The 62886-nt window shown below is 44.8% G+C and overlaps 2 protein-coding genes and 1 long non-coding RNA gene across 4 annotated transcripts in view; 2 read left to right on the top strand and 1 right to left on the bottom strand.

Annotated features, from left to right (window-relative positions):
* Positions 1–4762: 4762 nt before the first annotated feature.
* On the bottom strand, positions 4763–33892 carry Riok3 (RIO kinase 3). 2 transcript variants are annotated; one of them, XR_009375190.1, is made up of 14 exons: positions 33658–33892; positions 25756–25871; positions 24924–25069; positions 24724–24831; positions 24430–24539; positions 21546–21689; positions 17809–17936; positions 12466–12663; positions 11774–11933; positions 8609–8689; positions 8430–8519; positions 7328–7435; positions 5959–6287; positions 4763–4988 (listed from the first exon to the last, which is right to left on the bottom strand). XR_009375190.1 is itself a non-coding variant. In XM_059245875.1 (13 exons), the coding sequence occupies exons 1-13, from the start codon at positions 33718–33720 to the stop codon at positions 6180–6182; spliced, it is 1560 nt and encodes a 519-aa protein (XP_059101858.1). In that variant the 5' UTR covers positions 33721–33892; the 3' UTR covers positions 4763–6179. The 2 variants fall into 2 exon arrangements, 1 of the variants encoding a protein (XP_059101858.1); XM_059245875.1 differs by having other exon boundaries at positions 4763–6287.
* Positions 11338–12971, top strand: LOC131895466 (uncharacterized). Its single transcript, XR_009375191.1, has 2 exons — positions 11338–11788; positions 12663–12971. It is a non-coding gene; the product is annotated as an uncharacterized LOC131895466 (long non-coding RNA).
* Positions 33893–44458: 10566 nt separating the features above from the next.
* Positions 44459–62886, top strand: part of Tmem241 (transmembrane protein 241) — a 127012-nt gene continuing 108584 nt past the window's right edge. The window contains exons 1-3 of the mRNA XM_059246451.1: positions 44459–44595; positions 48385–48431; positions 54060–54137. Coding sequence (XP_059102434.1) covers positions 44524–44595; positions 48385–48431; positions 54060–54137 — 197 coding nt within the window. The 5' untranslated portion in view covers positions 44459–44523. The remainder of the gene's footprint in view (positions 44596–48384; positions 48432–54059; positions 54138–62886) is intronic.

The following is a 62886-nucleotide window of genomic DNA, read 5'->3' as shown; positions in this document are numbered from 1 at the left end:
GACCATGAACTACTGAGCTGAACTCATGAACCCTTCTCCCTGGAGCTGCTTCTGCCAGGTTATTTTATCACAGCAGCAGGAAGACACCAGGCAGTGGTTTCTTAGACAGTTGACGTCAATTCCTTGGCCTTAGGTGCCGTTTGTGTGGAGTCTGCATCTGGCTAGACAAGTGGGCATCTTACTGTTCTGCTAAGTCGTGAGTTTTACAGCACCACTTGTCCTTCGTGAGAGGGGCATTTAGGGTAAAGCACAAGTCATTAGGGGTTAGGCTCAAATATTTGGATCAGACATCCTAAGACGTCAAGTTGTGGGCAGTTAAGTCCTAGCTGTTGAGGTGGGATTTTCTGCGTTTATTTCTGGTCTTTTTGTCTCTAGGGCTGGTTATCAGATCACAGGCCCTGCACAGGTTAGGCTCTGGTGCACTATTCCCGCCTCACCTGCAACCCCAGTGTCGTTTCTTAAACAAGAGATGAGATTCAATTCAGAAAGTGCCCTGTCTATGTTAGAATTAAAACAACACCTCTACCCTCAACGATGAGAAATTGGGTCCACAAGAGTTCAGAATAGAACTTAGGAAAGAATTCATTCACATTTTATCTTATTTATTGTTATATTTGAGGCCAGCCAGAGCTATATGGTGAGACCCTATCTAAATCATTTTATTATTTTTAATTATGTATATGCTTGAGCCTGCTTGGGGGTATGTGCATGTGAGTACAGATACCTTCAGAGGCCAGAAGAGGGCACTGGATCCCCTGCAGCTAGAGTTACAGGCACATGTGAGCTGCCAAATGTGGGTGCTGGGAACTAAACCTGGGTCATCTGAAGAGCAGGAAAACTCTCTTAACTAGTGAGCTGTCTCGTCAGTCCCTTCAGCCACTTAAAACCACCCTTCCCCCGCCAAAAACCCTCATATTTTAAGTCTTCTCACATAATTCAGTTGCTTCTTCATGACTCACTACTATTCTTTATCCAATTCAATGTATCAGTAATGGACTCTTTTTATTTTTTATTTTAATCAGAGGTAGAAATGTATAGTGCAGTATGACAACAATATCATTAATATGTATCAATATACAAAATGTCATAAACAGAGGTAGAACATACATACAATATGACAAATATAATTTTACATTTGTATCAATATACAAAATATTTCAAACAGGAGTAGGAACACATGTACAATATGGCAAGTATAGTTTTATATTTGTATCAATATACAAATTGTCTTAAACAGGAATAGAAAAATAATTTTACATTTGTATCAACATACAAGAATCCATACCAATGCAAATTATCTAAAGCTAATAGTTACTGATTTAGTTTACAAGCAGATACAATAATCTACCTTATTATTCTAGCCTATCCCCCTTTTTTCTTTTCCAAAAGAGAATCCTGAGTATAAACTTTGTTCCACCCCCAACCTTATTACAACTTAAAACCAACCCCTAACAGATGACAATTATCCATAACCCTGAGAAAACAAAACCTTTTGGGGGGGGGGCATCGTTTTCTTAGAATTGCTTCCTTCTGTCCTGGGGGCGATGGTCTCTCTGTGGAAAACTAAAAATACTGCTTAGGTCTCAGAGGAACTGACTGTAATATTCATAGTCTGTCTCCCAAGTTATGGGTAAAGTTTACCCGAAGTTCTGACTAGAAGTGTAATATGATGGACCATCTCAGCTGAACAGTTTGCAGTCCAAAGCTGATCACTGAGTGGTGTTTATCTGCTCAATGGCATCATTATGAATCAGGTAGAATCATTGTTGTGGGGTCCCATCTTCCTTCTGGAGACTTCAGAGACTATTATTGGGAAGATTTATTTTTTCATTGTGGAAAACTTGAACATAATATCAAAATGGAAATTTAAATTTTAAGATGGCATGATATATAAAGGAAGGTTCTAAAGAATAAGCATGGAGAGAAATAGAATCTTCACGAGCACAGTCCCTAGATTATTGGCTTTCTTCTGTCCCACACCAGGTGGCTCTTCTGATATGAGACAGAACCTCTTAATTTTTCTTTTAACAACATGCTTGGATTTAGAGGAGAGAGCCATATTCCAACTCCAAAGCCAGCTTGATTTATAATTGAGTCGAGACCACAACTTTTGTCTTTTGAAGTAAAGAGATATGGGTGTCAGGCAGTGATACTTTACCCTGTAGAGTATATTGGTACCAATAGGTCCAATTTTTCTCTGCTCGTCAGACGTCTAGGTGTCCAAGGTCTTTTTAACTTCTTGAAGATGGGTATTTCTGTTTTCCTGTAAATACAAAAACAGAACCCTGCTCCACCCTTGTTTGGTGAGTTTTCCTTACAACTTGTAGAATTGTCACATTGGTGGATGAACCATCATTTCTCCTTATCAAGAGGTTTCTCTTGTTCAAATCAAATCTTTATTAATTTTGATGGTATCCATAGCTTTTCTTCTGCTGTGGAAACAAAAGCAAAATCCTTCCCCAATGTAGCACATATCCTGGTTTCCATTCTGAGGTCAACACACCTTTGAAGTACACAAGGTGATTTAGTTCAGCAGTTTTTTTCTATTATTCAGTGTCTCTCCACAGCTGTTGTTCCTTTCTCATCAGCATTATGAAAAATTCAAGGTTAATAAGGTATTATGCAATCTATCTTTGGAGGTTTTTGTTCCCCCTTTCTGTTTATAAAGCATTTCTTTTAAAGTGTGACTAGATCTTTCTACAACTGCTTGTCCTGTAGGATTGTGTGGCATACCTGTAATGTGCTTTATATTATAATATGCAAAAGCTGTTTCATTTTACTGAGGACATATGCTGGAGCATTGTCAGTCTTAATTTGTACAGGGATAGCTATTATGGCTATGACTTATAATAGGTATGTAATTACAGAATCAGCCTCTTCAGAACTCAAAACAGTTGCCCATTGAAATCCTGAATAGGTATCAATGGTGTGGTGTACATATTTCAATTTTCCAGATTCTGCAAAATGAAACCGAGGATACCAACAGGGCTAATATTAGCAGGTTAACTTAACCCACATGCCCGCTCATAAAAACTCTGTTAACTCCTAACTTGTTGACACTCTTACAGGACAGATAGAGGCATTTCCCATCTCCAGAGAAACAGCAGATGTGATGGCTCAGGTATTTCTGAAGAACTCATCACCCATCAGCGCTGGTACCACCACTCCAGGCTCAAGGGCATATCTGCTCTTTTGTCTGGCTCATCCACCCTTGCCTCTTCTGTTACATCCAGGGCACTTCTCCATTCCAACCTCTCTGGCAGCCACATTACTCTTCCCATGGCTAGCCCATTCATAAGGCCAGTGTTAATAATCTATTTTTTTCCTCCTAGCAACCTGCCTTCTCAGCTCCCTCAGGGAACAGATGCCTGAGGACTCCACAATGACAGCTACTGAATGCTTCTTCAGTCACAACTCCTGCTGTGCGTGACCCTGACTCCCAACTCCCCTTCTTTATTTCTTCCTGAATCAGCAGGAAGCAGTCTCAAGAATTCAACAGCCTCATTCCCCCCACTTGCTACCCATAACTCACCTTTTTATAATAATCAAAAAGGGAATGTCAGCATTCAGACGTGCCCCTGGCCTGCCCAGTGTCCTGACAATGTCATCCTACATACAGTCCCCTTCAGGAGAAAACTCCTCCTCCCACTCTATTCCCATGAGGTGAGCACCTCTGCTCTCTCCCCTTCCTCCTTTAATAATAACTTTTCACATGAGTGCCGCCTGCATGATGTCTTTCCCACGACTCCCACCTGCCATGACCACCGCCGTCATGTCTGCATGGCATGCCTCTTTCTCACCACTGTGGGGCTCCTCAGCTCCAACTTGCCAACACCTCTCTTCTCACTGTTTCTACAACAGGAGCAGTAGCCAGAGCTTTACATCCTGATCAAGGGCAGCAGATACACCTGTGACCTCGTATGGGCTTCTGAAACCTCCAAGCCCACTTCCAGTGACACACCTTCTCCAACAAACAGCTCCACCAGGTAGGGACCAAGTATTCACATATATAATGGGGGCATTCCCATTCAAACCATCAAGCTCCCATCTTCCCATGGGAGTCAGCCTTATGTAACATCTCCCCATCAACTGCCTGACTTCATTCTGTGTCTGTACATCCACTTTATTTTGTTTTCTTAGGCAGAGTCTAGGGATGCCCTCAAACTTGTAGCAATCCTCCTGCCTCATATCCACAGTGCTGGAATTTTAGTTTGTTTTTGTTTATAAGATAGTGTCTAACTATGTACCCTAAGCTGGCCTGGACTCATTATATTGACTAGGTTGGCCTCAAACTATCAGATCTGTCTGCATCTACCTTCCAAGTGCTGGGATCTAATTCTTTACACATATCAAGGAAACTAGTAATGAATTATCTTATTGTAATAGAAATTCTCTCCAATCATCCTTATGTTGAAAACGTATTTTTATAGTTATTTATATCCAATGTCAATAAAGTGAGGCAAAATATTCCTATTTACTTATACATACACACTTACTAGATTACTTATCAAACCAGTATCTTCTACATCATTTTCCTGCTATGTGAAAAATGTCCTGACCTCACAAGAGGGGAAAAAATTATCTATAATCTAATCTACTTTGTGATTAAAAATCAAACAGAAGTCAAGTGTGTGTGTGTGTGTGTGTGTGTGTGTGTGTGTGTGTGTGTTTAAAAACAGCACTGCTTACTTTGCTACTGAAAGGCTGTCTTGGTGCCAGGACATTAAAATGAGGAATAGGAATAAACCACACAATAAGCCAGTTCTAAAATGATCTCTTCATTTTTAATTTCTTGAAAGGCAAATTCACAGCACACTCCAAGCAATGGTTTGAAAATGAGTATGTCAATAAAGAAAAAGTTTTAAATGATTGTTTCCAAGTGAGTTCTCTGGAATTTCTGTACAGCCAATAATTAATAATCATTTAAATCTTTGTTGCAGAGTAGCAAACATCTCAGAGTGGGCTGAGTCCCCTAAAGTCACACTCCTCTGAAATATAATTAAAAGCAGTATAACAGAAACAAAAATAAATAGTCCAAGAAAGAACATATTTGGCATTTTAAAATAATGTTAACATCTCTCAAACATAAATTACATTTATATTTTTACTCTTTATAACCAGACAGGGTTAGGCTGTTTAGTGGATCTGATCGGACTCCTGGCACTGGGGTAATAAAGAGGCTAATGAAGTGAGAGCAAGCAATCAATAGCTTCCAGACACTGCTCGCTTTTTCAAAGCAGAATCCAGCCAGTGTAGAGACTGGTAAACAGAGGCCGACCGGCTGGGCTGGTTAATTCGCTCCTTGAATTAATTGTTCTTCACACAAGCTTGTCTTCCATTTATTTAACAGCTCCAATTACCCTGCTCTATTTCTCTGCAAACAACTAGCAATCAATATGTGAACAATTTCAGGAAACTAAACTGATACGTGTTTCATTGCCTTCTTAAAATACATCAAATACGATTCTTATATTCTGTCCTTCCAGATATTTTGTATTTTCATTATAAACATAGATGAGTCACATCCCAACCACTTAACCTAAATGGAGAAAACCCGAAAGTTAAAATTTAGTTAAGAAATCTTTCTGTACTTATCTTTCAGAAACCTGCCATTTCCTAGATACTGAGATGGAAATGTGAATTCCATACATTTTCATGATAGACCAATAAATGGTACATTGCTTATGTCTTTCCACCGTCTACTCTGAAGCCAAATCCCCATTTCTAACACCGCTAGGGTCTTTACAGTCATAGTCACAGCTGGAAGACCAGCTGAGAAGGACTAAAGTCGAATGACAACATTTGCAGAAAGATACAACAGAAAGCAGGGAGGTAGAGGAGCGCAGTGCAGCCAGCACACCTCCCTGTAAACACCTCACAGTCAGTCCTCACCCATTCGGAACCACTACCTATGTTTAAAAATCCTCATCAAGATATTTCATAGCATGGCATCTATACCTGTTAAAGAATTATCTTATCCTTTTCGTGAGATGAGAGGTAGTGACATTTTATTCTTTCAATGCCGAGTTAAAAATTCCACACGTCTGGCACGTGGGTAACAAGTGGGAAGCACAGGAGCAGCACTGTCCACTCCTGCTTTGGTATGTCAAGTCAGCCACACTCGCTGGCTATCGGCAGCTGGCGATCACTGCTGTTGGCAGAGGGCAGTGGTACTGGCGCTATTCTGCAGACAGCACAGGTGGACCTCCATCATCTTTCAGAAACGAGGCTGCTTTCCTTCCGTTCTTCTGAACGTGATCTTCATTCATTTTCTCCAAAGCTTCTATCTGCAGAACCAATACATTGAACCCATCTGTCAAGTTTGGCCTCTATGTATATACCTCTCCACCACTCGGCCACCTCTAATGATGCTGGTCTTGAATCTCTCTCTACGCTCCTTCTTCTCTCCACCCCCTCTGTGCATGTGTGTGATACGTGTGCAAATATACCCGTATGCTTTTCCCTTGATTATATTACCAGGGTTAGTACTGAGTGCACTTATGAAGCCAGGAAGTGAACTCTGATGGGTTTTGCCATGTGCTCTATAAAGCTTCACTCAACAGTGTCAACACCAGCTGACTGAACTACCAGCTTTCCACCTCTTCCTGCCTGGCCTTAGGCTCCCCCAGAGTGTGGCCAAACTCAAGTCACACATAGGAATTCCAGAACAGACTCTAACCACTCTCTGCTTTGTGGTAAAAATGCTGGGAATAATGAGCTACTGTTACACACACACACACACACACACGTGTTATATATGTAAATTCTTTTAAAACCATCATCTTGCTGGCTGGCCTGGAGCTCTCTACATAGACCAGGACTTCTGCCTCCGTTCCTGTGGCTCTGGCACTACAAGGAAGGCATATGTCTGCATGTGGCTACTTCTAGCTTTCTATGTTCTGCTAAGGGAAGGTAGTCAATACATTACTCTTTTTATATCACGCAGGGTATTCCCCAGTCACCTTCCTCATTCTTCAAACAGGAGAATAAGAGTAAGTAGGGATGTGCTGTTGCCCATCTTTTCTTTTTAGACCCCTGCCATGGAACACACTGAGTACTATGTAGGCCATGCCGCCCTGGAACTCAGAGATCTTTCTGCCTCTGCCTCCTGAGTGTTAGGATTAAAGACGTGTGCCACACCCCGCCTGCTGTTACCCATTTTAGCCAAACTGTGATGAACTCTGTGAAGACGTGTTAGGTTTCATGCCTGAAAAGAACCACGTAGAGGGAAGGAAGACCCGTAGACTGGAGGAGCGTCAGGCCAGCCCTGAGCCCCTCTGGGCAGCTCTCTAGCAGCAGGAGACAAAGCTGTGCGCCAGGCACTCACCTCAGCTAAGAAATCAGCTTCGTTGTCTGCTGAGATGTTCAAGCCAGAAACGGCATTGAAGAGTTCCCGCTCATTAAGGGCTTCCTTTACTCCTCCTTTCTGGAAAAACTAGCAGCGACACACACAGTCAGAACATCAGCCAAGTTCTCACAACCCTGCAGGCACAAGCTGCACTAGACTCCTTCAGCATCTTGCAGCCACTGAGGTTTCCCTCTCAAGGTTAACTGGCCCAGGTCTACACGATATTGTCTGTTTTCAGGAACTTCCACGGCCTGCTACCTCTTCTTCAGTATAAACGTGGTGCCCTGTATACAGCGGCTTTGGCACTGTTTTGTGTGGACAGATGCAATGCAGTCACTAAATCCCATGAATTACTATTTTTAAGCAGGCCCACAGGTTACCCACAGTACACAGTTATTTATCACTTGGATCTGTTGCTAGCAAGTCCTTTCTCTGTGCTCAGGGAGCGAATTCATTCTCCCTTGGAGTGACAGTGGCAGTGAGCAGACACTGTCCCAGTGAGGAGGCACTGTCCCAGTGAGGAGGCACTGTCCCAGTGAGCAGACACTGTCCCAGTGAGCAGACACTGTCCCAGTGAGCAGACACTGTCCCAGTGAGGAGACACTGTCCCAGTGAGCAGACACTGTCCCAGTGAGCAGGCACTGTCCCAGTGAGCAGACACTGTCCCAGTGAGCAGGCACTGTCCCAGTGAGCAGACACTGTCCCAGTGAGCAGACACTGTCCCAGTGAGCAGACACTGTCCCAGTGAGCGGAGGCTGTCCTTCTCCTAGCAGTAATGGGAGGAAGCATGCAGGCCTAACCACCTTCAGCTTTGGTTTATGCATTAGGCATACATTAAGTCCACTTACTCCTTAAACAGCAGGAGCCAAACCAAAAACTTAATCTCTTAGAAATGGAGGCCACATGAGTCATGGACTCCAGAGTCTATGAATAAGTGAATTCTGAAAAACCCTCCTTTATCTCCTTATACTAAAGGTAGCCGGTACCTTTTCCTTCAATTTCTACAAATATGATCTCTTAGGAGTGAGAAAAATATTTGAACCTTGGACATCCTTTAAAAGGCATTGCTTGGCACACTTACCTGTGAAACATTCCTACAGTCACGGAATAAGAACTCCAGGCCATGAGGATGGGTTGGTTCTACAGACTGACTGACGTCAATCAACCAGACCTAGTTAACATAAAGCATAGACTGATGTAACACTCAATAATTTACACCAGGAAATGTGATCTGAATATTAACTGGAATGTGCCACTTACCTTTCCAGCATGCCACAACATGTTATACTCGCTGAGATCAGCATGCACAAGGTTACACTCATTATATAATTGCTGCATCAACTGAGAAGAGAAATGAAAGCATAATTCTAATAGACCTTGATTAAATGAATTAAATGACTAATTAAAATGAATATGTCAACAAGTACTTCCCAGAAAACAAGTTAAAAACCTATTTCATGGGCAGTAGTAATGTCTTTAAACCCAGCACTCAGGAGTCATAGGCAGGAGGATCTCTGTGAGGTCAAGGCCAGCCTGGTCTACAGAGTTCCAGGAGAGCTAGAGCTACAAGAGAAACTCTGTCTCGGAAAACAAAACAACACCAGCTTCCTTCCTTCCTTATTTGTCTCTTGTTTTGGTCATGACTGAGCCCAGACACGCACACTCCACAGATGAGCCCAGCCCTTCTCCCCTCTCCTACACGATCTAAGACTGCGGCACTTCTGCTGTTGTATCAGCAGTGTTTAGGAGAATGAGGGACGGCAGGACTCTGTCAGAGAATTCGTGTGTGCCATTCTGCTTCCTTGCTGTGACCAGAGTCAGGCCCAGGCTCAGACTCCGATGGCATCTGTTGTCTAGCCACTTCCTGTCAAAGGACAGTGTCCCACTAAGACCTCCATGGAGCAGATACAGTTCCAAGGGAACAGTATTTCCTGCCTGTGATGGTAGAAGAGGTGTTCTTGTTTGTGAGCCGGTGCCTTGGTATGTAGCCTAGGATGGCCCTGAACTCATGAACTTCCTGCCTCAGACTCCCAAGTGCTGGGATTCCCAGTGTGTAGGACACGTGGTTTCCAGCCTTTTAAATTAAGCAGCATCATACATTCATCATTAATGATAACCCCTAACTTTACCCTTGAAAATGTGTGTTTGCTACCCCTAACAGAACTGTATAACCAAAGCCCATCATTTCATCTCTTCCCCAAAGCATTCTGAACACGGTTTCCTTTCTTTCCCGTTCTTCTCTTGGCAGTGGAAGGTGTTTAACCTCTGAAATTGCATCTCGTGTTCATGAATGTGTGCATGTGGGGTGTACATGTGCATGCATGTGGAAGCCAGAGGTCCAATCAGGTGTCTTCCCCTGTGGCTCTCCACCTTAGTTCCTGAGACAAAGTCTCTCACTATAAACCTGGAGCTCATGGATTCAGCTAGACCAGCTGGCCAGCAAGCCCCTGGGATCCCTTTTTCTCCTCAGGGCTGGATTAAGGCACACACCATAACACTGGGCTTTTTACAGGGCTACTGAGGTGCAAACTCAGTCTTGGGCTTGCACAGAAGTAAACTGGCTCTGAGTCTACTTCCTGCCCCCGAGGTCCCTGTTTGCATCGACGACCAGCACTGTGAGGGAGCCAAGGCTGAGGATATGTGCACACTTAAGCTCAGGCCCCTCTGATCATATGCTAACAAATTACTGGGTAGTATTTTTATATTGACATCAGCTGCTGCATGACACAAAGGCTCCATGTAGACAGTGTGTGACACACACCTAAGTTTCCCCAGTGTTCACTGAAGACACTGCAGAAGAAATCACGACGGCATTGGGGACATTTTCTTAAACTGGAGGCTTCAACTTAACTCAGTTGTTGTCCCCAAACACTGTCAAGATTCCTGACACGGGCTCTCCAACTGCAGCACCTGGACCTGCTACTGTCACCACCATCCTCACTCACCTCCCCACTTTGCCGCAGTGATGCCAATCTGCTTCCCTCGGATTTCCCAACAGTGGCTGTAGGCCCTTCCTTTTCTTTTGCTTTTTTTTTTTGGTTTTTCAAGACAAGGTTTCTCTGCATAGCCCTGACTGTCCTGAAACTAGACCAGGCTGTCCTTGAATTCAGAGATTCGCCTGCCTCTACCTCCTAAGTAAGCACTGGGATTAAAGGTATGCACGACCCTTTCAATACTGCTAAAGAACCCTAACTTTTAAGGAGTCAGACAGAGGGATTCCATCTGCTAAACTTGACTGAAGAAGTTCTGTGAAAAACTGTTTCATACTAAGAATGAAGCTTGCTCTTGCTCCATGAATATCTTAAAGTTTTCTAAAACTACTCAGCACACAAATGGACATGAAAACAACTGTGTGAGATAGGGTCTCACTAAGGAATTCAAGCTGGCCTTCAACTTGCGGTCCTTGAGCCTTAGCTGCCCACGCTGTAGGATCACAGGCAGGGTTAATTTTTAAAGACTATCTATGTTCACTTTGTGTGTGTGTGAGTTCCCGCTTACATTGTACCTGCATCAGACCCTCGGGAGTAGAGTCACAGGGGTTGTGAATCATCTAACAGGAGAGCAGGGGACTGAACCTTGTTCACTGCAAGAGCAGCAAGTGCTCTTAATCACTAATCATCTCTCTATGCCTCCCCCTTTAGACAGTCTTAACAGACAGGCTACTTGACTGAAACTTAATATGTAGACAAGGCTGGCCTCGAACTTGTAGCTATCCTCCTCTCTCTGCCTTCTCAAGTACACAGGTGTGCACCACCATGCCTGTCTGAAAGACAGCTTCAATGTCAACAATCCTTCACAAGATTCTGTTTATCCTTCTTATGCTACCTTCAAAAAGTAAGATTCCATGATTTTTTAAAAAATTTATTTATTTCACCAGGTGGTGGTGGTGGTGGTGGTGGTGGTGGTGGTGGTGGTGGTGGTGGTGGTGGTGGTGCACACGCCTTTAATCCCAGTACTCGGGAGGCAGAGGCAGGCGAATCTCTGTGAGTTCGAGGCCAGCCTGGTCTACAGAGTGAGTTCTAGGAAAGGCTCCAAAGTTCAAGTTACACAGAGAAACCCTGTCTCAAAACACCAAATTAAATAAAAAAGTGTATTTATTTACTATGTGTACAGGTTCCGCCTGCATGTGTTCCTGCAGGCCAGAAGGTGACTCCAGATCTCATTACAGATGGTTGTGAGCCACCATGTGGTTGCTGGGAATTGAACTCAGGACCTCTGGAAGAGCAGCCATCTCTCCAGCCCCATGATTTTTTAAAACTTACCATCTACTAAGCTAGGCTCTTGTGCTATGTTCCTAGGTTGACCTTGAAGAGCTGGGCTCAAGTGCCTGGGCCTCCCAAGCAGCTGCACTACAGGCACGCTCTAACCCGGGTAGAAGAAGCGTATTTACAAGTCAGTGCACAGGAGCTATAAAGCACAACTTACATGCAGAGTCTGATGGTAGGCGTCCTTCATTTCTTCACTACTAAGCTTTACTTCTTTTAATTTAGGTGCTGGAACTTGATCATGGCCAATGAAAGACATTACTAAAATGTGCTTTTTAAGCAGTACAACTGTTGGACAAGGAATTCCAGCCTTCTGCATTCTGTATAGAAAGATATGATTAGGAATATAAAGGTCAGAAGGAGAAAACATGCCATTAATTCAACAAACATCTAACTAGGACCTGTGTTGAGCTGGTACTATGCTCTACACAGGAGATATGGGAATACAAAACCAGGAAGATACAGCCCCTACTGGGAGGGAACTTGGCAGGTGGAATGGCACTGAGTTAAGGTTGGCATAGGTGTGGCCATCGCCCTGCATGCTCTGTGATTCTTCAGAAAGACTGTTCAACAGAGAGCTTTCCTATATATGACAGGATGTCTGGGCAAACGATGCCTTAGTTTCCCTTGAATGTTAATGGAGAAGGAAAATGGCTTTTCATTCACAAAGTATGAATTCTGGTTCAAAGCACAGAAATGCTTTCTGACAAAAAGCCTTGGAAGCACTAGAAAGTCAAAGCCTTCTGTTATTTCTATAAACTAGCTTAAAAGACAGCATGGGCCTTGGCCTGGCTAGCAGTCCTGGTACAAAGGGCAATTCCCAAGGTCACCTGCAGCACACTGTTTCTTTACCTTGTAAGATTGTGCATTTCTTTCTCTGCCCACATGCGGATGATCTTACGTGGATTTAGTTTACTGAAGCGATCTTTAAACCTGAAATCATCTTTAATGTATTTGTCACGGTTCTTAAACTCATTAAGGGTTGTTTTAAATACCTTGATGGCACATTCGGTTGGTATAGCTTTACCATCTTCCTTGTCCTCCTCCAGGCTGAAGGGAGAAGAACAAAGTCAGTAAGTTACCAGCTCACAGTAAGACTGTCTCAGACTCCATTCCACTCAAGTAGACCGACTGTTTCAAAGGGTCATCCTATTTTGTTGTTGTTTTTAAACCTCCAAGTTTTATATCTTAATAAAGCATTAGGTTTTAGGGGATCCTGCTATGTTTCCTAGAATGGCTTGATTTCCTAGACCCAAGTGATCCTCCTGTCTCAGCTTTTCCAGGATCTGAAACTACAGACAGATCCTGTTGCTCCTAGCTGGGTTTGTTTCTTTTAATAAAACATACTTCCAAATGAACTGGCAGATACCTTCCATCAATCTACAGTATAATGTTCTGTGTATTTCATCACTATAGAATCAAGCTTGACAAATAATGGGAAAACATACTTCTTAAAACAAACTACTATGACCTTGGATTTGGGGGCAAAACTCAACAGAATCAACACATAGAGTAGCTTTGTAAAAATAATTCCTTCTTTCTTGGCAGACGTGTAAGGGTGGGTAAAAGGGGCCTGCCCTGTGAGTAGGCGAAGAGGATGGGCGAGTAGAGAAGCAGCATGTGAACGGCCCTAGAAGAGCAAACAAGGCTGTGTGAGGTAAGCGGCACTGGAAAGCAGCAGCAGATTTGAACAGTACTAACACAAGACTCAGGAGCTGTCTGAGGAACCTGAAACACTGCAGTTCACTCTTGGCGAGAGAGAGGACATAAAGGTGGAGATGACAGGACAAGAGAGGCGGACTGCAGAGCTTGGACATTTCTCCAAAGCCAGCAGGAATCATGAAGGCCTGTGAGCATGGCACTAGCAACGACACACTTCCTCAAGTGACACCAGAGTGCAGGAGGCAGAGGGAGACAGGCTGGGGCTGACTCAGGAGCTGACTCCAGTGCTAACTGGGAAGGAAGGCGATGGATGAAACTGTAGCAGTATTTACTTCTAAATGCCTGCAGGCACGCTGAGCTGCTTCCAGGGACAGAATCAGAATTAAACCAGCAACCTCTTTCTGTGTTACACACTAATGGCTATTTCTCCACTCAGCCTCAAAAGGTCAGAGTCCTTTAGCAAGCTCGATGGCGCCTTCTCTTCCTGTGCCATGTCCTCTATGGAGAGCACACTCTCAGGAGCGTCAGGCCCCTTTATTCAACCCATACTTGCTTTGATGTTTATCAGGTGTCTTCGACTTTCCATGCCCAGAACAAAACTTTATTTTATTTAATTAACGTATTTTTCATTTATTTTACACTCCGACCACAGTTTCCCCTCCCTCCTTTCCTCCTGTTCCTTCTCTCCTACTGTCCCCAGAACAAAACTTGATGGCAGCTTCCTACATCTACTTTCCCCTAGGGTCTCACCTCAGGAAATAGTACCAACGTGTGCTATGCTGGCTAAGAGCACCCCACATCCTCTCCAACAGGAGACTGCAGATTGTACTTTCCAAACATAGATTCCTGTTCTTTGTTGTTGTTGTTGTTTGACAGGGCCTCTCTGTGTAGCCCTGGCTGTCCCGGAACTCACTCTGTAGACCAGGCTGGCCTCGAACTCAGAGATCCACCCACCTCTGAGCACTGGGACTAAAAGTGTGCACCACCACTGCCTGCCTAGATTCCTATTCTTTCCTTCACTACCACTGAGACTAAATCAACACAGTGGTTTATTTAAACTGCTATACAGACTTTTCCCTGGTACTAGGTAGGGATTGAACCTAGGACTCGCCATGCTATAAGCACTGAACTATATCCACAGTTGAGACTTTTTCAACTATCATTCATTCTCCCAGCAGCCCACGTCGTCTTTGGTTCCCACTGTGCAGACCCCCTTCCTTCCAGGTTCACAGTCCTTCCTGTCCCAGCTCCCGCTGCTTCTCCCTCTCTCTAGTCTGCAATGCAGTTCAACCTCATCTGCCACTTCTACTGGATATGTTCTTCAAGTCACTTCATCAGACTCCCCTGTTCTACTCATCAAAACCATGACGATGCCATTTAAACCCTGTACAGCACATACCTGATGTGTCTATGTATGCTAACCTTGAATGCAGGTTGTTAGAGCAGGGACTTCCAGGACCTAGAACTTAGGATCCATCCCATGGAAGCTGCTCAAGCATTGGCAAGTGGAGGAGGCAGTTCTCAGGAAGAGAATAGAGGCCATACACAGAAATGTCCCCAATACCCTGAATAAGTTATTAGACACAACAGGCTGAACTCGAGATGAGCTTCCTGTCATTGGACTGTTTACGCAGAGTAAACAGAACCCTATAAAATAAAATCACAGATATACAAGGAGTCCAATTTAAACAATTCATCTCATCATTCTCCTAGAAAACACTCCATGTACCTGCTTATTTTCTCGTCTTTATTTTCTGAGACAGGGACTCAGATAAATAACCCAGGCTTGCACCACACTTACTGTGTAGCTGAGGATGAGCTTGATATCCTATCTGACATTACGGTAAGAACCAATATGCCCAGCTCCTTCTCTCTCTAGAATAGGGTCTTTGCTGTTGCTCAAGTGGATTCTAAACTCCTAAGAAGCTGGGACTACCTATGTGTATCCTGTCTGGCTTCCTTTGGCCAGCTTAAGGTCTTTCTTAACCACATCTACTGTGTTTATACCATGCTATTCCCTGTATCTCTAACATTTACTTTTGGGTAAAAGTATACATTTGTTGATTAGTACAAAATTGAAATTAGGTAATGAAATTATAGGCAGAGCTGAAGCCTCTACTACAAGCCTAAGGCAGACTCCCTCCTCCCCACCTTTCCTGGGGCAAGTACTGTCACAGTGCTGTATTTCTGGAGCTGAAGACACACAATGATAACTAGTCTTGGTTGTCAACTTCACTGTATTTGTAACCAACTGAACCCCAAGCAGTTGGCATGCTATGAGGGATTTTCTTGATCAGATCATTTCAGGTGGAAAGATCCACCCCAAATCTGGACCACACCCCTGGTGGCAGCCCACATAAGAACAAGGAAGGCCTGCTTGCCCTCACTCTCCCTGGCAAGTTCATGCACCCTGCTGGGAAGGAACCCTTTACTGTGTTAGTTTCTCAGGAACCCAAGACAGACTGAAGACCAGCTGCTCTCTAGGAATTCCCAGGGACTTCAGAGGCAGACTGGGACAGCTGAGACATCCAGTCTCCTGCACTGAACAACTACCAGGCCCTTTGCCTTTCCATCAGGGAACAGCCTTGGTTGGACTAAGAGACCACAGCCTGTGAGCCTCTCTAGTCATCTCCCTTTAAAATAGATCCATATGTGTATGTGTATAATTCTATCATTTCTGTTCCTTTAAAGAAGCCTGACTAATACACATATAGAAATATCTATACAGACAAGCAGCTGTAGATGACGTGCTATGTACCTTTCCAACCATCTTTTGGCTGTCAACACTGGGTTTTTTGCTTACTTTTAAAATGCAAGCTGAAAGCTAACCTCATCATGATGCCTTCCCTGAATGTGTCTGGCAATGATCTTGCCCTATGTCTCTTCCTACCCTGCAGTGCTGCATAGCTGCATAGCTGCATGCTTTGTCATACAATTATCTTTTAGCGGTCGTAACTGTTCTTGCTACAGCGACCTCCTCCTGTCATGGAGGATCTGACTGCTGTGGTGACAAACAAGAAAATCTGTACTTTCTCTTTTACGTACATGTTGATGTGAGTGAGGGTCAGCAGACAACCCTGGATGTTGGGCCTTGCCTTCTACCTTGGAGCAGAGTCTCACTGCCTCTGTGTAAGCCAGGCTGGCTCACCTGTAGCTAGCCTCCAGGGAGTCTCCTGTCTCCACCTCCCATCCTACCATAGGGCACAGGGACTCCAGTCCTCATACTTGCACAGCAACCACTTTACCCTCCGAGCCAACTCTCCAGCCCCAAGAACATAGTTTAACTTTTAATTAAAATTTTCATATATTAAAAACAAAGAAAAAAAACCATGAAATCCCAACAAACACTGCTTGATACACCAGCCGGCTCAGGATTTCCAAGGGAGCAAACCCAGCTCTCCATTCAGTGAAGCCTTCCACAAGTGTTTAACAAAAAAAGGAAAAACAGCTGGGCGGTGGTGGCGCACGCCTTTAATCCCAGCACTCGGGAGGCAGAGCCAGGCGGATCTATGTGAGTTCGAGGCCAGCCTGGGCTACCAAGTGAGTTCCAGGAAAGGCGCAAAGCTACAAAGAGAAACCCTGTCTCGAAAAACCAAAAAAAAAAAAAAAAGGAAAAACAAGGCATACAGTGTCTCCACAGCAATTTCATTAGGAATTCAGCTGAAGGGTATAGCTGTAAAACACACCTAAGTTCAAGGATCTCTCTACACAGTCCCATAATGTCATTTAAAATAGCATCGTCTGGGGATGGAGAGACTTGCTGTGCTCCCAGTTCCAGAGGAGCTCTCCTGTCAGACAGCTCACAACCACCTTTAACTCCAGCTCCAGGGAAGCCAATGCCTACTGGTCTATTACACACAAATAAAAATAAGACTTTAAAAGGTATAGTGCAGTCTAGAAATATAGACTGTCTACTAATACCTAAAAGTCAAAGGTATGTTAACTGGGAAAAGATCACTGCATAAGCTAACTAAACAAATGCATACAAACCTCTGAAAGACTGAACTCAAAATTGGAAAGGAAGAAATAAATGTTTGCTAAGATTAATATCAGGAATTATGAAATAAGATCTCATTGAGCCACACAAAAATCCCATGAAGTGAGGAGCAGTTTCCAAATGAGGTTTTCATCTAACTTGTTCCAGATCAGAGGTTAAAACTGCAAACCCCTTCCCATACCTCCTTCCTTTTTTGGTGCTGGGGATTAAACCCAGGGCCTTGCATCTGCTAAGCATGAGCTCTACCACTGAGCTACATCCCCAGACCCAACCCTGCTTTCTACTCTCTTCGTTTTTAGAACTTAACAATCCGATTCAATATGATGTCTGTGTGGTATGGGTGTGTGTGAAAGGTAAATAGTTAAGAAAACGAAAGGCAAAGACTTGACCAACAGGCATGTGAATTCTTTTAAGTACAAAACAAATAAATAAAATAATGTCTACACTTCTACAATAATGACTCCACTTGCTATGCAGCTTAAGTCTGATTATATATAACCCCTCAGTCCTGAGGAGAAAGGTGTTTGTTCATTTACCTCCCTCCATACGCATGAAAGACAACAGATTCTTTTCCTGTACTAATACAGCCAGTGATTGTCTCCAGCATTCCAGAGTTGACCATTTTATACATAAGTAAGCGTGTCTTAGGATCAACTGCTTTTTCCTGTAAGAGATAAAGTACTGTAAGTGAAAATGATCATCATAAAAGATTCTCTTTTCAAAGGGTATAGGCTCTTAAAAGAGCCTGATCACAATACAGTTCTTTCGTCAGGGGCCCTGGATTTCAGCTCCAGTGTCATGAGGCTACAAGTCTGGACCACATAGTCACTGTTTCTGTGGCAGACAACCTCAGGGGTCAGAGCTTCTTGAAGAATAGCCCCAAGGGATGCTAAGTGCTGACAGCAGCACCACAGTGACCCATTTCCAAAGGTCCGGAACCAATGAAAGACAAAGCCCAAGATGGTAGAGCCTGGAGTTTTTCAGTGTGGACTCAGGCAAAGACTGTGTGTAAATGACTCAGGCCCAGTTCATTCCCTGGCCAGGCCCACCCATAGCCTGCTCTGGAAGTATTTGGAGATGAACACTCATCTGTTGTGCCTCCACACTGACCTCCAGGAAAATCAGCCCATTCTCCTCCAGTTCACCATAAGCCTCAATGTGCAGAGCAGGAGGTTCTGATGCATCAGGAGAACGAGTTTCCCCAAAGGACATCTGTTCTGAGGAAGGGCTTCACCTTCCTTCTCACAAAACTCTTGGCTTCCTAGCTCTGTCTCTCCACTTTGTGGAAGATGACGTGGGTCTGGATAGGAGTCTCTTCAATGAAAACCAAACCTTGAGTCCTGCATCGTCCATTTATACCCATCCACTCATCTCCCTCCTCCCAGGTAGGACACTAAAGTAGACAAGGTACAGAGACAGTGATGGATTCTGGGTGGCACCACGGCTCTAGTAATGTTTTATATCAAATTCGGAGGTCACAAGACACATTCCTGCCCATTGGAATGATCCCCCTGACCTCTGGTAACCCCTAATTTTATCCCAAGATAAACAATTAGCCCCAGAGGAGAAAACTGAATGGGAGGCATCATCACAGCTCCCCTCCAGAGACAGAACATGAGAAGGGACTAGAGGAGTGCAGAGGTCACATTACCTGCTTCTCCTTCCTAGAGCATCAATGTGCTCCTCCCCAGCCCCACACTACTGCCAGGACTGCAGTTTAGACATAAGTCAAGATTACAGCAAGCATGGATCAGGGTAGTGAACACAGGTGCTATGTGGTACAACTGGGATGCCAGGCAGGTGTGTACAGTTGGTAAGTCTCTAGATTTAATACATACACAAAGTCCCTCCCCTTCCCTAACCCTTGACCTTCCTTGGTTTCCCTGCAGCATCTTCTCTTTCTAGCTAGGTACCATCCACTGAGGACCCAAGTCCCTTTTCTATCTTTTATGAAGATAGAACTCATACAACACCTCCAGAGTATTTTGAGGCTGAGACAACTTCTCCCTTCCAGTCCTAATCCAGTATCAAACTTGTGACACCTTGCCTGTGTAGCCTATGTGGTTCCCTACCTCCTGAGCCTTGAAGGGGGGCTCTTTGACTATAACTTCCACATTCTGTCCTTAAAAAACAAACTGGTAGTTAAAACACATCAAAACCCAAACACAGGTTTAATCAAAATCTTATTTTACCAACTAAGTTTAAATAGCTCTCTCGGTACTATTATAGTTATTATTATTAATTTATGTGTATATGTGCATTGCCTGAGGCATGCCCTGGAGCTGGAGGTATGAGCAGTTGTGAAGCTGCCTAATGTGGGTGCTGGGAATCGAACTCCAAGCCTCTGCAAGAATAATGTATGTTCTTTCACTACACTGAGCCATCTCCAGCCCTCTTACAGCTTTTTTTAAGGGTTTAGTAAATTCACTTATTAAAATAGTACACATTTCTTCATTAATATAAAAGATTAGTGTTTTAAAGAGCCTAGTAATTTTGTTATTTCCAAAATAGATATTATCTTCATTAATGTAAAACATTAGAGACTCTTAAGTCCAAGTAGTTGCAAATGTCAGTGTAACAGGCAAAAACTTTTTTAAACAATATGGAACATTTGGGCTGGAGAGATGCCTCAGGAGTTAAGAGTACTGGCTGCTCTTCTAGAGAACCTGAGTAAAACTCCCAGCACTCACATGTCAATTTACAACTGTCTGTAACTCCAGTCCCAGGGGATCCAAGGGTACTAAGCACCCACAAACACCCACATGCAGACAAAACACCCACACATATAAAATAAAATAGATCTTTAAATATCTGGAACATTCAACTAAATATAAAGTGTATATTCTAAATTACTATCACTAAACATAACCTTTTAGGGGAAAAAAACCTTTATTCAAATGAATTCACAAATGCTATCACTCAAATGGCTTAAGGAGGCCATATAACCATTTGCTCAACCGCAAATTTCCTATCATCTCGGTGAACTTCTATATAGACATGGCATTCTGAAGCTGTGAGATTATTACTAAAAAATAGCAGAGCTTAGCAGCACATACCTTTAGTCTCAGCACTTGGGAGGCAGAAGCAGGCACATCTCTGAGTTCGAGGGGAGGGGGCAGGGGGAGTATTACTAAAACTTTTTTTTTTTTTTTTTTTTTTTTTTTTTGGTTTTTCAAGACAGGGTTTCTCTGTGTAGCTTTGCGCCTTTCCTGGATCTCACTTGGTAGCCCAGGCTGGCCTCGAACTCACAGAGATCCGCCTGGCTCTGCCTCTGGAGTGCTGGGATTAAAGGCGTGCGCCACCACCGCCCGGCTACTAAAACTTTTTAATAAGGTTTCACTCAGCTTACACATTATACTTTCAAAACCAATTTTCAAACATTTCTTCAACTGCATTAGCCCAGAGAACAACTAATATAAATGTGCTCTTTTCTTTTTCTTTTTTTTAAACAAAAGGTCTCACTAGCCTAGTCTAGCCAAGAAATCACTGTGAAGCCCAGGATAGCCTCAAACTCATGGCAATCAATACTCCAAAGTTCTGGGATTATAGGCATGAGCCACCTCAGTACAATTTGAACTCCTTGACCAGACTAGTCCCTGGCAGGTCTGAACTGTTTCCCAACTTTACTAAAACACTAGCAGGGTTAACCTCATGCAGGTTCTGGGCACACTCTAAAACTTGTTGAAGCACATGAAACCAAGGGCCACCAACTGTTTCTGCTAAGCTACTTAGGTTCCTGAAGGGTCCTGGTAAGTGATGTCAGGCTTGAAGGCTCAACATTACTACCTCCACTGAAGCCTCTGGTGACAGCATGGCCGGTGTGTGCCTAGCAGTAGAGCCCGAAGCCACACCACCAGCTACAGTGGTTACCACCTGGGCCATCACATCTGCTTCTGGGATGCAACAGAAGGTGAGCCAACTACAGATGCCGTCACTTCTGGAGGCTGAGCTATGGTGATGTTCTGGGGGGCACTGCTTTCATGTGAGGGGGGATACAAGAAGAGCGGTTTCACCCTCTGTGCCAAATCCTAAGTTCCCGGCAGCGCGGCTGCTAGAAACTGAAAACTCCATAACGTGGGTTGTAAATGACTGACTACCTAGTACGGTAAGAAAATGCCAAAAAGCAAAGTCTCTCGAGTAGCATTGACTCGAAAAGCTAATTTCAGAGGCGGGGGAAATTAGATCATGAAGTTCTGTTTTGTTCTTTTCCCTTCAAACATTAGTTTCTACCATGAATTCTTCCACCAAAGCGAGGGAGGTGCGGAATGCTTACTGCGGTAGAATGCTCCTTCTTCTCGTGGAGCCGGGCACTTCGGCGCTCTTCTGAGTAGGCATGTTGTTTTAGAGCATTGAAAACATGGTTGGACAGCTTTAAATCCATTCCAATTCCATCTCCTACCTGAAAGCCGGGTGCAAACTGACAAAGAAGAAAAGCCAGCAGTTAACGTTTTCCTACGGGAACGGTGTGGGACAACAGTGGGAAGTCAGTCTTGTAGCGTTCCTACTCAACAGACGACCTCCTGCACACACAGAAGCCACGGGCACCGCAGGGGAGCACCTGACACAGAGGAGCACCCCAAAAGAAACTGCAGCCCAAAGGAAGGCATATGCCACACAGAGAAACACCCCTTACCACATCCAAAGTGAATGACCCAGCATTTGCTTTGTACCTTGTTCTGATGCCAAAGAACAATGTTATATTATAAAGCCTCCACGGAGCCTTACCAAAGAACTATAACTTCATAATTATTTCTGAAGACTAAGTTGCTAAAGCAGACCATACCAATCACCTCCATGACAATTATGGAGTTGCACAGTCCACTTAGGTGGCCACCGTGTGGATATTTAAATCTGAGTTAATTAAAATTCAAATACAGCCACCATGTCAGAAGACAGAAGATAGAGATAGGCACTCTGCTGTCACCATAAAGTTCTGCACAAAAGCACTGTTCCAGAACCACAGAACATTTCCAGACAAGATACATCACAACCATACTGAATAAGATATTTACTGAACAAACATTAGTGCACTAAGGTCTGCACGTTTCTTACTGACCACAGTATTTATGAAAGAGAATACTTTTTAAAAAGATTTATTTAGGGGAGCGGGAGAAGGGGAGGAAGGTGGAACAGGGGTTGGTATGAAAAAGGAAAGAAATAAAAATTTTAAATTAAAAAAAAAAAAAAGGTGTATTTATTTGAGACAGGAAAAATGGCTCCCCAGTTATGAACACTTGCTGTTCTTCCAGAGGACCCGAGTCAGTTCCCAACACCCTGTCAACAAGTTCACAACAATCTGTAACTCCAGCTTCAGGGGATCTAGTACCCTCTTCTGGCCTCCACAGGTATCTCTCTCTCTCTCTCCTCTCTCTCTCTCTCTCTCTCTCTCTCTCTCTCTCTCTCTCTCTCTCTCTCTCTCTTCTCTCTCCTTCCCTGCCCCCCTTACACACACACAAATAAAAAGCTAAAAACAACTTAAAAATTGTATGTGCATGGCTGTTTTGCCTGCATGTATATATGTGCACCACGTACACACCTCAAGCCCACAAAAGCCAAAAAGAACATCAGATCCTCCAGAACTAGAGTTGAGGATGGTTGTGAGCCACCATGTGGGTGCTGGGAAACAAACCCAGTCTTCTGCAGGAGTACTCTTAGCTGCTGAGCTATCTCTCCATCTCCCAAGACATTTAGTTTCATTTTAAGGCATATTCTTAACTGTGTGTGGGTAGGCATGCACACACACATGTGAATGCCCATAGAGGCCAGAGGCATCAGAGCACCTGGAGCTGGAGTTCATAGGCAGTTGTGAGCCACCTGGTGTGGGTGCTAGGAATCAAACTCAGGACCTCTGGAAGAACAAGTGCTCTTAACCACTGAGCCATCTCTCCAGCCCCTGAGAAATCATTTTTTAAATGGCATTTTATTTTTAATTTTAGAGGTAGTTCCAAAAGCCTGGTGCAGGTTGGGAGCGGAGCTCTGTGGCTTGCTCAGCGTGCACAAGATACTGCAGCTGCGCACCCATACCACAAAGGCAGGATGTCTAAAAGTACACGCACTTCTTCCTTCTAGTTCTTGTCCCATCTCCACAGCTGCGTTCTGTAGAAATGCTATTTTGTAAAAAATAATGTACTAAGGACTAAGAATTCATTTCTTCTTTTTTTTTTAATTTATTTATTCATTATGTATACAGTGGTCTGCCTGCACGTATGCCTGCAGGCCAGAAGAGGGCATCAGATCTCATTATAGATGGTTGTGAGCCAGCATGTGGGTGCTGGGAATTAAACTCAGGTCCTCTGGAAGAGCAGCCAGTGCTCTCAATCTCTGAGCCATCTCTCCAGCCTCTATCCTTCTTTTTTTAAAAGACAAGGTCTAATGTAACCCTGGCTAGCCTTGAAATCACTATGTAGCCAAGGATACCCTTTAATCCATTATCCTTTTGCCTCTACCTCCCAAGTGCTAGATTACAGGCATATGCTCAGCTTCCCTTCCTAACCTCAGAACCTTGTAATTCAAGTAAGTCTGAAGCATCCTCTAGGGCTGCACTTAAGGCAATCCCCATCATTTCAGTGGCGGAGTTTTTCAGAGTTAAGCCGTCCCTCTAGAGCATCTCTGCAGCCTGATGAAGTGAACACCAGCACAGAGGTGCAGGGGAACAAGAGTCTGAGGCCAGCCCAAACTATGGAGTGAGACCCATATGAAACAGATAAAATAAACTTTTACAAGTTTACTGTACTCTATCCAGAAGGCTGTTAATTTGGTTGCTTTTGTGTTTTAAGAAAGTATCCCTGGCTCACTGTGTAGATCACACATCTCTGCCTCCTAAGTGCTGGGTTAAAGGCGTGCTCCACCATACCTGGACTAGAATGCTGTTTTTAAAATATATTTAAACTCTTTTTTTTTTTTTAATGTTACAGTTTTTTATTGTTAAATGATTCATCAATCCTACTTCCATTTATTGTATTTTAAAGGGGCTGATAGCTACACTCAAAAACAAAAAAACCCAAAACCAATTACATGTCATTATCAGTACCTTTTACTATTTGATTATTTTCTACATAGAAATATGAGAGGTAGCCAGGGGGTAGTAGCACATGCCTTTAATCCCAGCACTCGGGAGGCAGACTCTTAGTTGGGAAATAACTCTTTCTGTAACTTACATTTTCCATTCTTGCTGTGTTCTTTCTCCCACATACCACTTCATCATGCTTAGTGGTGATGTCTTTTCCTTTTCCAATAAAGCCCTTTTTTGGAGTAGGAATTGGCTTTGCTAAAGGCAATTAAGAAAAGCCAAGAATATAAAAACAGCAAAGAGTAAAGTCTTGCATTCAGCACTGAAGAGACACTTGAATCTAACAGGGTGAATTATCAAATGAGATTCAAATCTAAACAAGTTCATTGGGACAATTACCTTCCTCTACCCTTCCCAATTATACCCCAGAAACCAACAGCACCTGGTCTGTAGGGGTCATCACGAGTGTCCTGCCAGTCAACCTCATCTTCAGAGCTGTCGCTGTCTTCAAAAGGATGCACTTTTCGATAGTTTTCAAATGAAATGGAAACTTAAAAGGCAAAAATAGTTGACTGTTTATTTGGTAGTGTGTACAGGCATTTCCTACCATCCAATGGAAAGGTCACAATAAGGTCACAGTACCTTTGCTATCACCATTGAATTTCTTTTCTTCACGCCTAAGCTGTGCATCATATTCTCTGTCAAATTCCATCTGTAGCATCTGAGCCAGCATTAGGTCACTGGAAGTGTCGACATTTTCTCCAGAAATGAATGGTCCTTCAGCAACACTATTCAAAATAAGGTGATATAAGCTGACCAATAAGCTGTGCACACAGCTACTGATCCTGAGAGTAGAAAGCGTCTTTGCAATGCTAAAATCACACTGAAGAAGGGGTGAGACTCTACCAAACCATTTACCATCTCCTGGTCACTCAGCCGGCCTCAGACCCGCGGCAACTCTCCGAGAGCCCCAGCTAGGTGAGAGAGATGGGAGAGCCCCCTAAGGGTCTATGGAAAATCCATACTGAGACCCAGAATGCTTTTCATCTGTAGTCTAATCATAGTAGAGAGAAAACCAAACCTCAGTAGTTCAACTGCTGCAATAACAGGAACAAAACCCATAGAAACAGTGTTTTGTCTAAGATAATACAAACTCAGAATCTCTTTATCTGAATTGCTTGGGACCAAAAGTACTTATGATTTTGAAGTTTTCAAGTTTTGGAATGATTTACATAGACTCAGCTACTAAGTATTCCTGATCTGGAAAATTCTAATCAGAAATACTCTAAAACCTGAAGTTTTCTGAGCACTTTTTGAGTGTCTAGAGTTGTAGGGCTGTGCCATCTGTGCTGAGGCTCAGGAATTAAATTCAGTACAGTGCTCTTCCTTCTGCATGCATTCTTACTCATCGGTAATGACCGTGCCCAGGCAGACTTTAAAGCTTTGGGTAAAACAAGCGCCAAGGGTCACCTACACAACTTCAGGGAAAACGGCCGCTTCTTCTTCCAACTGCAGCTCTTTGGCCAACTCTTCACTCATCACCTCGGTCAGTGAGCAGGATACTGTGTTTGCAGGGGTAGCCCATGGGCACTATTTAAACAAAAGAGAAAAAACTTTATGATAAGGACTTAAAACTCGAAAACAAGGTTATCTTTCGAGAATTAAACTAGTTAAAACGACCAAAACGAGTAACTAGCTATTTACAAAATTCATCTTAAAAGGAAGCATCTCTCAGCACAAATCTTTTTTTTTTTTTTTTTTAATTACATCTTTACTTATAGCACCACAATGCAAGTGAGGTCAAAGGACAACTTGTGGGAGTAGATTCTCTTCTACCATGTGAGTTCCAGGGACTGGATTGAAATTGGATTGTCAGGGTGGTGGCAGGTGCCTTTACCCACTGGGCTATATGGCCCGTCCCCAACTCAAACCCTATTGAGGATACCCATAAACTTAAGCAGACACACCCATCTCTTTGAGAGGCGTGTTCTCAAGGTTGAAAAAAGTACTAGGCTGTATTACACAGCATCGCCCACCAGACAAGGAGTTCTCAGCTCGGGCAGACAGTTCTTCTCATCAGACACCTTTCTGCTTATGATCTGGTTTCCCTAGTAGATGTCTTATGGGACAGACTCTGTCATCGGCCATAACGGTCCACTGCTGTAATTTTAGTGCCTAGGAGGCTGAAGGAAGAGGGTTGCTCTGGGGCTGAAGCCAGCCTGAGTTACAAAGCAAGGCTATCTCAGAAAGGAAAAATAAATTACTTTTACCAACTAAAACAATTCAAATCCCACTCAGAAGTTATGCTAAGTCCAATCTAAGCATAAGGACATGGCTCATTATAAAAAGTGTCAATCCTCCTTAAGATGTCTGAGTGTATGCCAAAACAAACCAAGAACAAGCCCCCCCCCCCCCCCCACACACACACACGTATTTCTAAACTTCAGGATCTGAGGCTCAGGAAGGACAAAGTATGATCACAAAAGAGTATTATTCCTTGAGATTCTTCTTCAGCACTGGCCTCTCTCAATGGCACCACTGTCTCAGCTTTCTTGAAACACAGATTCTAGATTGATTTCATATTTTCCTAAGACATCTAACTCATCATCTACTCCTTGTCTTGATTCCACTTTCCAAAATACAGTGTTTTTATCAAATTATAGATTTACTAGTTATATTCCCTTAATTAAACTTTTTGTTGTTTTTACTGCCTTAGTATAAAGTCTAAACTCATTCCTCAATGAATGTCTACCTCGGAATTAATTAACAGTGATATCTCTATCAGCCACAGAACTATCAAACCAAGGTGAGGCGGCGAAAGTACATGCCATCTGAGACAACTGAGCAAGAACACCCACATTTAGGGAGAGGGTCAGAACTGACTGACTTGGGTAGGCTGCCCGGGTGGAGCCTGGGGGTGGGCAACAATGACAACTATTTCATGCTCAAGGGAACCAGAGCAAGTTCTGTCTGGACTCAGCCTGAGACAGAGGGGTGCACATGGCCCCTTGCACACACTGACACCAGCCATTGTGGAGCTGGTCCATCCTCATGGAAGGCCCACCAAGAGAGAACAGAGACTTCCTGAAGGTTTACTGAAGTGCTCTGTAATGTGCAGAACATGGCTTCCACTGGCCTTCTGCTCCTTAACCTAGAAATGCTTGGTCTGGGGCAGGAGAGATGGCTCAGGGGTTAAGATCACCGGCTACCCTTCCAGAGGACCCAGGTTCAACTCCAGCACCCACATGCCAATTCACAATTGTCTGTAAGTCTAGTCCCAGGGGATTCAACACCTTCATACAGACACACAGGCAGGCGAAACACCAATGCACGTGAAATAAAAATAAAGAAATTCTTAGTCTGATCAGTTCAAAGTCCAGGCTCCAAAAGCAGATGACTGTGTTCTCTGTCATGACTCTCACCACAACTAGACAATGACTAACAGGAAGTAGTAGAGCCACCTCCTGCCCCTTTTCTTTTGAAGTGGGGGAGACTGAATCCAAGATCTCACCGTTCCAGGCAATTACTCTAGCAATAGCTACATTCACAGCCCAACAGATAACATTTCAATATTCCCTATACTAAGTCACTTAGCTAACTAAGAATATAAAACATATCAAGATTATTTAAGTCATGTCACCCTGGACAAGTCCCACTCAGTACTGGTGACTCCTCCCGGCACTTCCCACCCACCCTTACCCTAAACCTCTTCAGCCCAGGAGCTGGGCTTTCCTTCCCCAGCTTCTGAGTCCTCTAGAGCCCAGCCACTCGGCCATGTGCTCTTGGTCTCTTGGTCTGCCTGCCCTCTCCATTCTTGCCCCTTCCTCTTCCCTCCCACCACCTCCTCTCTCGCCCGGTTCAGTCCGGACCCTTCCGGATGCCTCTGGCTGTTCTCTCCCTCAGATCTACAGTAAACCCTTCTCCTCCACCATGCCTTGGAGCATCATTCCCTCATTTTCCTTCAGGTCTCTGTTTTGTAACTCTGGCTATCCCGAAACTCTCTATGTAGAGCAGCTTGTGCTCTCAAGGGCTGGGATTAAAGGCGTGAGCCGTAGGTAGAGTACCCGAGACACCGTCGACATGTTAAAGGCTCAGAAACGGGAACAAAGGCAGGCTCCCTTGTTGCAGAGTCACCACTAAAGTTTATCACCAGCCAGGACAGAGAGAGCCCCTCGAGGGGTGGGGCACTCTTCACCCTTAGGACCCAGCAGAGCTTCAGACACAGAATCGGTCAAGTACTTATTGAATGATACACGCCACAGGAAACAATGAAAAGATGACCAAAGGTGGTCCAAAGTGGCAGGGTCTTGTGCCTTTCAGCATCTCAAACTGATCTTGAGTCCCCGCCTCCACCTTGCGTGCCTATTTCTGAGGTTCATGGTCTACTGTCACCTGCCACCAGGGTCTAAAAGACATTAAATATAAACTATTAGCTGACAAACTTCTCAGAAGAGGCAATGATGCCAGACAGTAATTTTGTTACCTTGAAGTGGCGATTTCTCTATTCCCAAAACCACAGACCACAGATATAACAGCACACAGGAACTGCCCACTCACCACGACCTTGTCCTTTGGAACCTCACACTCTACACTTCCCCTCTCTGCCAACCATTCCAACTGGGCCACCTCACACTGAGGCAACTTCCTCAGGTTAGCTAGGTAAGTCACAATTCCCACAGTTTGAAATCAAACTGAAATATTTAAAAGTAGCTAGTAAAAGTCTTCCACAAAATTCTCCTGGCTCTGGGAGGGCCAGCTTTGGGGAAGGGAACACTCTACAAATGGCTTATCCTGCTGAAAGGGGCTTGGAAAATGTCCTGGAGGCTTCTCTTATGAACTGGCACCAGGGAGATATATATTATATATATATATAGTAGAGGGTCTGCTGTCAGGTTCTGGTGAGTCTACAGGAAATCAAACTCTTTACTAAGTAATTAAGAGGTGAGATGGCTCAGCTAACAGACACAGGGAGAGCAAGCATGACAACCTAAGTTGTTCAGTCCCCAGAATCAACTCCACAAAGTTGTCTTCTGACACTCGCATGCACGTCACGGCACATGTGCATGTGGGTGTCCAAACACACACATCATATACACACAACAATGATACAAGCTTTACATTTTAAAGTAGCAATAAACCTAAAGCAACAGGAACTCTCAGACTCCTACCTCATCAGTCATTCTGACAGTTCTGATCATCAGGACATCTACTCCTAACATCGAGCTCATCTGAGAAACAGCACACAATCATTTCTGAGTGCTCAGTTGTGAATGTCAATATAATCAGATTAAGAAATGCCTAGATTCACATCTCTCCTCTGGGTGTGTCTGTGAGGATCCTTCCAGAGACAATTAGACCATAAGGGTTCTTTCTGCTCTCCTTCCTGGTCACCTGGCCACCACAAGAACAATAGCCCTGACTTCCATGACATGCTATGGCCCAGAAACATGGCAGCCATGGTCTGCATCCTCTGAAACCATGAGTTGAAATCTCTCACCTTTTAAACTGTTCTCACCGGTGTTTTGGCTCCAGCTCCATAAACCTAACTAACAATGTATCTGATAGCCCCATAGCCAGCTTCCTAAATCCTTCCCGCTGAGACTTTTCCGTCCTCTAATACGGTCAAGATCCACCCCTGAAGTCTGCTCTTCATGGTTCCTGACCACGGCACATTCACTAGTTTCTGGCCAGCGGCAGAATGAAGGGGACTCAGCCTTTCCTTTCAGCTCCAATGATGTGACTCTCTCTAGCTGCTCAGCCCACTTTATAGAATTCAAGAAAATCACAACTCACAGGAGGATCCCTCTCTAACCACACAATCCAAGACACATGTTTGAGTCAAATGTCTGGGAAAAGTGATCTGGGTTCTCCCTGTGGGTCACATTTGTCACAATATAACTTTTTTTGAAGACAGAGTATATAGTATATATGGCTGTCTTGAACCCCACCCCTCGGTCCTCCTGCCTCAGCTTCCATAGTGCTGGGATTACAGGGGTGCACCATCAGGCACAGCTAGTGAACCAATATTGACTTTTTACTTTGTGAGACAGGATCTCACTGGACAGCCCAGGCTGGCTTTGAACTCCTGATTTTCTTGCACTTAGCCTTGTGACTACAGGCACACACTACAATGCCTGGCACTTCCTTAGTTCCCCCAGTGCCTTTTTTCTACTGTAGAAGAACATCCAGGATACCACATTAGGTTTGTCAGGTCTCCTTAGGCTCCTCTTGGTTTTAGGTTTCTCAGACTCTTGGTGGCTGCCATGGAAGTCCCATGGACTCATTCCTACAAGCCCCTCTCAGAGCTGGACACTTCCTCACTTCTGCCTCGCATTCGACAGCACCCTCCCCTGCTTCTTGGGCTGTAAAGCAGTGTGGTATTCTGTCACTGGTACCTGGGAGAGCAGGTCACTGGGGCCCTATCAGAAGAACTGTGAGGTCAAGATTTTCTCAACACTACTAAGATATGCTTTGTCTTTTTTTTATTCATTTATTTACTTTTTATTTTTATTAAGAAATTTTCTATTCACTCCTCATGCTATCCACAGATCCCCCCTCCCCACCCCCCAGCCCTCTTTCCCAAGCCACCCCGCATCCCCACATACCCCAAATCGAGGTCTCCCATGGGGAGTCAGCAGAGCTCAGCACACTGAGCCTAGGCAGGTCCAAGCCCCTTCCCACTGCACCACAGGCACCGGATTCCAGAAGCCTGCCCATGCACCAGGGACAGATCCCGATCCCCCTGCCTGGGTGCCCCCCAACAGTTCGAGCCAAACAACCGTCTTCCATATCCAGAGGGCCTAGTCCAGTCCCATAGGGGTTCCACAGCCACCAGTCCACAGTTCATGGGCTTCCACTAGTGTGGCCAGTCATCTCTGCACATTCTCCCATCATGTTCTCGACGTCCCTCGCCTGCAGTATCTCTCCTCTCTCTCTCATTGGATTCCCGGAGCTCAGCCTGGTTCCTGGCTGTGGATCTCTGCATCTGCCTCCATCAGTCACTGGACAAAGGCTCTATGATGACAGCTAGGTTATTTGCTAGGCTGGTCACCAGAGTAGACTGGTCCAGGCACCCTCTGGACCACTGCCAGTAGACCAAGGTGGGGTCAACCTTGTGGATTCCTGAGAGCCTCCCCAGTATCCTGCCTCTTCCTACTCCCATAATGTCCTCATCTATCATTGTATCTTCCTCCCTGCCCTTCCACTCTGTCCCTGTTACAGCTTGACTCTCCCATTTCCTTATGTTCTCATCCCCCACTCCTCGCCCTCTGCCACCCCCCTACACCCAGTCCACTCATGTAGATCTCATCCACTTCTCCTTCGCAGGGTCATCCATGTGTCCCTCCTAGGGTCTTTCCCTGTTAACTAGCCTCTCTGGAGTTGTGGGTTGCAGTCTAGCCATCCCTTCCCTCCCATTTAGTATCCACTTATGAGTGAGTACATACTATGTTTGTCCTTCTGAGTCTGGGTTACCTCACTCAGGATGATATTTTCTAGTTCCACGCATTTGCCTGCAAATTTCATGATATCATTGTTTTTTACAGCTGAGTAGTACTCCATTGTGTATATGTGCCATATTTTCTTTATCCATTCTTCAGTTGAGGGGCATCTAGGTTGTTTCCAGGTTCTTGCTATGCTTTCTCTTTTTAATTCTCATTCTCTCAACCATAATAGTTTTCCATCAGAACGGATTACATCATCATTCCACTGGCTGACTGAATGTATGCTTGCACATCCATGCTTTTCAAAATTTTCTACAGTAGCAAATTTAGGCTATAAATGTGCATCTTTATTAGAGTTAGGCTAACTCCATTTTACTCCTCTGTACTGTGTCCCACTGTCCATCTCCAATTATATTTGCTATAGCTGTGTATCTGTGGGATGGATTTTCCCCATATAATTCAATCCAAAAACATACAACAAATAAATATAAGAACAAACTACCTTCTATTAAACTAAACATTAGTGATTTTTTAAAAATGTAAAACAAAGCCAGGTGGCAGTGGCCCATGCCTTTAATTCCATAACTTGGGAGACAGAGGTAGGCAGAGTTTGAGGCCAACCTGGTCTACAGAGCAAGTTCCAGGGCAGCCAAGGCTACACAGAGAAACTCAGTCTTGAAAAAACAAAAACAAACAAACAAAAAAGTAAAACAAAACTATTCTCGAGTCTCTTCCTCCTTAGGCACTCACTCACTCACTTTGGTTTTCCATGGTTAGAAAAGGAAATGGTTAAATGATGACATAGGCCTGGTTTTGGTAGTCTGTCTATCCAACAAACTACCAATAAACTCCAGGAACATATTTTTTGCTAAATGATGAAAATGGGATTTCATAGTTCTGATGATATGCACTTAGATGAGAAGGTGATGTGCATCATTTATCCACTATTATTTATTTAGGAAATGAAACATTTCAATGTTTTCATTGAACTTTTCCTACAAGCTCTGGGAGTGTTTAACTGGGGAAACTGAAAGAATCTGGCCTGTATTTTTATGGTCTCTAATTTTGTCCTTTTCTGTCTGTTAGTCTTGACCTCCTCAACAAGATCAGCATCTCACAAGTGGGTAAAATGATATGAAGATGTAACCACATTTACCAATAGATATTTGACTCTTCCTACAGGTTTATAAACTTATAAAATCAACTTTTTAAAAACTTAACAGTTGAGCCGGGTGATGGTGACGCATGCCTTTAATCCCAGCACTCAGGAGGCTCCAATAAGATTAATACGTGAATTAATAACTATTATGAGGTTTACAAGGCTGGAGCCCCTTCAGGACCTTACAGTTGAGAAACACAAACCCCAAACGAAGCAAGTGTCTGCGGTCTCTTTATTCTAGGCAATGAAATACTCAGGATCTTTTCATCCCAACCGATGCAATACGAAGAAGAGCAGGCTCAAAAATCAAACGTGAACAGAAAAGAATCTTAAGTTTGCCATTCGAGCGGTACGGGGAAGTCACGCCAATGGCAGATCATGGAAATTCAGAACCATTTTACAGTCTTACGGCACTTTAGTAGTATTAGCTGGAACGGGCAGGCGCCTAAACTTTTATCTTTACCATTTTAAAAACAAGAAATTACCGCAGTCGTCTGAAGGCAACACCTTCCTAACGCAGTTTTCTGTCTAAGCTTTCTCGGGGAAGGGCTGCCGCACTAAGCTGGTGAGAGAACGGGCCGGTGCGGGGCGTTCTGCTCCGGTCCAGGCGACGAGTGGAGAGGGCACAGGACCCAGTCACCCCCCGGCCACCCGGGGCGGCCCGCGCGAGGCCCTCGGGGTCCCGGCCCCAGGCTTGCCGAGTCGCCTCTGCCGGCTTCCGAGACCAGCACCCCGCGTGGGCGCGGCAAGTGTGCCAGCCGCGACCCCCGCTCACCTTGCTGGGTCCCCAGGCTGCTGCGGGCCCCGGCTCAGGGGAAGACACTCCGACCAGATCCATCCGGCGAGGAAGGCGGGCGCGAGAACGGAGAGATGGCAGGACGAGGAGCGGGCTCCGCCGAGGGAACAAACGGCCGGGGCACTGGCCACCCGCTGCCGGTGCCGGAGACGAGGTGACAGATGGCGGCGGCCGCGGCCGCCTCCGGAACTGGACCGCTTCTCTTCCGCCCTCTCCCCCGGGGCTCTCGCTTCTTATTGGCCGCGCGTCCCCGGGAGGCCGTACTTCCGGTCTCTGCCCCGTGGGCGGCGGGGGTTCAAAGGTCGGCTGGCAAGGGTTGGTGTTGACTGGATCCCGGCTCGGCGGGGCTGGGTGTGGCTCCGTCTGAGCCGGTCCTCCCAGTGCGGGCCCCGCCTTCCTTCCGGCCGCTGCCCGGTCACCGAGCCTGATGGACGGCGTGGCCTCAAACGCTCAGCCCAGGCTGGCTCTGCTCATGCTTAACTTCCCGGGATAATTCGAAACTGGAACGGATTCGGGGCCGGAACCGGCAGGTTTAAAGAGGGAAAAGGAATTCTTACAGGTTGCGATTGTCGTTTAGGGGCAGGTGTGGAATGAGAAAAACTACCAAATATGTGGCATAACACTGAGCAAAAAACAAGGCGGTACAATAAAATTTGTGATTCTCAATTTTGTCCATAAATTCATAAAGTGGCTGGGTAAGCATTATATGGCGCTATGTCCAAGCACTAGGCAATGTTTTAATCTCAAAATGATCTTGAGGAGAAGATTCTAGACTTACCTCAATTTTACTGAAAATGAAACAGGCACATAGAAATAAAGTAACTCCGTTTGGAGATTACATGGCTCCTTTAGGGGGCCACCTAGCTTTTGAACTCATGAGCTTTCGGGTGTTGTTCAGAGTCAAATCACAAGAGCTAAGCTAAAATAGAGCTCAAAGCTAGTTGTTATAACAAAAAGAAATAGCAAGAGGTAAAAGGCCATTTAAAGCTGAGTGTAATGCTTGCCGTTTGTGTACCAGGAGGGTATTTCTGACAGCTGTGTGATGGACAGATTGCAGTGGGCGAGGCTAGCCTAAGGTGGGTTGGCGAGGGTTGCCTAGACTGGCCTTGACACGTCTTTTAAATGTGTTAAGTCATCTGTCTGGTTTCAAGTCTCAGGAGTGTTCACACATTTCTTTCAGGTGACTTTGCATATTTCAACCCAGATCTTTCTCTTATTTCCAAGACGTTGGTTTTGGGATGGGTCCAGATGTTGGTAGTGTGCTGCTTAAGACTTTTAGAGATAAGCAAATGCAGTATATTCTCAAATAAAAGGAAAACACAGGAAAGTGGAAGTAAGATTGAGTCTGGGTTGCTTACTTACCAGGATAAAGTGTCTGGGTATTGAATAAGGGATCCAAATGGATCTTGAAATCACTCAGCAAGATGACAGTACTTGGAGTACGGTGGAAGAATGTGCAATTGCCACAGTCTTCAGAAAACAACCAGGTTGTATCGTGGAGGCTAGTAGGTGGTGTGATCAGGGACCTTAGAGACCTCAGTGACTAGATGGCCAAGGACTTTTAGTAAGGATGGCTTGAGAGCTAGGGTCAGAGTGAAGAACGTCACCCATTTCTCTGCCCCGATAGTAGCGAGAACTGAACCTTAGAGGACGTTCAGAATTACTTGAGGCATGGAAATAGCCAAGTTAAGCAGTAGGGACAGGAAGATTTGATTCATCATAGATGGAATTCCCGTTTAGTACAGGTTTGTGGGCTAACTAACTTTATGCCTGTATGTTAATAGTTAAAGTGTTTGCCTGATGTTGCCAACTACATACTCCTAAAAGTCAGGCAGACACTTAAAATACATACAGATTTTGGCCAGATGAGCTGGCACATGCCTTTAGTCCCAGCACTCCAGAGGCAGATGAGTTGGAGGCCAGCCTGGTCTACATATCAAGCTTCAGGCCAGCAAAGGCTACATAGTGAGACCCTGTCTTAAATAAGTAAATATATACATTTATAAATTTGAATAGAGTGAGTTGGGCTTGGAAACCTGGGGTGACCAGGGAATAAAGGGAAGATAGACAGACAAACACAATGTCCAGAAAAGCTGGGATCAAGTAGGCTGTGCTAGCTCTGATGGAGTTCATCTACTATGCAACGGCTCAAAATCTCTAGGTAGGAGCTCTTTGTACAGGAGTAGTAGCAGCCATGAGGAGCAGGAAGCTGCAATTGCCCTTCATTGCATGTACTCATCGATTGTTTGTAAACACTCTTACTAGGACCAGAGGAAGGCTTTACCATTTCCCAATTCCAAGCCTCACCCATACAGGGAAGGCATTGCCGTTCCCATGGGTCTGAGGCATTCAGTCCTTGATGTCAACAATGTCAACAATACACATTCACTCAGGACTTCATTCATTTTTACACATTCACTCAAGGTTTCCTCACAGGTCTGGTGTACCAAATGACAGCATTTAGACCTACAGCATTTAGACCTACACGATTTAACACTGAGCCTTTGAATGGGGTGGTGCCCACTTTGCTATAGAGGGAAGAAAGCATGCAGGTTACAGGATTAACTGCAGCTTTTGCCCCTCCCTGCTGATGAACCCAGCAGTGCTCAGCTGAAACAAAACTGTTGACAAATTTCCAGGGTCAAAACTTTGGTTCTCTTCGTTCTCCAGAGAAAACATAAATAAGGCTCCTTAGTTTTTAGTGCTGAGATGAATTGAAATCTGTTTTGCAGATAGCTCTCTGAAAGACAGTTGCTGTTAAGTGCCTTTACAATGGATGTATAAGTATGTAAATATGAATAAATATATGAATTAGTGAATGATCCTGTGGCTTCTTAAGTTATATTGCTGAAAGCTTATAATCTACCACAAGGTTTAAAGATTAGGAAAAGTTTAAATTTTTAAGTAGTGTTTAAAAATTAAGTAATAAACATATATGAGCTGGTTTACTTAGTTCTCTCATCTTCAAAAGTTTCCTGCTGGGTGTGGTGGCGCACACCTTTAAGCCCAGCACTGAGGAGGCAGAGGCAGATGGATCTCTGTGAGTTCGAGGCCAGCCTGGTCTACAAAGCAAGTTCTAGGACAGCCAAAGCTGTGATACAGAGAAACCCTGTCTCGAAAAACCACACACACACACACACACACACACACACATGTAGCTAGAGTGTTTTTCTGCCTGGCCCACAGTCAGGGCAAATCTCTCTCACCTGCCAGCCCCACAGCCGCTCAAACCCGACCAAGTAAACACAGAGACTTATATTGGTTAAAAAACTGTATGGCCGTGGCAGGCTTCTTGGTAACTGTTCTTATAGTTTAAATTAATTCATTTCCATAAATCTATCCCTTGCCACATGGCTCGTGGCTTACCAGGATCTTCACATGCTGTTCGTCATCATGGCGGCTGGCAGTGTGTCTCTCTGACTCAGCCTTCCACTTCCCAGCTTTATTCTCCTCCTTGCCCCGCCTATACTTCCTGCCTAGCCAACGGCCAATCAGTGTTTTATTGATTAATTAGCAACACATTTGCCATACATCCCACAGCACACACACACACACACACACACACACACACACACACACACACACACACACAGAGTTTCCTTTTGCAAATGAAGCTATAAGGTGGTTTTGTGAGGTGCCCTGTTCAGGCTTAGGGGTGAGGGGGCTTTTGTGGCCTTGTCAGTTGTGTTGACTTTTCCCTTCAGTCAGTAGGGGAGCCTCTGTCACTTGCCTTCTACTGCTGGAATTGCAGACGGGCCACCATGCCCACTTGGCATTCACATGGGTTCTGGCGATCTGAACTCCAGCCCTCACACACGCACAGCACGTGCTGCTGGACCCTCTCTCCAGCCCTGCAGCGTTTTCTTTAATAACCGTCTGCCGTGTCTGTCCTGGTGGAGTACATCCTTTACCCTCATGCCTTCAGCTGGGCGCCACTGTTTCAGCACTCCAGCACCCAGGGAACAAGGTGAGTGAGGGGAAGGGTGGTCTTGGACCTGTTGTATCGTATTAAAAAGGACAGTAGGCCAGCAGGATGCAGCTTAAACTCCTCCCACCTAGACTCAAAATTACATGCTACCGTTTAAAAATGCAAACAATACTAAAAGTGGAGAAAAGAAGGTCTCTCTCTCTCTCTCTCCCCCCCCACCCCATGCACACGGTGTGTGTGCGTGTGCGTGTGTGTATGCACACACCACTAAGTGAGACATAGGTCTCAGACACGAACTTGTTGAGGACCTGTAACCCCTGATCCTCCTGCCCCTACCTTTTGAGTTCTGGGATCACAGGTTAGTTTTACCATTTCCGGTTTTTGTATTCAACAGTGGAAATTGAATTCTGGCCTTCATATATGCTAGGGAGTCATGGCTCTTGTCTCTTTTGCTATATTTAGTTATGGATTTTTCATCTATATTCAGAAGGTAGATCGATATTAACTGTTCATTAAAGAGTAAGTTGCTTTACAAGTATGTTTCTGTTTCTACTATCTTTCAGGAATTTTCCATTTATGCTGTCATAAAAACTAATTATTAGTTGATTTTTTGAGGGGTTGATGAGCTGTGTAAAAGAGCTTGCTGCCAAGCTTAATGACCTGAGTTCATTCCTGGGATCCACAAGGTAAATGGAGAGAACAGAGTCACAAACTGTCCTCTGCCTCCACACATCACCCTTACACATACGCATAGGGTATGTGCACACATGTACACACACAAACGCCCCAAATAAATCTAATTTTAAAATATTTGAGGATAGAAATTTTATGATGCACTGTTTTATCAAAGCACCTCCTGGGCTGGAGAGATGGCTCAGAGGTTAAGAGCACTGACTGCTCTTCCAGAGGTCCTGAGTTCAATTCCCAGCAACCACATGGTGGCTCACAACCATCTGTAATGAGATCTGGTGCCCTCTTCTGGCCTGCAGTCATATATGCTGTATACGTAATAAATAAATCTTTAAAAAAAACCACCTCCTGTTTTACCACTTAACAAAATGTTTTGTCATTACCAATACGTTAATCAGAAATAAATTACTAATGCCCACTTTAGTCTCAAAGTTCCAAGGAAGGAGTTAATTTTCCATGTGTGCAGAAGGTCGACCTCACACATATCAACTTATTGTTTGAATGCCACAGCAGCAGACTTGGCTTTCTTTTAGTCTCACCTTGTTTGATTTGTGGAGCGGAATGATAGAGCTTTGGAAACGTCAGCAGCCCCAGGAAGACCTGTCGGCACATTTGGTTTGTATGGTTCTTTATTCTAGTGGTTTCTACTTGTTAAGAAAATTCTGTAAAAGAAAACAGGCTAAATAACTAGGAAATAAAGAGGGGTCAATTGAATCTCTTCATTTACTGAAGGATTGATTCCAGGAAAGAGAAATTTTAATACATGCCAATGATTAACTTCAAGCAAGTTCTATTAGACGAAAATTATCTTTGCAAGCATTATTCAGCTCTGAAATATATTTCTTTTCTTCTTTTTTTTTGGAGACAACACTGTCCTTTTTTTCTTTTATTTATTTATTTACTTATTTATTTACTTATTTATTTACTTATTTATTTACTTATTTATTTATCTATCTATCTATCTATCTATCTATCTATCTATCTATCTATCTATCTATCTATCTATCTATCTATTTATTTATTATGTATGCAGTGTTCTGTCTTCATATATGCCTGCAGGCCAGAAGAGGGCGCCAGATCTCATTACAGATGGTTGTGAGCCAGCGTGTGGTTGCTGGGAATTAAACTCAGGACCTTTGGAAGAGCAGCCAGTGCTCTTAACCTCTGAGCCATCTCTCCAGCCCCTGAAATATATTTCTTACAATAACTTTCAGAAAAAATAATTTTATGTTTGTTTATTTAACTACAGGGATGATACGTGTAAACTTTGCTTAGGTAATATACTTTAACAATCAATTTCACTTAAGGATTACAAGTCATTAATTCTTTGTGTGTGTGTGTGTATGTGTGTGTGTGTGTGTGTATGCGTGTGTGTTTGTGTATGTGTGTGTGTGTGCACGCATCAGAGGACACACTTGTAGGAATTGGTTCTCTCCTTCCATCTTTACATAAATTTCAGGGATTGAACTCATGTTGTTAGGTTTATGAAACAAATGCCTTTAACATGTATCTGCTAAGCCACCTTTGTTGGCCAATGTGATGGTTAACGTTGCGTGTCAACTCGATGAGCAAAGCACACCCCAGGATATTCTGTGAGGTGATTCTAGAGAAGATCAGTTAAGAGGAGGGGGGAGCAGGTAGAATTCCTCCCGGGCCTGGGGCTGGAAAGGAATGGGGTGGGGAAGGGGAGACTCCCTGGCATGGGCACTGCTTCCCCTCTGCTCCCAGACCTGCTCTGCTGTTACACACTCCCAGCCAGGAAGGACTGAGCCCAAATCAATCTTTCTTAAGTTGCTTTCCCCAGACACTTGTGACAGAGATGGAAAAGCTAACTAACATTGTTGGTTACTGTAGAGTTTATCATCTGCACTAGTAAGCCTGTAGGAGTGCAAGATGGTCACTGTTAGTGATGGTGCAAGACCAAATCTGAAGTGTAGCAGGTCTTTGGATGCCAGCTCCCAGTAACCACATGGAGACTTCTTATTAATTATGAAAGCTTGCCCTTAGCTTAGGCGTGCTCCCAACTAACTCTTCGAACTTAAATTGACCTATTTATATTAAGTTATGTTTTGCCACGTGACTCCTCTCCTCAGTACCATGCATCCTACTTCCTCCGAGTCTGGCTGGCAAATCTCTGGAGCCTCAGATTCTTTCCCAGAGTTCCTATCTCTCCTGGTAAGTCCTGTCTAGCCTCCTCTGCCTAGCTCTTGGCCGCTCAGCTCTTTATTAAACCAATCAGGTGTCTTAGGCAGGTGAGGAAAGACAGAGACACATATTCACAGTACAAAAAGATTATCGTGGCACCAAAGTATTTGCATGAAGCATGAGTCTGTGATCGCTCTACTCTCCAGTGGCATCGTTGTTGAATATCTGGATCAGACTGTACTTGAAGCTTGGTTGATTCTAGGCTTTCCTTTTACCTCCCTACCTTCCTCCCTACCTTCCTCCCTACCTTCCTCCCTACCTTCCTCCCTTCCTTCCTTTCTTCCTTTCCTTTTTCCTTCCAGAGCTAGTGGATTTTTCAATTGTATGAACCATGGATCTCTGCAAATCCCAGGGCTGGCAGAGTAATGATCCATGTAAAGCCAGAAGAAAATCCAGTTCAGCTTGACTCAGTAGCTGGTGCGGCTCAAACGTCTAGAGTCTTACTTTGGACAGCTTATTTTAGGCATATTGAAGTACAGTACAATTTAGAAAAAAGTTTCCAGGTGTAACACAATCCTGTCTGAACAATAAATCTTAAGGCACAATGACACTGAGACTCGTTTCAAAGTTCATGTCACCTCTTCTGTAGGATGGCCTCTATATATAGACTATGTGTGCCATCTTGAGAGCCCGGGGGGGAGGATCTGGTGTAGTCTCCATCATACAGATAGCATAAATGTCACTAGGCTCTTCACCGCCCTTGGTCCTGTTTGTAAAAGTCTGTGGGAAGCCAGGCGTAGCCTGGCCATACAGATAATGCAGAGGTCACAAGGCTATTAACAACTTCCATTCTCAGCTGTGGTAGTTTGAATGTAATTGGCCCCCATAATCTCAGGGAGTGGCACTATTAGGAGGTATGGCTTTGTTGGAGTGGGTATGGCTGTGTTACAGGAAGTGTGTCACTGTGGGGGTGGGCTTTGAGATTTCCTATGTTCAGGATACCACTCAATGTCTCAATTGACTTCTTGTTGCCTGCAAGATGTAGGACTCTCAGCTACTACTCCAGCACCATGTCGGCCTGCGTGCTGACATGCTCCCCACCATAATGATAATGGACGGAACCTCTGAAACTGTAAGCAAGCCACCAAAATGAAATGTTTTCTTTATAAGAGTTGCTGTGGTCATGATGTCTCTCCACAGCAATAGAAACCTGAACTAAGACACAATCTTTTTTTTTTTGTTTTGTTTTGTTTTTTCAAGACAGGGTTTCTCTGCGTAGCTTTGCGCCTCTCCTGGAACTCACTTGGTAGCCCAGGCTGGCCTCGAACTCACAGAGATCCGCCTGGCTCTGCCTCCCGAGTGCTGGGATTAAAGGCGTGCACCACCACCGCCCGGCCGGTTTGTTTTTTTTAAGACAGGGTTTCTCTGTGTTGCCTTGGCTGTCCTGGAACTCACTCTGTAAACCAGGCTGGCCTTGAACTTAGAAATCTGCTTGCCTCTGCCTTCCCAAGTGCTGGTACTAAAGGGATTGCTGTGGGATGATCCTTCTGTATGCTGTGAATATGCATTTCTCTCACTGGTTGATAATAAACTGCTCTGGCCAATGGCAAGGCAGGATAAGGTTAAACAAATGACTGGGATGGAGGGGGCGGAGTCAGGGAGACGCAGGAGCAGCCAAAGAAGCAAGATACCAGGGGACTAGTAAACCATGGACCACGTGGTAATACATAGATTAATAGAAATGGGTGGATTTAAATGTAAGAACTAGTTAGTAAGCCTGAACCATCGACCAAACATTTATGATTAATATAAGCCTCTGTGTGGTAATTTGGGAGCGGGTGATGGTACAAAAGGCTCCGCCTCCTTTTATAAGGGACCACCAAGTCCTGCGATAGAAACTTTCTTACCTGTCATACTTTCTGGGTTTCTTCTCTGTTTTCATTTGATTAGAATTTCTGGGTGTGTTTGGGAACAACAATAATTTTTTTTTTAAGATTTTTTTTATTTTATGTATGAGTGCTCTGTCTTCACATACAACGTTATTACCAGAAGAGGGCATTAGATCCCACTGTAGATGGTTGTGAGCCACCATGCGGGTGCTGGAAATTGAACTCAGGACCTCTGGGAGAGCAGCCAGTGCTCTTAACCATTGATCCATCTCTCCAGCCCAACAATAATCTTTCACAGCATTTGTTTATAAATATTTAGCTGGCATTTTTGCATTTGGTCAGAAGCCAGGTCCACATTCTGGGTTTTTAAAATTTTTGAACTTTAAAATAAAATTAAGTAACAAAATATTATAATCACATATTTGAACCCTCCTGTATCTTTAGGAAAAATATACAAACCTATGTCTGAGTTTCTTTTTCCTGTCACTGTGATAAGACACCTTGAGAAGGCAACGGAGAGGAGGAAGTTTCATTCTCCTCACAGTCAAGGGTACAGCCCATCCTGGTGGTAAAGTCAAGGCCACAGGACAGTGAAGCAGCTGTCACATGAGGGAGAACAGTGAGTGGGCACTCCTCCCTCCTCAGCCCGCTTTCTCCATGCACACAGTCAGGGCCCAGTTTGCAGTGGCTCCCCCGTCCCCGAAGTTCATCCACCCATCCCCCAAGCGACAACACTAACCTAATACAATAGCAACAAAATTTGAAAGACTTCTTATTTATTCTTTGAAAATTTCCTATGTCTGCAGTGTATTTTAATTACATCCTTCCCTAACTATTCTTCCCACTCCTCCTGGACACCTGCAATATCCCCTTCACACTTTCATCTCCTTTATTTGTTTTCTTCTTATTGCTTTTGGAATTCAAGTAGTCAGTCTTGGCAGCAGGTGCCCTTACCTGCTGAACCATCTGTCCTGCCCACCTGCCCCTTTTATTACCCATGCAAATCATCAACGTGTTCTTTGTTCATTTCCGACTGTTTGCGGGCACCTGGGTTAACTTCCTGTCCAGGCAACCCAGGCTATGTTTAAAATTTTACTTCGGAAAAGACGGTCTCCCTTCCTGTCTGCTGCCCAAAGCCTCACATAGCCCAGACTGGCCTTGGATCCCCTTAGCAGCCCAGGTGAACTTTGAATTTACTTCCGAACCGCCTTTGTCCTTATCCCACTGCTGAGATTACAGGCCTCTGGCACTATGTACAGATAAATTGCTTTTATAGACATTTCCGCACAATGGGATGACTTTTCTTACAATCATAGTCAGTCTAGTCCCTTCAGCCCCGTTTTAAAAAATTTTTAGGTTTATTTATTTTATTTTATTTTTGGTTTTTCGAGACAGGGTTTCTCTGTGTAGCTTTGGTGCCTGTCCTGGATCTCGCTTTGCAGACCAGGCTGGCCTCAAACTCTCAAAGATCTGCCTAGCTCTGCCTCCCGAGTGCTGGGATTAAGGCGTGAGCCACCACTGCTCGGCGAGTTATTTTATTTTTGATTATGTGCATATCGTACTTCAGAATGTACTTTTGTTCTTGTGCACGTGTTGGGTGCTGGTGCACAGAGAGTGCAGAGGGAAGCCTCTGGAGCTGGGGTCCCCTGAGGTGGATGCTGGGTACCGAACTCCAGTCTCTGCACTCTGCAAGAGCGGTATGCACTCTTAACCACTGAACCATCTCTCTAGCCCTTTTAAGATTAACTTCTATTGTGGCTAATTTATTTGTGTTTTTGCCAAAGTTAAACGGAAGCGACGTAGAAAATAGGAAAAATTCGCTAAAGCCTTGAGCATTTTCATCCAGTCATTCAGTAATGGTTATGGCTATTTTTTTTTTCAAACCATAAAAACCATAAAGGAATGTTGTGACGTCTTCTGTAACCTGCTTACTTTCTCTTCTATCATTTTCTACCACCGGCAGCCAGAGAGGACCCGGGTCTCACCACCCCGGGTCTCACCACCCCGGGACTCCGGGCCAGCAGCGCAGCGGCGCTCCGCAGCAGGAGCGGCCCCTTTAAGGAGGCGGGCCCTCGGGCGAGCGGCTCGCTGATTGGCGGAGCGGAGCCCCGTGGCCGGGCGGCGGAGTCGGAGGCGGCCGGGTGGGCTCCGGTGGGGGCCGCCGCCACTCCGGGAAGCCGAGCGAGCCGCCAGATGATCGGGAGGCGGTCCCTGCTCGGCCTCACCTTTTGCACCTGCTACCTGGCTTCTCACCTCACGAACAAGGTGAGCGTGCGGGCGACTGCGCGTGGGCTGCGAGTGCGCGTGGGCTGCGAGCCGTGCGCTCCACGTCACCGGAGCTGCCCCGGGCTGGCTGGTCCGCATGGGGACCGCGAGGAAACCGACTCCGAGTCCACTCCCCCGGAACTCCCCGGGCTCGGAGGACTATCTCCAAGATCCCCGGGACTCACAGACACTCTCAGTTCTTGGAAGGTGGAGACAGGAGGATGCGGGCTTCAGGGTCATCCTCAGCTACCTCGCCAGTCTGAGGCCAGTGTGGGATACTTGAAACCCTGTCTCAAGTAAATAAATACATATATACGCAAACAAACAGAAAGCAGTCGCCCCTCTTCCCTCAGGGAAGGAAGCGTTGAAGGGATCAGACACATTCTGCCCCACCCTCAACAGCCTTCTGCCCCAGGACCCAAAGTTCCATAAGCGGTGGAAAAGATGAATTTATCAGCCCTTACCCTACTGGTGGACTCATTTAGTCTTTATTCCATTTCAAGTTTTTCCGCTATATCCAAAGGTTTAAAAATCTTGAGAGGCAGGAACTCCTATTTGAGAGGAGAGAAACGTTGCCTTGAGTTCAGGATCCTCCTGCCTCTGCCTCCCAAGTTCTGTGGGATTTGTAGGTGTGGCCACCACGCCTGGCTATTATTAATTATTTATTTTTTAAAGATTTATTTTTATTTTATGCATATGGTTGTTTTGCCTGCGTGTTTATCTGTGCGGTATGTGCTGCGTGCCTGCAGAGCCCAGACTGCCTTAGATTTCTGGAACTGGAGTCACAGAGGGTTGTGAGCCATCGTGTGCTCAGATCCTCTGGAAGGATCCTAACTGCTGAGCCATCTCTCCAGCCTTTTTTTTTTTCTTCCTTTCTTTCTTTCTTTCTTTCTTTCTTTCTTTCTTTCTTCCTTCCTTCCTTCCTTCCTTCCTTCCTTCCTTCCTTCCTTCCTTTCTTTCTTTCTTTCTTTCTTTCTTTCTTTCTTTCTTTCGTGTGTGTATGTGTGGGCGTGTACCTACCATGGGGCACGTGTGGAGGTCAGAGGGCATCTTGCAGGAGTCGGTTCAGATTATCTCACCAGCCGCCCCCCCCCCCCCAGGGCCTTGCTGTGTAATCAAGGCTGGCTTGGCCTCTTCCTTCTGCCTCCTGAGTGCTGGGATTATAGTCAAGCAACACTACACTTAGCTCAGAGACATTTTTAGAGCTAACATTCAATTTGTCATAGATTTCCTTTTAAAAATATTTATTTTTAATTACATGTATGCGTGTGTCTGTGTGTGGGTATGTGCATGTGAATACAGATGCCTGAGGAGGCTAGAGGCACTGGGGCTCCTAGAGAGGGAGTTAAAGGTGGTTGTGAGCCAACCCGTGTGGATGCTGGGAATCTAACTGGGGTCTTTTCAAGATCTGTAAGCACTCTTAACCTCTGAGCCATTTACCAGCCGATAGATTTCTTTCTTTTCTTCTTTTCTTTTCTTTTTTGAGACAAGGTTTCTCTGTGTAGCCCTGGCTGTCCTGGAACTCACTATGTAGACCAGGCTGGCCTCAAACTCAGAGATCTGCCTGCCTCTGCCTCTTTAATAAAAGTGAGGTGAGAGCTTCAGCAATTTGCTTTATTTTGTGGTACTAATACAAATGGAACCCAGGGCTTCGCATATGTTAGACATTTGCTCAGCCACTGACCACACTCCCATCCCCATATGCTCAGCCACTGACCACACCCCCATCCCCATATGCTCAGCCACTGACCACACCCCCATCCCCATATGCTCAGCCACTGACCACACCCCCATCCCCATATGCTCAGCCACTGACCACACCCCATCCCCATATGCTCAGCCACTGACCACACCCCCATCCCCATATGCTCAGCCACTGACCACACCCCCATCCCCATATGCTCAGCCACTGACCACACCCCCATCCCCATATGCTCAGCCACTGACCATACCCCATCCCCATATGCTCAGCCACTGACCACACCCCCATCTCCATATGCTCAGCCACTGACCACACCCCCATCCCCATATGCTCAGCCACTGACCACACCCCCATCCCCATATGCTCAGCCACTGACCACACCCCCATCCCCATATGCTCAGCCACTGACCACACCCCCATCCCCATATGCTCAGCCACTGACCACACCCCCATCTCCATATGCTCAGCCACTGACCACACCCCCATCCCCATATGCTCAGCCACTGACCACACCCCCATCCCCATATGCTCAGCCACTGACCACACCCCCATCTCCCTATGCTCAGCCACTGACCACACCCCCATCCCCATATGCTCAGCCATTGACCACACCCATCCCCATATGCTCAGCCACTGACCACACCCCCATCTCCATATGCTCAGCCACTGACCACACCCCCATCCCCATATGCTCAGCCACTGACCACACCCATCCCCATATGCTCAGCCACTAACCACACCCCCATCTCCATATGCTCAGCCACTGACCACACCCCCATGCCTGAGCTTCAATATCTTCGATCTCCCTCAGTTTGTGGACCAAAGCTAAGCACACGATACATTGAGTAAATACTGGTATCAAAGCTAAGGTTGTTCCTGGTGTTCCGGAATATGCCCAGGTCTCACTTCATCCTTTCTGTGGTTCAGAATAGAAGCACCAGGAAAAGGTAGGGTAGGACATGCTGAATGATGCAAGTGAAATTATCCAGCACAGGAAATTATCCATAGTTGTAACATTTAGGAGCTTATTCAGGGAGAGTTTGGGTAGGCTGGGAAGATACTTCTGTGAACTTCCTCAAAACCATTGACTCTCTTTTGTTTATTTAATCCCTTCCTTTCTTCTTTGCTTCCCCCCTCCCTTCCTCTCTGCACTTTTTTGGGACAGAGTCTCACTATGTATCTCCAGGGGCCTGGATCTCGCTCTGTATACCAGGCTGGCCTCGAACTCACAGAGATCCACCTGCCTCTGCCTTCTGAGTGCTGGGATTGAAGGCGTGCGCCACTGCACCTGGCTTAGCTGAATTTTTTTTTTAAAGATAATGTAGAGAATTAAGAGCGCTTTCCTATCTAATGGCTTTAGATAATAAATAAACTTAAAAGTGTTCACAATAGAAAAAGATATCTCCAAAGACAAAACACAACTCCTCCATTATAAAGGTCTATAAATCTGACTAAAGACTTAATAGAAAGGCTGGAGAAGATGCTCAGGTAAAAGTGCATGCCTCTCAAGTGTGAGGACCTGAGTTCAGATTCCTAGAACCCACCTAAAAGCCTGACGTAATGGTGTGTGTCTGGGGTGTGCAATGGTGACTGAGAAGAGGCCTGTCTCAAGCAAGGTGGAAGGCAGAGCATCTAAGGTTGTCCTCTGACCTCCACACATGTGAACGTGTATACATACATACATTATATCAACAAATTATACATGACAAAGAATTAAAAAAGAAAGAGTATAAATACAAATTGAGTTAGGGTAGGGTGGAACATACCTGCAATTCCAGTACTTAGGAGGCCAAGGCCAGAGGATTACCTGGATCCTGGGTTACATAGCAAGTTCTAGGCTAGGCTGGGTTACAGACAAGATCCTATTTCAAGAACAAACAAGCAAACAATAACAAAACAAAACTATAAATTTACCCCAGCTGTTCTCTTCAATATAACTTGGAAGGCCGTTCTTTTGCCCATTCATGACTTGGGAGGATGAATGCCTTTATGTGACACACTCAGATTTCTTCAATAGGCATATTATTATATGCTCTATCAATTCGCTGTCATTCAAAATGTCCATTAACCTGGTATTTGTTTTTCAGTATGTCCTGTCTGTCCTGAAATTTACCTACCCTACGTTATTCCAAGGGTGAGTATCGTTTTTTTTCCCTCAGATTTTGTTTTTTAAAATCTGTGTGTGTGTGTGTGTGTGTGTGTGTGTGTGTGTGTGTTTGTGTGTGTGTGTATTGTATATGCCACATGAATGAAGTGCCCATGGAGGCCAGAAGAGGGCGTGGAGTTACAGGTAGTTGTAAGCCATCTGACATGGATGCTGGGAATTGAATTCTAGTCCTCTGCAAGAGCAGCAGCACCTCTCTAGCTCCCAGGGCAAAGATCTTTAACTACCTTCATACACATTGGTAGGAAATGTTCAAACAATGTCTTACAATGTTCTTTGAAACACTTTTAGGAACTACATAGTAATAGGTTTTCTAGCCCCACCCCCAAGCTCTATCAAGCCAAATTAAAGAAGTCTAACAACAGGTATAAACTCCAGGGCAGGTTCATCGGCCTCAGAGAACAAGGCCAGAGAAGTTGTGCACCCAGGCCAGAGCAGGAAAGTTTTATAGATTGTTGGTGAGGGGTGATGATGTTTTCGCCACAGCTGGGTTTGTGCCCGAGTATTCTCAGAAGCTGAGAGGTTAGGCTGGGATTTGAGCGGCTGGTGCAAATGTGGAACACTCTGAGCAGGCGGGGTTTGGAAAGAGAGAGAGAGAGAGAGAGAGAGAGAGAGAGAGAGAGAGAGAGAGAGAGAGGTGCTTTCCTGACTTTACAGCGGCAAGCTGGAGACTCCAACTGGACACATAGGTTCATCATCAGCTAGAGACACTATAGTTTATCCATTTTGTTAGTCTGGTGTTGGTGTTCTGTGTTACTCTGGTTAGTCCAGACAGAGTCACTCTGGCATGTTCAATGGCTTAGCAGCAGCAGCAGCAGCAGCAGCAGCATGAGCCTCTGAAGGAGTGACTGCCTCATGGCTTTGCAAAAGTCTCTTTATTGTTATACAGAAGATACCAAAACGTATCTAGAGGTGTTTGAAGGACCCATTACCTAAGCAATTCTCAGCCGTATGGGAGCTTCCTGGCTTGCCGGGTATGTCTGGAGACTAAGCCATGCAAAGGCTCTGTGAATCCTTCAAAAGAGCAACTCAGATAGCAATCACTGACTTTACAAAAAGTTGCTTCAAAGCCTTGGTGCCATTACTCCAGGATCTACGCCAGGTACAGTGGATCCTGTTGAATTTTGCACTTCAGTAGGCACTGAATCATGTCCCACTTAGGAAGCATAAAAGCCTCAGACGTTTTTGTGTTTGAACCTGTCAAACTTGGAATGACTTCTTGGATACTCCCACTTAAGAAATTAGGTAAAAGAACTTCTTTGGCGCTCTCTCTCTCTCTCTCTCTCTCTCTCTCTCTCTCTCATTTATTTTTTTTGAGACAGGGTCTCTCTACATAGTTCTGGCTGGCTGTCCTGGAACTCACTATGTAGACCACATTAGCCTCGAACTCACAGAGTTTGCCTGCCTGCCACTGCTTCTCAAGTGCTGGGATTAAAGGCATGGGCCACCATGCCTGGCAATAAATCATTTCTTAAAACTATTTTAGCCGGGCGGTGGTGGCGCACGCCTTTAATCCCAGCACTCGGGAGGCAGAGCCAGGTGGATCTCTGTGAGTTCGAGGCCAGCCTGGGCTACCAAGTGAGTTCCAGGAAAGGCGCAAAGCTACACAGAGAAACCCTGTCTCGAAAAACCAAAAAAACAAACAAACAAACAAACAACAACAACAACAAAAAAACTATTTTACCGATTTCCTTTTCTTTGAAGATTTGTTTTGTTTTATGTGTATGAATGTTTTGCCTGTATGTGTGTGTGTATGTATGTATGTATGTATGTATGTATGTATGTATGTATGTATAATACGTACTTGTTGCCCCCAGAGTTCAGAAGAAGGCATGGGATCTCCTGGAGCTAGAGTTATAGTCCATTGTGAGCTGCTATGTGGGTTCTGGGAACTGAACCCCAGGAAAATAACCAGTGCTCCTAACCACTGAGCCATCTCTCCAGCCCCAGTTTACCTTTTAACCCTGCATGCATATGAAAGTTTCTATAATACCATATCCAAACTATGTCTCTTATTTTTCCTTTCTCCAAATTTCATGAGCAAATAACAGTACATAGTCAGATAATTTCCTTGTGCTTACTATTTATTTTCAATGAATTCTCTATTTGTGCCTTTATCCACTTAATTTCACTGCATTTTTAATTAGTTTGGTGCATTCTGTTTTTGGTACGGGGGATTGGGCCTAGGATCCACACCTGCTGGAGATGCTCTCTACTACTCAGCTATATCACCAGCCCTTAACATTTCTTTTTTAAGACAAAGCTTTTCTAAGTTACTCAGGCTGGATTTAAACTTACTCTGTAGCTCAGGCAAGCTTTGAACTTGTGATCTTCTTGCCTCAGCATTCCCAGTAGCCAGGATCTCAGGCCTGAACCACCCGTACCATTTAGTACATTTTAGTACATTTTTACATTTTAATGGTATAATCACTAGGGCTGGAGAAGCTGCCTGAGTGTCAAGAGTGCTTGCAAGGACCAGAACTCAGCTCCCAGCGTCCACATCAGGCAGCCTGAGACTGTAACGTCAGATCCAGGGATTCTGATCCCCTTTGGTACACACACACACACACACACACACACACACACACACACACACACACTTCAAGTCCAGGGATTCTGATGCCCTCTTCTGGTCCCCTTTGGTATACACACACACACACACACATGCACACACACATGCACACATGCAAAGAAAAGAAAAAAATAAAAGCACGCAAAAAAAAAGAAAAGAAAAAAATAAAAAGGTACTACCTCTTGACTATCATGTTCATTGGAAAAAATTTTGCAATTTGTTTTTTAACCTTTTAATTTATTTACAATTATTTTATTACTTAAATGCTTTGTCTTTATGGATAAACATGTTCTTTCTGTTGTGATCACTTCCATTTTGCATTTCCATTTATGATTATTTTACTCCATGAAGATATCATGTAGCTAGCTATCCATATATGTTTGATAAAGCTCCTAACCATCCTCAGTTTACTTAAGCATCTAGTCACTGAGAAAGCTGCCCTTCCCTCAGTAAACAACTTTTGATATGCCCATTTATTGTTAATTCTTCCTTTTGCCTTGGGATCCTTAAAACAATATATAGTTAGTTTTCTACGGTCTCTTTAAAGTATGTTTGGGGGAATGGAGAAATGGCTCTGTGGTTAAGAGTAGTCGCTGCTCTTTTCTTTCATTTTACATTTATTTGTATTATTTATTTACCTGTTTATTTTTGTGTGTACATGTGCCACAGTTAATGGGCAGAGGTCAGAGGACGACTTCCAGGGTTTGGTTCTCTCCTACCGTGTGGGGCCTGGGAACCAAACTCAGGTCCTCAGGTTTGGTGGCAAGTCCCTTTACCTGCTGAACTATTTTACCACGTTTTTTGTTTGTTTGTTTGTTTGTTGTTGTTGTTTTTAGGGTTTCTCTGTGTAGCCCAGGCTGTCTTGGAACTCACTCTATAGATCAGCCTGGCTTTGAACTCAGGGACCCACCTGCCTCTGCCTCCCAAGTGCTGGGATTAAAGGCATGCGCCACCACTGCCTGGCTGCACTCACAAAGATTCAGTTCCTGGCACCTACATGGTAGTTCATAACTGTCTATAACTCCAGTTCCAGAGGATTCTACACCTATGCCTTATCTCCACAGACACTTCAGACATGATGCACAGACATATAAAATAAAAATATATTAAATATAAACACAAATGTAAATATAGGCTGGGAGTTAGTGGTGCATGCCTTTAATCCCAGCACTCAGGAGGCAGAGGCAGGTGGATCTCTGTGAGTTTGAGGCCAACCTGATCTACAGAGTGAGTTCCAGGATAACCAGGGCTACACAGAAAAACTCTGTCTTGAAAAACCAAAGAGAGAGAGAGAGAGAGAGAGAGAGAGAGAGAGAGAGAGAGAGAGAGAGAGAGAGAGAGAGAGAGAGAGAAAGGTCTCCAAGCACTGCTACATGTCTGGGGGTGGGGTGTGGGAAATTGACCGGGTTCAGACCTCTGCTCTAGATCAGGCTGATTCATGGCATGAACTAGCTGTTCTGTTCTTGGCTGGGCAGTGAAACAGTAGTTCTTCCTACTGACCAGTTGTCTCCTGATGCATGAGTAATGGGGCAGTACCCACAATTCCAAGAAGTAGGAAATGACCTGGCATATTTCGAGGTTGCAGGCTGTATGCCTTGAGAAACCCCAAGGCAGGGAGAGAGAGTTTGTCCTGGGGAGGGATAGCCCAAGTCAAGGAGGCTTTGAGTCACACATGAGAGACTTTCTCCTGGAGGTCAGCTTCTCGGTATAGTATCACAACACATAAGTATGTTATAGTCGTTCCTGACGTGAGGTGTCTCAGGTCATTTGTGACTAAAAATAGAATCTTAAAGTGTATGAATGAGTCATCTTTAATATAAAGGTGACAAAACACTGAGAGTGTCCTGGAGGTCAGATTACTGTCACATGTGACCCTGGACCTGGATGTGACATGGCTGTGATCATGATGAATTAGAACATCCAGATTCAGACAGTGGAAAATATCAGGGACAGCACTAGAAACTGTCACGAAGAGGTTAGCTGCATGAGGGCTGAGGGAGCTGTGGACCCACCACCAATCTTCGAGATACATGGGTGGCTTCGCTAGCAGTAGCTCCTTTATGGGTTCATTATTTAAAGGGATCAGTGGGGATTTGCTGCATTTGTGGTAGCTCTAGAAGCTGAATATTACCTGGAGCCCCAGTATAAGGATAAGAAACATCACTAAAGAGAATATTTGGAATTATCACCTCTCTTTCATCTCCAGGAGATGCCTTTGAACTCACAACCCCCTCCCTTTTTATTTAAATACTTATTTTTATAAGTGTGTGCACCATGGGTGTGCAGTGACTGAGGAGGCCATTGGGTCTCCTGAAACTGGAGTTACAGGCAGGTGTGAGCCACTCAACATTGGTGCTGGGATCTGAACGTGGGCCCTCAGGAGAGAAGGGAATACTCTTAACCACAGAGTCCTCTCTTCCTCAGGAGAGAAGGGGATACTCTTAACCACAGAGTCATCTCTCCTTCTGGGAGAGAAGGGAATCCACAGAGCCATCTCTCCCTCTGGGAGAGAAGGGGATACTCTTAACCACAGAGCCCTTTCTCGTGGTTAAGATAAATACAATCATGAGGATTTTGCCAATGACTAGCAAAGAGGAGTCTGAGGAAGTGCTAGGTGAAGCTGAGTGACATCTCAGCTGGCTGACTAAAGGCAGGAGGAAGATGCCCAGGGTTAGGGCATGTCTAAGATAGCATTTTGCATGTGACATAATTGGGAGGCTATGGAATTTCAGGGTAGAAGTATCTAGATGAGAACGGGGGTCTGGAAGTCATCCATATTGATGGCTATGAGTGAGGTTCAGGAAATGTCTAGAGGTGTGTAAGAATGTCAGCACTCATGGAGAGTTGGATTTAAAGGAATAGAGATGGGAAAATGTCTGAGGAATGAGAGGATAGCTGGAAAATGGGAGAAGAGAGGTGTGGAAGGGTTGGAGATATGCATTAGTGGCTGCCAGCAGGCCTGTCCTGGCTGCCTGAGTTGGACCTTGTAGGCCTGGAGTAACTCATCTGGGCATCCATCTTTCCAGGTGGCAGACATTCCTCGGTGGACTTCTGCTTCATGTGTCGTGGAAACTGGGCTGGGTGGAGATCAACAGCAGCTCAAGGTATAACAACCTCTCTGTAACTGACTCATGATGTACACACGTGCTTTAAACATGATTATACTGCACCAGGGAACTTGAATGTGTGCCTGAGTTGTTTGGTCTTTTAGTTCTCTTCCAACCTTGAGATTCAGTGATTTTATAGTAAGATAAATCTTAAATATTGTTGCTAATATGATATTAAATTATTAGAGACACACAGTTACAATATTTTATTTTAATTTTAATTACATTTTAATTTACCTTTGTCTTACGTACTGGAACAACTTTAAATATTCTTGGGAGTTATTTTAAATTATTTTCTACTTACAGAATCGTTAAGAATAGGACCAGTGTATTAGTGACTTTTCTGTTGCTGTGATAAGGCACCAGGATCACAGCAGCCTACAGAAGGAAGGGTTTATTTGGGGTTCACAGTTCCAGAAGCTTAGGGTCCGTGGTGGCTGCACAGGGTGGAGGCAAAGCTGAGAGATCACATCGTGGTCTACAAGCAGGAAGCAGAGAGAGTGCATGGAGGACAATTCACGGTCTCTTCAGGTTTTTTATTTAAAAATTACTTCTTTAATTTTCTGAGATTATAATTTAATTACATCATTTCCCTCTTTGCTTTCCTCCCTCCAAACCCTCCCATATACCTCTCCTTGCTCTCTTTCAAATTCATGGCCTCTTCTTTTCATTAATTATTCCTGACTCTGTTATGTCACAGTTCATGGTGTACATAAGACGCTGATCTGATATAGAAGAGTGGCTTTTTAAATCTTACTTTTGCCCTAAGTAGTGGACTAAAAAATAATGAAGTGTTTGTCTGTAACCCCAACACTGGCAGGGTCGGGGGTGGTAGAGACAGAGCCAGCCTAGCAGAATCAGTGACATCCAGCTTTAGTGAAAGACCCTGCCTCAAAAATAAAATAATTAAAAAAAATATTAAAAAAAGAAAAGAAAAGAAAGGAAGGTACAGACACCCAAGGAAGACGTCTGAGGTTGACCTCTGGCCTCCACATGCACACGCACACACGCGTGCACACACAAACATGTATACACATATACACACACAAAACAGGAAAAATGTGCTGAGGTTCTTTTGCTTGTAAAACAAGTGTTGACTTTACAGTGGTAGGCTGTCCCTGTTTCGGGCAATGCCGGAGGTCAGCCTGTGAACCTTGTTCTCTTATTTTCATGTTTGGAAGCTATTTTTAGGTCCACTAGATGTCAGCAGAATACAGAATTTCGGAGAATTCCACTTGAGGAGCCCTCCAGGCACCCATAACAAACGCTGCAGAGTGTTTGCAGGGAGCAGATGTTTTCTCAATAAGGCATGCTCTATTTGAAAAACAAGTGGTTTAATTTAATTAGGCTTCATCTCAATGACAACAGTTTTATGATGTATGCCAACAGACTTTCCTAACTTCACACAGTGCTTAGTGTGGCAGGGTGGCATGCAAATGGAAACAGACCCAGGATTCACATGAGATGCAATATCTGGGCTTCTCAGTCAGTTAAGGGGCGTGGCAGATCAGCACAGTTTTCAAACCAGACCCCTAGGCAAGAGACCCTTCAATGTGGTATCACGTGCAACCCCTCCAGCCGGGAGCTGCCCCTTCCCCTCATGTACATGAATGCATATGCATGCAGACCTGCGCATGGACATACTCACTGGCTCAGCAGTTCCCAGAGGCCCCAGTACCAAAGGGACCTGAGACCCTGCCAGGACCACCACAGACTTTAATTCTATTTTGTTTCCTTTGTGGGTGAATAAGGTAATGAAAGAATTAACCCACGTAAGAGGCCAAAGCCACCAGATGATGAATTAAATGTGGAGACGGGTGCCTCCTCTATTCCTGATGTTCAAGCCTTGGCTCTTAGACTCAGTGTTAGGCCTTTAAAGGAGCCTGGTCAGTGTAGCCCCTCTACAAAGTGGCTTCGTAACCAGTTAAACTTCAGGGCTGCATTCTGGGAACTTATCTTGAGTATTATGAAAAAAAAAATCACACGTGAGAAAACAATATATTCAAGAATACTTGTACAGCATTGGGATAGTAAAAAATGCAAGATTGACTTAAATATCCAACCATAGGCCCTCTGTAGACCAGGCTGGCCTCAAACTCACAGAGATCCTCTGGCCTCTGCCTCTCCAGTGCTGGGATTAAATGCACGTGCCACCACTGTCCGTTGGTATTGTTCAGTTATTATTAATGCAAGTCAATGGTCATTAATTCAATTATCAGTAAATGGGGTGTGGCTTTTTGCCATGGGAAATTGTGAAATTAAGCAGATTATGAGACAATGTGTGCAACAGGGTCCCACTATTGTCGAAATGTTAATATATGTGACAGTTGGACCCGGAAGGACACCTCCCAGGTCCAACCCCTTTTGGGCATGTCCTGGATTGTAATTGCAGTGTTTTTCTTTTATTTTCTGGTTTTTGAGACAGAGTCTCACTATGCAGCCCTTGGGTGGCCTGGAACTTGCTGTGTAAAACAGGCTGGCCTTGAACTCACAGAGTTCAAGAGATCCACTGCCTCTGCATCCTGGGTGATTGGAGGGTCAAAGAATGCCACAAAGATCACACCACACAATAGACTCATAAAAGGGATTTATTGGGGGAGGGGAAGGGGAAGTGTGAAAGGCCACCGGACAGAGCATGGAAGAGGAAGAGCAAGCTTTTGTGAAAGCGAAGGTGCAGGCGTTATGAAGGGTACCAGACTCGGGGTCACAGTGGAAATGTGTCACATCTGGTGCCTGGTGATGACGCGGCTTCTGGCGCTGAGTGGCTGAAGGCCATCTGGGGGAGCATCTGGTTCTGGAATGTGGGTGGTTCTCGGTTTACCAACAATAGGTGTGTACCACGCTAGGCCTACGGTGTGTTTCTTAGTTAGAATGCGGTGGAGGATGGCAGTTTCTCACCGCTCAGAGTGGCTGGGATCCCTATAGTCAACTGTTACGGATTCAGGGTCACAGCCTGTGCTCCAATAAGCCATGTTCAGCATCTGCCCTCAACAAACCAATTAAAATAGCTAAGTTAGTAGTGAAAAGTAGAAAAAGAAGATGCACTCACCTTGATCATACTTGGGAGGAGGGACAAAGAGAGCCATTGATGTCCCCCGACCCCCACGACTTTCTCCAGGGTCCTGAAGTGAGGTCACAGTTTAACGGCACGGCCAGAGTTATGTATGCCAAAGCAGTTCCGGCAGTTTGTGGCCCTGCCCCCCACTGACCTGTGGTTGTCTTCTGTAGGTCGTCTGGCAGGTTGTACATCTCTTCCTGGTAGGAAAGTTTCTCCTCTGACTGGCCTAGGCATTCTGTTTTTCCAGTTTGAGACTTCTGGGTAATTTGAGTTTCCCGGAGGAGTCCATTGTTTGAACAGTCTGACAGCTAGAGTGAGGGACACAGATGTGTCTTTGGAATATCTTCATCCCTGCCAGGCCAGTTACAACCTCCGAAGATGTCTGAAGTCCTAAGGAAAATGCCTGCACCCCTTTTGGCTGGGGGCGACCACTCTCTCCTGAGCACATACTGCTCTTTCCTGAAAGCCCCAAGTGAGATGGCAGGGCAGTAGAAGCTTTGATGTCCTGTGCCTGGTCCTGGCCCAGATGTTTGGAGCAAAATGCTCACCCAGCCTCCCTGCCATATTTCCCAGGAGTCTCTTCTGTATCCGGCTGAAGTTATGTCAGAGTAGGGATTGGCACATAGACGTTCTCTAGGGTTGCTTTCTTTTCCTCACGTCCACAGTGAGCAGTGCAGACATTCTCATTTCTTGGAGTCTGTAACTCAGCAGGAGTTTCCTTTGTTTGTTTTAAGAGGGACTCAAGTGCAGAGGTCTGGGACTTTACTGACCTTAAATTCCAAAGCCCGGGCTGCTGCAGCCAAGCCAGCTGCTTGCATGACTTGGGCACCCACGGGCTACTTTCTCGTCAGCGCTCTGCTGCGGCCTAAGTCCTGGACTCCTGGCGCATGGCCTGCTGGGGGTTTGTGACAGGTCAGAACTGGGAAAGCCCTTTCCTAGGGCACCGCCACCATCTACAGTGTCTCTGGGCCCATGAGGGTGGGGATGGCATGCTCTTCTCTGTATTCACTCTTTTGGTGGGGTTGTAGACATCTGTTGTTGCAGGCAGGGCTGTGACCATGGGAAACAAGTTCCTGGTTAGAGTACAGTGGGTGTGCAAGCAAAGTGCAAAGACGTGATTGAAAGCTTAGGCTGGGGAGGCTTGACTTAGATTCTTGCCTTGTTATTTACCGGCTGTTCAGTAGCAACGTGACCAGAGGTCGGTGTGCATCTGTGTGAATGGACAACTTTTGATGAGAACAGGAGACAGGAACTGGGGCAGCGGTTCTGAGAACGTCAGGAGAGGGTTCTGGTTCCTGTTTCTCTGATATCTCCTGGTCTTAGTTAGGGTTACTGTTGCTTCGATGAAACACCATGACCAAAAGCAAGCCGGGGAGGGAAAGGTTTATTTGGCTTACATTTCCACACCATGGTCCATCACTGAAAAAAGTCAGGACAGGAATTCACGCAGGGCAGGATCCTGGAGGCAGGAGCTGATGCAGAGGCCATGGAGGGGTGCTGCTTACTGGCTTGCTCATCATGGCTCGCTCAGCCTGCTTTCTTACAGAACCCAGGACCGCCAGTCCAGGGGTGGCACCATCCACAATGCGCTGGGCCCTCCCCATCAATAACTAATTGAGAAAATGCCCTTCAGGCTCACCTACAGCTGGATTTTATGGAGACAGTTTCTCGATTGAGGTCCCCTCCTCTCAGATGACTCTAGCCTGTGTCAAGTTGACATAAAATTAGCCAGCGTACTCCTAAACAAGCCTGTCTGAGTAGAGGTCGTACTGATTGTGTGACTGAAAGTAATAGGAGGTTCCTGGGTACCCACCTGGCTGGGCCACCTGGACTAACAGCTCACCTTCGGCCCTTGTCCACTCTTGTTTCTGCCGTAAGTCCTTTTAAAAGCCCCCCAGACTAGCAGCTGAAAGCTGGTACCCTCCTATTATATGGGCACACTCTCTTTCTCCCTCTCCTTCTTCTTCTCTCTAAACTCCTTAAGCTCCTACCTATGAATCTATAATAAATTTCTCTCTAAATGCTCCTTTTGTGGTTCATGAATTTCGCTATTTTTTTATTTTAATTTTTACGTGTGTGTGTGTGTGTGTGTGTGTGTGTGTGTGTGTGTGTGTGTATGTTACATGTGTGCAGGTACTTGGAGGCCAGATGAGCGAGTGGGAACCTTTGGAGCTGGAGTTACAGGCAGTTGTTAACTACCTGATCTGGGTGCTGGGAGCTGAACTTCATCCTCAACTCTCTGGCCTCCTTTTATTCTTTGAATTTTAGAGAAAAGAACCAAAAAGCTATTTATGTCTTTCTTAGTCAATGTTCTATTCCTTTGAAGAGATACCATGACCACAGCAACTCTTATAAAAGAAAGCATTTAATTGGGGCTGGCTTACAGGTTCAGAGGGTTAGTCCATTATCATATCATCATGGCAGGAAGCATGGTGGTGTGCAGGCAGACATGGTGCTGGAGAAGGAGCCAAGAGTTCTACATCTAGATCTGCAAGTAGCAGGAAGAGAGAGATACTGGACCTGGCATGGGCTTTTGAAACCTCAAAACTTGTCCCCAGTGACACACTTCTTCCAACAAAGCCACACCTCCTTTCAAATAAGCATTCAAATATCTGAGGCTTTGAAGACCATTCTTTTTTTTTTTTTTTCAAAGATTTTTATTTATTATTTATACAATGTTCTGCCTGCATGTATGCCTGCAAGCCAGAAGAGGGCACCAGATCTCATTACAGATGGTTGTGAGCCACCATGTGAGTGCTGGGAATTGAACTCAGGACCTCTGGAAGAGCAGCCAGTGTTCCTAACCTCTGAGCCATCTCTTCAGCCCCTGAAGACCATTCTTAATTCAAGCCACCACAGTGGGCACTAGATTTCCAGAGCCCTAGCTCTCCAAGAAAGACTCTGTTGTCTCAAGGACTTCCCTATTTCTATATTGCTTTGTAAGTAGAAAATGCAAACAAAGCATGGTGGTGAATGCCTGTAACCCCAATGTTTGAGAGGTGGATGTAGAAGGATCAGGAATTCAAAGCCAGTCTTGACTAAATAGTAAGTTCAAGGCCAGCCTGGGCTACATGAGACCCTGTCTAAAACAAAAACAAAAGCAAACAAAGCATTTCGTATATATAAACTAAACCTTGAGAACATTGGAGGTTGGTCTAGCCTATTCTAAATGCCCAAAGCACTTAGAAAATCATCTAGTACAGAGCCCATCTTCCATGTTGGATATTATTGAAATTTGAACAGGTGATCCAGGACACTGAGACAGATTACTGGGACTAAGGTCATTATTAACACCATGAGCAGACAAACAGAGGGGCTCTGAGGAGAGTTCAGGCCCCAGCATCACTGACAGATGGAAGAAGATGAGAGGAGGAAGAGGAGAAAAGGAGAGGAGGAGGAGAACCAGAACAAAAATGCCAGAGGAAGGAGCCTCTTAGACCTTAGAGGATGAAGGAAGTTGATAGCAAGAGTCAGTAGCCAGGCTGTCTGGGTCCCAGACTGGAGGCAGAGAAGAGGGTGGAACAGGATGCATGGTGTCAGGATCATAACATCAGTACTCTTTGATGTCAGCTCACTTCCTAGGTACGGAAGCCTGTCTGCAGTGTCCCAGTGGGATGCCTTTCTGTTGGGAGCTCTTGCAGGTATTGCCACTGGCAGGAAAGTGAACCAGGAAGAGATAAGAATGAAAACTCGGGACAGTACCATTTTTGGGGTGGTGGTGGTTCAAGACAGGGTTTCTCCATGTAGCCCAGGCTGTCCTGGAACTCGCTCTGTAGACCAGGCTGGCCTTGAACTCACAGAGATCCACCTGCTTCTGCCTCCCAAGTACTGGGATTAAAGGTGTGCGCCACCACTGCCCAGCTGACAGTGCCATCTTTGCTGGTACTGGGTCAAGACCTCCAATGTTGTAGTATATTTTAAGATGTGTTACATTTGTTTATGCTGTGGAACATTTGTTAATGATGCAAAGATGTGTTGCATTCTTTTATGTTGCACTTGTTTAACTCTGTGAAGCTGTGTTACTGTGCCTGTCTAAAACACCTGATGGTCTAATAAAGAGCTTAAAAGCCAATGGCAAGGCAGGAGAAAGGAGGTGGAATTGGCAGGAAGAGAGAATAAACAGAAGGAGAAAAAAGAGGAGAGGAATCAAGGAGTGAGAAAAGGGGGCAGCCACTCAGCCACACAGCCAGGCATGGAGTAAGAAATAAGGGAAGAAATACAGAAATAGAGAAAGGTAAAAGCCCAGAAGAGGAAAAAGGTGGATGAGATAATTTAAGAAAAACTGGCTAGAAACAAGCCAAGCTAAAAAAGAGTAAGCCTCCATGCGTATTTATTTGGGAGCTGGGTGGCAGGGCCCCCAAAAGAGCTAAAGAGCAAAAGAGTAAAACAACCAGCTACACCCCAGAGACTGACCCTGTGGTCTATTTTCCTTACACATTGAAACATGGTAGAACTGTGACCTTTGGCCTTTATAATAAGAATGGATTCTATTTACCGATAAACAGAGCTCAGGTCTAGGGCCTAGAGAAGGATCTGTGATAAGTAAAAGGATGGATTCATTTGGTGGAGGATGCAGAGAACATGGGGCCTCTTTCACAGGGATGTGTTCTATTCACTTGAGAGACTAAGCTCAGGATTAGGCCTAAACAATGCCCAGGATATTGGAGGATTCAGGAAGGCTGGCTCGGAGAATAGTAAAAACATCACCAGGTTGATTGCCCACTTTTCAGTCTGATATTCCGGGTGACCAGGCATCATTCATTTCCTTCCATTGAAGAAAACAGGTCTGTGTGATTGACAATCTTGGTTTATCCAATGCTTATTCTAAGCTGTACTTCCTACAGCTTTCAGTATCTGTGAGAGGGGAGAACTTTCTTATGGATATGTCATGTAATTGATTGGGTACTATATTGAAAGTCCCGAACAGAATGGACTATGGGAATGCTTTCCTCTGTCATAAAATTGAAGTGTTTGGTTGACAGTCTTAACCATTGTTAGGTCAGGCATTTTCATCATAAGATTGTTGTGTGGATTTTTTTATTTGTGTGTATACATGTGTATATTTGTGTGCACATGCGTACACAGGCCCAGAGGTTGACATTGGGCTCTTTTTCAATAACTGTCTACCTTTTACTTTTTACTGAACGTGGAGGCCTCGGGTTCAGCCAGGCTGACCATCAAGCTCCAAAGGTCTTCCTGTTACTCCACCACACCCAGATTTCACATGGGTCCTGGGGATCTTACCCAAACCCTCTTGTTTGCATATCATATAACTTGCTAACAGCCTAACCTAACCCCTGTTGTGTGGATTAAAAAAAAAAGTAGCATGGGACTGGAAAGATGGCTCAGTGGTTAGGCACACCTGCTGCTGGTCCAGACCTTGATTAGATTCCCAGCACCCACATGTCAGCTCACACCTATCTGTAACTTCAGTGTTGGAAGATCTCTGTGGGCACTGCATACACAGTATGCAGACATACAAAAGTCTATATGTTAAAAAAAAAGTAGCATGGAAAACATTTAACAGTGCCTGATCAAATTGTGAGGCCGCTGTTCACAGTGAGTCCTTGAGCTTTATAAGTTGCTGTCAGCATTTGCTAAAATAATTGATATAATCAGTAAGACTTGGAGGCCTTCCTGGAGCCTGGGACATTGGTACGCTAGGTTGAGGTCCGATCTTGGATCGAC

Source organism: Peromyscus eremicus, chromosome 19 (genome assembly GCF_949786415.1).
Source record: "Peromyscus eremicus chromosome 19, PerEre_H2_v1, whole genome shotgun sequence".
Classification (NCBI taxonomy): domain Eukaryota; kingdom Metazoa; phylum Chordata; class Mammalia; order Rodentia; family Cricetidae; genus Peromyscus; species Peromyscus eremicus.
The sequence above is the reverse complement of the archived record's forward strand: the minus strand, read 5'-3'. Positions and strand labels throughout refer to the sequence as shown.

Coding starts and splice junctions, on each gene's coding strand:
- Riok3 (XM_059245875.1), bottom strand. CDS start 33,720: ATGGATCTGGTCGGAGTGTCTTCCCCTGAGCCGGGGCCCGCAGCAGCC. Junction 25,872..33,657: donor CAGCCTGGGGACCCAGCAAG/GTGAGCGGGGGT, acceptor TTGTTTAAATAG/TGCCCATGGGCTACCCCTGC. Junction 24,540..24,723: donor TGATGACCCCTACAGACCAG/GTGCTGTTGGTT, acceptor AATTGCCTTTAG/CAAAGCCAATTCCTACTCCA.